Source organism: Carassius gibelio, chromosome A22, assembly GCF_023724105.1.
Source record: "Carassius gibelio isolate Cgi1373 ecotype wild population from Czech Republic chromosome A22, carGib1.2-hapl.c, whole genome shotgun sequence".
Lineage (NCBI taxonomy): Eukaryota > Metazoa > Chordata > Actinopteri > Cypriniformes > Cyprinidae > Carassius > Carassius gibelio.
The window spans coordinates 18,972,952-19,045,040 of record NC_068392.1 but is presented as its reverse complement, the minus strand read 5'-3'; the positions used below and the strand labels follow the sequence as shown (position 1 = coordinate 19,045,040).

General features: G+C 37.6%; 1 protein-coding gene across 5 annotated transcripts; it reads right to left on the bottom strand.

Annotated features, from left to right (window-relative positions):
• Nucleotides 1-15,261: 15,261 nt before the first annotated feature.
• Nucleotides 15,262-61,460, bottom strand: LOC127943155 (ephrin type-B receptor 3-like). 5 transcript variants are annotated; one of them, XM_052539367.1, is made up of 16 exons: nt 60,917-61,460; nt 34,930-34,994; nt 30,507-31,179; nt 27,330-27,485; nt 26,366-26,701; nt 24,420-24,544; nt 23,892-24,054; nt 23,597-23,705; nt 22,031-22,083; nt 21,711-21,932; nt 20,559-20,806; nt 20,000-20,215; nt 19,745-19,894; nt 19,468-19,661; nt 17,356-17,511; nt 15,262-16,070 (listed from the first exon to the last, which is right to left on the bottom strand). In XM_052539367.1, exons 1-16 carry the CDS (start codon nt 60,978-60,980, stop codon nt 15,962-15,964), a joined length of 3,039 nt encoding a protein of 1,012 aa, XP_052395327.1. In that variant the 5' UTR covers nt 60,981-61,460; the 3' UTR covers nt 15,262-15,961. The 5 variants fall into 5 exon arrangements, with proteins under 5 accessions (XP_052395327.1, XP_052395329.1, XP_052395328.1 ...); XM_052539369.1 differs by having other exon boundaries at nt 21,798-21,932; XM_052539368.1 differs by having other exon boundaries at nt 21,711-21,920.
• Between the last annotated feature and the right edge of the window lie 10,629 nt (nt 61,461-72,089).

Here is a 72,089-nt window from a genome sequence, read left to right as displayed (position 1 = left end):
TTTTCCCGATCTAGGCCCACATATAACCCAGCAATTGCATCTCTGAGCCCAGAAACTTCAGAAGACCTGATGCCTTAGGACTGCAGAGGCACGAGTGTGTGTGTGTGTGTGTGTGAGTGTGTATGGGCTGCAAACGTAGCACAAAAAGCAGAAAGATGCAGTCAGTGATCTGTACTTTCTCTGAGTCTGTACAATCAGCTCAGCAGCACTGAATCAGTTATAAAAGCCCTTGACGTCGATGAATTCTGCCGCAGTAACTGTGAGCAGGTCTGCCGTAATTGAAATCTTTAATCATGTTTTATTCCATGCAACAGCTTCAGTAAGTCATCTTTGTCTGTGGCTTGTTTTCTGTCATATTACAGGTTATTAAATAAGCAGTAAACCGCATCGTGTTTGCCTCCATCAATAACACACACCAATTATTAAATAAAACCATATTGTAACAATTTTTGCTTTCAGAACATTTTAAAAAGTAGGATTATATATATATATATATAAATATACCTATATTAAATAAAAATCTGTTCTATAATATATATATCCCATAATGACTGGTCAAGCAAGTTTATGAACGCTCAAAAGGCAATGTTAGCGTGTAAACATGGACGAGCGTAAGCCGGTGTGTTTATCCACATGACGTCAGAACGTGGAAGTTAAAAGAAACAAAAGATATCTTTATATAATGTGCAAAGATGAATCATGCCCGAGTCATTTAAACAGTCCATTTCCAATACAATTCAGTGATAAAAGAAAACCTTAGAGATATTGTGAGTCACACACACCTGCGGTTTATTGCGTCACAATATAAAGAGGTTTGAGTGTGTTTGTTTCATTTCCAATACGACGAGCAGCTGCGGGCTGACAGGAGTCTTGTCTGGACACGCACGAGAGCCGTGTTAAACAGCAGAGCAGGAAGAGCTTGTGTTGGGCCACAGCAGGACTGGGCTGCTGGCAGGAGTGAGAACATGACGTCCCGCCGTGTGATAGCACCTCTCCTCAGTGGAGGTTAAAGTGTGGTCCTCTGGAGGGTGACCCACCGACACCTCCTCTGTCCGGCTGTGACCTCTCCTGTCCGCCTGACGCTCTCAGCCGGAACTGTGTTTGTGGCGGCGGAGGACAATGGGCCCTCTGTGGATCAACACTGCAAATCAAGACAATGGGATCTGGCCAAAATGGGTTCATTGAATCCATTTTGGACCAATTAAAATATTTTTGGAGGAAATTTGAACTATTAGTGATCTTTCCACCACTGCAGAATGTGCAGATTCCATTAACAAGCATACTCTGATACTCTATATATTTTTTTTTTATTTTTTTATGCAAATGAAGTTCTTAGTTTCCAATATTTTCGACAACTGCCTGGGGTTCCTTCAGAGCAATTACATGGCCAAATCCATTTTAGTCTAGACTGAAATCTAGTCATCACCACAAGAGCCGTGCCTCTGCTTCACACTGACTGGATTTTGGTGCGCTTGCTGCCCATAGAACACATTTCAAAGTAACAACATTTATTTTTATTTATATGTCATTGTGTTGCTTAATTTATTCTCTTTTTTTTCTCACAATTTATAACAAATACTCTGGAATTTTCATCCTCTATACATCATGTATACAACAAATATGGTTATATGGATGGATGGATGGATGGTTAGATGGATATACAGTATGGATGGATGGATAGATTGATATATGGATGAATGGATGGATGGATAGATGGATGGATGGATGGATGGATTGAGGGATGGATGGATGGGCATATATACGAATGGATGGATGGATAGATGGATAGATGGATGGATGGATGGATGGATGGATGGATGAGCAAATATCCAAATGGATGGAAATATGGTTATATGGATGGATGGATAGATGGATATATGGATGGATGGATGATAGATGGATATATGGATGGATGGATAGATGGATATATGGATGAATGGATGGATGATAGATGGATATATGGATGGATTGAGGGCTGGATGGATGGGCATATATACAAATGGATGGATGGATGGATGGATGGGCATATATACGGATGGATGGATGGATGGATGGGTGGATGGATGGATGGATGGGCATATATACGAATGGATGGATGGATGGATGGATGGGCATATATACGGATGGATGGATGGATGGATGGATGGATGGATGGATGGATGGGCATATATACGAATGGATGGATGGATGGATGGATGGATGGGCATATATACGGATGGATGGATGGATGGATGGATAGATGGGTGGATGGATGGATGGATGGATGGGCATATATACGAATGGATGGATGGATAGATGGATGGATGGATGAGCAAATATTCAAATGGATGGAAATATAGTTATATGGATGGATGGATAGATGGATATATGGATGGATGGATGATAGATGGATATATGGATGGATGGATAGATGGATATATGGATGAATGGATGGATGATAGATGGATATATGGATGGATTGAGGGCTGGATGGATGGGCATATATACAAATGGATGGATGGATGGATGGATGGATGGATGGATGGGCATATATACGAATGGATGGATGGATGGATGGATGGGCATATATACGAATGGATGGATGGATAGATGGATGGATGGATGAGCAAATATTCAAATGGATGGAAATATAGTTATATGGATGGATGGATAGATGGATATATGGATGGATGGGCATATATATGAATGGATGGATGGATGGATATATGGATGAATGGATGGATGGATGGATATATGGATGAATGGATGGATGGATGGATGGATAGATGGATGGATGGATTGAGGGATGGATGGGCATATATATAAATGGATGGGTAAATATCCCTAGAGATGTACAGTAGGGGCAAATATTAAGATGGATGGATGTGACTGAAATGACAGAACCGAATGAACAATTGTTCCAAGTTTGGCTTAATTGTATTCTAGAGTGTGTTGTCAGCATGAGTGTTCAGATTATAAAGAGCTGCTGAGAAGTGATTGTTTACAGGCACAGTTTTGTCATGAGGGAAATGTTGATTCATTTGCATTTGATAAAAGCAGACACCATTTCGTCACTCTCCAGAGCTCCACACATCCAACGCAACCCCATTAGAGAGAACAGAAAGCATCAGAAAGGAAAACGCAAGCTCAGGCAACAGCAATGTTTGATTCCCTCAGTCATGCGTTTGATTGCTGTAGGATGCGCGAGACGTGACTGCAGGATATCAGCGGCAAACACACACACACAGACGCAGCGCTAGCGTTTTGCACCAATTAAACTATTTCTGGAAAATTGGACCCATCTGTGACCGTGCTGGTGGCCTTGTGGATTAAGCAGTTATCATCACAGTAGATCAAACAGACGGTGCGTGGAGAGAGAGACACACATAGGGTGAGAGACAGACAGATAGAGGTGAACAAAGAAGTTGGGTCACAAAGAAAAAACCTTAAGGCTCTTAAACTGGCCCCATTCTCCACGGCACAAAGAGGCATTAACATAATCAACATCGGTCTGCACCAACAAACAATCCATTCCTGCAGAGTAACCTCATTACCTGAGTGTACAGGAGCAATCCAGTGCTGGATGTGTGTGTGTGTGTCATATCAGGACACAACTCTGTATAATGACATGGGTATGACACAGGTATTACAAGGAGAGGGTGACTTATGAGGACATAAACCATGTCCCCGTTTTTCAAAACACTTATAAATCATACAGAATGAGTTTTTTTGAGAAAGTAAAAATGCACAAAGTTTCCTGTGAGGGTTAGGGTTAGGGGTAGGGTTGGTGAAGGGCCATAGAATATCACATATTTTCTAGCATCCGGTAGATTGAAATGTGTAAGATGCATTTAAGGTTGTGGAAGGATCAGTGGGAATGTATATTCATATATATCATAGTCCTCATTTCTTAAAAATAAGGCTTGACAATTATTAAACCTTATTATTTTGATGAATGGACATTTTTTTTTTTTCATCAAATGCAGCCGCCCCCCACCTCCAACCACCCGGCCGATGTTTTCCCACAATGCAACATTCTTCCACTGTCCTTTCTATGACCCCACTTGCAATTATGTCACAGTCTAGCCACGGGCGGAGTCTTATTCCGTCCGGCATGAACCAATCACATGTGCTGAGACAGACTCCGCCCCCCACGTCACATCACCGAAGCGCAGCTCCGTCTGACCTATCGTTTAATGCTAATGTCATTCACGTGATCTACTCGTACATTCACCAACATTCAGTGTCCTATTTCCAGTGGTCTAGCGGCGAGCGTGTCCGTTTCCTGCGAAGGTGGAGTCGTTTTCGGTGTCGTCTTCCTGTCCCGCTCTTTGTTGTCCTGGCAGCTCATGGTGTTTACAGGTCAGCGACAGCAGAACAAGATAAAGTGTGAATCGTAATGAGGTGACACCTCCTACTCTAATTCACACAGCTGCAGAAATGTTAGCACACAACCCTAAACACCCCACTGTTAGCGCCTTTGTCTTCCTGTCAGCTAGCATTAGAAAAACTAAAATCTGTTGTTTCTCACGCAGATAGAAGGAGAAGCTTGTGCTAGTCAGGCCACCTGGTCACAGCAGGTCTATTTAGCACTTATTAGAAATTATATTTAGTACATGGTTATAAAATATTACAATTTGTAATTTCAGCAAATAAACAATGGCTTCCTTTCATATTTCATAACTTCCTTTAATTTCTGCTGTTCTAAACCTTTCTTTGTGTTTGTTTTTGGATAATATATGTAATTTCTATAGCTTTATCTTGTTGGTGTAATATTGAAAGATGCATTTACGTCTATATAATATAGTATAATAGTATAATATCAAAAAATATGCTTGGTTCAACTGTGGTTTTACGTCCTAAATTAAAAGGAAGATCATGTCATACATACATATACAAGTATAGGGTTGAAATAACTGGCTTTGTTTGTAAATAAAAGTAGAAAAAGCTCAGATAAAATGTTACATATATATATTATTTAATTGAATTTAGACTTATTTATTATTCATTAATATTGTTCCCCGGTTGTACTTAATGAAAACCCTTGAATTCTACAGTCACACTCGTTTGAGGAAAAGAAAGTTTAAAGTAATGATATGACTTGACTACATATCATACAATAAATACAGATTCTATTACATATTTGTGAATTTTTCATTTATATTTTATATATTTATTAAATACATAAAACAACATTTCAGACGAATGATTATACTAAAATTATATTGTTACAATAAATACTGATCAAAATATCAACAACAACAACACAATATATACAACAAAGAAATACAACTCAACAAAATAATAACAACTTTACATGGAAAAGAAATAAATAAATATGCTCTTCAGAATAAGTCCAAAGTACAAAAAAAAGACAGAAATAAAACCCCATATTATTAGTAATGTTGTTTGTTGTAATGTTGTTTATTTTATTGTTAATAATAATAATAATAATAATAATAATAATAATAATAAGTTTGTTTTGGGAAAATAGGAAGGAGGTATCCTTAGCACAATTATATTAATGGTTTAAATGTTAGCATATTATACATTTGTAGCTTATGTAAAATATATTATTTTATTATATTTATTTATTTTATTTATTTTTTTAACAAATTTGTCTAATTGTATGGGTTATTTTATTTTATTTTTTACCTCCTGAGACCCAGCAGCCTCATATGAGGACATCTATTTTAGTGAATGTCTCTGAGACTACACATGCCACAGTTTGTCCTGTACAGAGGATGTCCTGTAAAGAGCACATTCAGAGCTTTTGCTAAATGTTTGGATGTTTCACCATGATCACTTCTTCTCCTTGGTTTTCAAAAATGGCTGACATTAATTTAGTGACACGCTTATGGAAATATCAGTTAAATCTGACTAATGTTGAAAATGTGTGTCATAAATCAACAAATGTTTTGGCATTAAAATCAAATTATGATTTTCTGTTACGAAACAGGAAGTTGATTTCATGCAGGTGCTCATATGAGGACAGCGGGACTAAAAGCATGTTTATTATGCATTTTGGGAGAAACGATAAATGAATAAGGAAATAAATTATATTTCAATATTCCTATGAAATAATATATATTATTATGAAAATATTTTCAATTATTACTCCCAATATTACACTTCTTCTTCTTCTTCTTCTTCTTCTTCTTCTTCTTCTTTCTTCATTACGTTGCCCCAAAAACACATTCATTTGTAAATTAGATTTTCTTTGTACACACACACACATATAAATAAATAAATAAATATATATATACACAAGTATACCATGAGAAAACCTATTTATGGCTATTTTACACACATTTTGCATGAAGAAAAATGGTATATCAAATCATTATGTTATAACATATTTGAGAATTATCTTTATACAGAGTTTGGTAAAAAAAAAAAAAAAAAAAAAATAATAATAATAATAATAATAATAATAAAAAAACACACATTCATGGAACCTAAAAATGTATTGGTGATTTTACAAATCTATTGTTTTTGCCTATGGATGTTGTTTAATGTCTTTTTATTTTTATGTATTTATTTATTTATTTATTTATATTTTTTATTGCGTCCTGATATCCTCTACCAGCACAACTTATTGAATTGAATATATTTTTTATATATATTGTTTTGTAACAAAACCATATCAACCAGGTTCCAGAAATAGGGTGCTATAGTTTTAATGCACAATTTCACATATTTTGTGAGAACACACACACACACACACACAGCACACATTGAACAACATGAAATCATGAAGTAGATGGAAGAAATATTTTTTCGTTTTGTAAAATATACTGTAATATTCTGTTTTATTTACGACTTTTAATGTATAACACATATTAACTGTTTAATCTATCTCCTTTCACCAACCCTACACCCAACCCTAACCCTCACAGGAAACTTTGTGCATTTTTACTTTCTCAAAAAAAAAAACTCATTCTGTATGATTTATAAGTGTTTTGAAAAATGGGGACATGGGTTATGTCCTCATAAGTCACCCTCTCCTTGTAATACCTGTGTCATACCCATGTCATTACACACACACACACACACACACACACACACACACTCAAATGTAGTTTAAATGGGAAAAAGGAATTATAACAGGGAAGTTATAATTTGTGATAGATAGATAGATAGATAGATAGATAGATAGATAGATAGATAGATAGATAGATAGATAGATAGATAGATAGATAATATATTTATATATGATATTCTCACTACATAAAATATACTTTGAAAATATACTTAAAATAAACAACTAAATGAATCCTTTTTTGTTTTTTTGTAAGTATAGCTATGGTTATATGTTGTTGGTGTTCTGTGGAGATCCTGGAAAGTACTCTTTCAAGCTAAATTTTTTTAATAAACAACAATCATAACAACAAATTCAACCAAAGTCTTCTGATTTACGGTATCTTTTACTTTGAGACTTTATGGTAAATGATCATTAATATATTGTTTGAGTTATGACAGAGCTAATCCAGTCTGGGGTGCGCAGCTGCGCTCAAAGATCTCAACAAAGGCCCGCTTGTTGGACCACTGTCATTGCAGGCTGCCATTTTGGATCAGTCAAGGCCAACAGCATTTCTTTGGGGGGTTGGAGGTTGGAATGGGATAACCCGTCTTGAGAAAGTATGGTGCAGTCAAAATGGAAAAAAGCCTTGCTTCTAGTGATCCCTGCTTAGCTAAAGCCCTGTTTTTCGACTTTGTACACTCAATGACATGACCACATGACACAGATGACCACTGGGAAAACAATTAAAACCTTTAATGACACAGATATATCATACTTGTGTACTAATTTCCCTTATGGAACAGCGTTTATTTTCTCCCTGGTTTTGGCATCGGCCTCATCTATGAACACTGTCTGCTGACACAGGCGTTGCTATGTAAAGACAAAGACATTGTTTATACTTTTTCCTCATTTTCTTGGGAAATGCTTTAGCATAATCTCTTTGCTTAAAACCACTTGTTTTGATATTTAACACAGCCTTTTCCCCTCTAGATCATATATATATATATATAAACAGCAAAACTAAACCAAACACGATACAAGAAAATAGCAGCAACTAAAACAAACACAACAAAACTAAACCAAATACAGCACACCATATAAAACAAAAAGCACTAAAACAAAACATAAAAGTTAAACAAAACTAAACACAACAAAACAGACACAACGCAAAAATAAGTTAAACAAAAAACAACTAAATTAAATCATAAAACAACAAATAAAACAAACATAACACAAAGCAAAACAAAATGTTAAACAAAACAAACGAAACACAAGTAAAAAAAAAAACACACAATACAAGAAAAAAAAAATTAAACACAACAAAAATAAAGCATAACAAAACAAATAAAACAAACATGAAACAAATAAAAAAACGTAACACAAAGCAAAACAAAATGTTAAACAAAACAAACTAAACACAAGTAAAACAAAATGTAAAAACAATAACAAATTAAAAGCAACAAAACATAAAAACAAAACAATAAATAAACAACAACAAAAAAATACATAAACAACAAAACACAAAGCAAGTAAAACAACACAAAGCTGACAAAAAAAAAAATAAATAAATAAAAAACACACACACACACACAAAAAACACCAACACAACACAACAAAAAACAAAACACAACATATTAAGACCTGTAATTTTTCGACCGTTCGACAGATGATCACTGGAAAAACCACTAAAATCTTTACTGACACATGATATATCATACTTGTGAATTAATTTCCCTTATGGACCAGCGTGTATTTTCTGAACACAGTCTGCTGTCAGCTCCTCTGAACTGCACACAAACACTCCCAGTCTTGTGGGAACCCTCTTCCAATTAAACGTGGTGGCGCTGAGCCTGTAATTAGCGTTTACAGTCAGTTTCTGTCTGTTGCTTAGCCGAGACAGGCCTGATGCTAAACGGCACACTATTTGTCCAACAATTATGTCAGGTCCCCGTGTCACGCCACAGACGTGACCAATTAGCCGAACCTCTGCACCGCGCGAGAGAAAGAAAAAAGGGATTAGTGCGGAGGAGATGGGCGAGGATGGAAACAGGGTGAGGGGGTGAGGAGTGGGTGGAGAATCAGCCGAATCTAATGGGAATAAGAGAAAAGAACACATAGAAAGGCTTTGCCGGGAGGGAGGATGCTCTCTCTCTCTCTCTCTCTCTCTCTCTCTCTCTCTGTACTTTCTGTATGTTCTGAGGCTGTACTGATCATTTCATTTTCCAAAACATGAGGCACAGTATTCATCAAAGGACGCTGGGTGAAGCTCATACAAATAATTATATGATTATATTTTTCTCCCATCCACCATTTTGCATTTATGATGTCACTGAGAATATTACTTTTTTTTTTTTGTAAAATATTTAGCCAATAACTATTTGTTTGTCTGTTAATAAAATCATGAGAATTGAATGCAATAATAATAGTGATGTAGTTATTAGTTAAGATTTATTGATTGTGTAATGTATTTATATTTTAGTACAGCATTTTAATATGCCTTTGCAAGTGATTTATAAATACATGACCGATTAATTGAGTGAATGATTTAAATCACGAATTAAATAAATATACACATATGCTCATCTGCATGTCATGAGTCCATTCACCAACATCATAGAACCATAGGTATGTGCATGTGATGTTAAATTATTAAAATATCAACTTTTAGACCCCAGTTTTAGCCCCTTAATTTAAGAACATTTTTAGTACTACAATTTCTTAAAGGGGAAGTTCGCCCAAAAAGTGAAATTGCATGTGTGATTGCTTATGATAATAAACCACTGAAACAATGCACATGCAAAGCGATACTGCTTTGTTAGCGCATAAATCTGTGCAAATGCTTTCTCTTCGTCAAAAGAAGTTTCAACGTCTGCTGTTGTCAAAACATTTTGCCTTATAGGATGTGCTGTTGCCCCATCGTGAAGCACCTCTGTTTCCCTTTCCAATCTGACAACAGCTCTTGTGTGTGTGCCAGCCACTGTAATATCATGGCTCTCACCACAGAGACTGACAGCGACTGGTTGCCATTGTAAATCAAGAGATAGCACACAATACAAGCACTGTGTCATCACATTACTGCCCCATAATATCTGTCAGGGCTTGCTTAACTCAATCTATTATCTGGTACATCCCAAGGAGCGGTTGCTCTCGTTGTATTCTCTCTCTCTCTCCATTCTGCGCAGGCAACAAACAAGTAATCCTCCTTTTAAGGATCTCTAAGCATATCTCCATAGTCTTTAAGGAAGTGTGCAACTGTGCACAGAACCTTAACAACAAGAGAAGGAGAAAGACGAAATACATTGTACAACTTTTTTTTACTTCCAAAAACTAACATCAAAGTTGCATCATTTGTCTGCATACACTGCATATGCACACACTTATTTTGTTATCTAATGCAGTGAAATGTCGCTTCTCTTTTAAATCCATTAATAAATTAAAAATTAAAATGCATTTGAAAATTAATTTTGGTATTTTATATTTTGCTTAATGCTTTTTAATGTTTTAGTCACATGTTTGTGCGGTGCAACCAGCATGCAAAAATATATACAAAACAAAAAATGAAACAAAACCAAAATTCAAAAGTCAAGCCAAGTCTGCTTTATTGTCAATTCTTCAAAATATACAGCAAATACTTACAGAGAATTGAAATTGTGTTACTCTCATGACCTCGGTGCATACAAATAACAGTAGAGCATAAAAAATACAGATAGATACAGATTAAATATAAAGTACAACTACACAAATAAGGTAATGAAAAAAAAGAAATACAGTTGTATAAAGTGGCACAAGCACATGGAAGATAGAGTGCAAACCAATGAATTAAACAAACAGTGCAAATAAAATGATTGTAGTGCAAAAGAGCTTATTCAGACTGATTTAAAGTGAGAAAAACTGATAGAGCAGTTATTTATTTTAAACTGACTGAAGAGGTAGAGAGCAGACCAAGTGACCAAGAGCATGCAGAAATATAAACAAAACAAAATGAAAGAAAGAAAAAAACACACAAAACAAACATGCAGAAATATAAACAAAACAAAAAACCGCGACATGATGGAGAAAAACAAAACAAAACAAACAAACAAACAAAAAACACCAACAACAACTTGCAAAAATATAAAAACACAAAACAAAATAAACAACATGCAAAAATAAAACACAAAATTAAACAAAACGCACACAAAACAAACAACATAACAAAACAAATAATACAAAACTACAAAGACACAAAGTAAATAACACACGAACAAAATAAACAACAAAACAAAACGTAAAACAGTCAATGATATCCTAGAGAATCCCTGCAGACCCCCCAAAACCAATTAGATAAAATATAAAATATTATAAATAAATATCTTTCTCTCTCTCTCTCTCTCTCTCTCTCTCTCTCTTCTTTTCTTTTCTTTTGCCGTAAATTGCATATATATATATATATATATATATATATATATATATATATATATGTGTGTGTGTATATGTGTGTGTGTGTGTGTGTTAGGGCTGGGCAAGTTAACGCTTTAATTAATTAACCCCAACAATTATTTTAACGTGCCTTAACATAGTTTCCGATAGCACACGAAGACAACAAAGAAGCGCTGTCGCTCAACACAGTGGAGTGCATTGTTTTGTTAACATTGTGGTTTATTTTTTTGAGTTGTATGGGACTTGGTAACTCTCTCGCAATATATTGCTTTACGCATCTATCTCTTTTGCCGCTTTTGAAATATTCATGCAATCATGCAGCACGTATCAGAAGATCTGTGCTCCGGTGTGGTTAGCGCTCACACTCACTGATTGATATATAACTGAAGCGAGCTCTCGCACACCTCTTTACACTTTACACTTACAGTCTCTACCCGAACATCGAGTGTTGTCCCGCTCCGTACTCTGTTGTGATGGGACCCGCTCTGATCGTGCAGGTCACTAATAGGAATGTGGCTGTTATAATGTTATGATCCAGGCTCTGGACTCTGAGCATAACCTGTGTTTCTATAACAAACTATATTTTCTATAAAAACTGTCCTGGCAGTGACAAATGGCTTTTTTTATATTTAATTTAATTACATTAATATTATAAGTTGAGATTTATGCTATAAATAATATTTTAACTGCTACTATGTAAAAGGAACACTGCTGTAAAAAGCATTATTTGTTTAAAGTGTTTGTAAACCAAATGTTATTACACTTTTGTTCATATAGCAGTAATGAAAAAAGCGCACAACACACTACTTTTGAATGCATTATTAGTTGTGTGCATAACAATGTGATTAATCACAATTAAAAATAATAATAAACGTTGCCCAGCACTAATATTTATTATTATTATTATTATTTTTTTTTTAAACCATATGAAACCAGCATTACAAACTTCACATTTTAATTGAGTGTGACAATGTACCTGGATCCATTATAAACAAATAAATAAATAATATAGCCCCCTATAGTTACTAGTGGTCTCCTTATGAAGACCATGAAACCACATATTGCATATAATATAAAACACAAACAATACAAACTTAAGTAATAAAACATCAACGCTAATATCTTAGACCATGAGGATTCTCCATTTCGCAAAGTCCAGAACACTGTGAGCAACACATGGACACCACAATCGTTCTCACAGTCCGTGTGTGTAAGGCAGGTGGCCTGACCCGTAGAGATCAAGGCTTTCCCCTCTCAAATACAGGCCAGAATGTTTTATAGAGGATGACGGTCTTAAAAATCCTCAGGCTTTTCAATTCAGCAGGAATCTGTGGCCCCAGCGTGCCTGAAAAAAGTTGGACCACTTAGAGAAAGGACAACAATTACTGTATATGGCGATACACATAGCTTTCAACAGCGTCTGTAAAACAAACCACGCAAGAAATCACACAGCAAACACAGGTATTTCTTAAATAATTTAATTGCAAAAGGGTTTTTTTAAAAATATTTCTACAAGAATGCATTATTTAATCGCTGTTGTTTTGTCTTCACCATTAAATACATCTCAATGCTTTCCAAAACAAAACAATAAGAACAAGAAAAAAAAAAGAACAAGTCTTGAAATGTGTCTTGCTTCTCTCAATATAAGTACGGCACACAGCAGACATTTTGCTTTTGCGCGTCAGTGATTTGTGATGTGATGAGAAGACTTTTAACTGCTTGGAAAGAAAAACAATTTTTTGCTTGATTTTTAATATAAAAGAGAAACTTCGAAAATCAGGAAAACTGTCAGAGAGGAGCAAGAGAGGAGTAGAGGAAAGAGAGAAAGAGTCAGAGATGGAGAGCGACCATTGGCACAGAGTTATAGATCCAAAATCATGCAAGTTATGTTGCAAAACTGCTTTGATTAGAGCACAGTGACAATAGCACCTCACCCGAATACAGTCAAACATACACACATACACACACTCGAATCCAGTTATGAGAGAATATACAATCAGACATGTTGAATTTGACCAAAGCAGCTCCGTTTAGTTCCTAAACGCCTTGGAAGTTAGTAGCACGTAGGAGCTTTACCAAACAGGGCTCATATACAGCAAGATCTGTCATATAAGAAAAAATATAATGTCTGTCATCAGCATGTTATATTACATGGAGCTCTTGTAATTGAGAGGGTTTGTGAAATTAGGAATGAAACAAAACCAGAAACAGCGCAGAATATATGCAGTAGCGTTTTCCGTAGCGCAGTATATAAGCATTGAAACAGATTTTGGTAATAACAACCTCTATTGGCTTCTTAACCCATCAAACATGCTACTATTTAGTCTTTCTTGTTTGACGTGGGGAAAACTAATCAGAGCAGCCCAGAACATAAGGCAAGAAGCGTTTAATAATGATGGGTTGGTCATCTGTCTCTGCCAGGCTGTAAACATTCCCCCATAAGATCGGCCTAGTGTTAATCAGACTGACACATGGAGTCTGTGGTGGGGTCTTTCATCAAGCCCACGCGCAAGAAAAAGAGTTGAAGGCTAAATAATGTGGAAGAGAAACCGACAGCTTGAGGAAGTACAATGTATTCGGCCTACCGCATGGCACTAACGTGAATAACCACCGTGGTTCAAGATCTCATTTGAAAACGCCCCTGGAAATTCAGTCATTCTGAAAATATGATTGAAGAGAAATGAACAAACCTACGCCTGGTGAGTAAGCTTTACAACGGGTTAGCTTTGAGAATTGGTACTAGCAGTCTCTCTTTGTGGTGGTGACGGAAAGGCTTAGCTTTAATATTAAAGAGATTTACTAGATCTGCCCAACATTGATGAGATGTCCAACACCTTCTATTCATTTAAACCAGTTTCAATACACGTCCTCTGCATTTCTTGTTTCCTCCTGATGACAGCATTCCAAAATTCCATCTTTTATCTTTTTTTTTTATTATTGTCAGCGTTCAAATTTATGTCAGATCTTTAAATAAATAAATCAGTCCTTTTGGATTCTTGGGATATGTAAAAATAAAATCATAAAATGAACATGAAATTGGTATTTCTCTACATATTATTGATTCATAAGTAATAATATATATAACTGGAGCTCCATGTGGTAAGTCGTTTCATGCATTAGTGCTCCACTGTTCGAACACAACTGAAACGCTCATGTAGAGAATGTGCGCATAATCCTCATACTCTCCATTTTTTATACACACACACACTTACACACAGAAACACACACACTACAACATAGTCATCCTCACACTCACTCATTGTAGAGATGGTCAGTGATTTTTACACTGGAAAAATACATATATATATATATATATATATATATATATATATATTTTTTTTTAAATAAGTAGTTTGTCCTTTTCCTAAAAAATAAAATAAAAAATAAAAACATCCTCGAAAAAAGATTAAAATGTATTAAGTAACATTGCGTTCATTTGATTTAAATTATGTTTAAAGCATAAACCTCCGCATTTTGTTAGATTTATGCTTGACATAAGAATTCGACAAAGAAAAAACAAGTCTTAATATAGTGCGCAATTTTACTTCTCAAATTTATCTTGTTTTACGAATGTTTAGTTTAGTCAAACATTGATTTAAAAAAAAAAAAAATATATATATATATATATATATATATATATATATATATATATATATATATATATATATATATATCTTTTTTTTTTGCAGTGTAGTACAGATTATCACAGACCTTCTCTTTTGTAACTGCTAAAGAATCCTGATATAATGACTGCCGACCAGCTAAATGTCAACTCATTGTGGAACAGAAACAAAACTGGGTGAGGGAAAACAACAGAAGAGAATAAAAGAAAACATCAATTGAAATTGTGAAAACACAGCTGAGAATCCTTTATTTTAAACTATGAAAGCATCCTGAGTTCACCAGGTATACTCTAAGAAGTCCTTTTATCAGTTTAAACCTGGTGGACAAATGCAACTTCCTTAAATCCGGTCCTGCGACATCCGTGATCTTTCGCCCTCGGCTGTGCCTCTCCCTCCTGTACGTTTGAGGCATGTGCCCTTAAATAAAACACCTTCAATATGAAGATGGGGAATAAGCACACAATCACACGCACAATAGAACATACTAGCACTGGAGGGATTTCTGCGCAATCGTGTCCAACGCGAATTTCGTGAATTTATATTCACTTCTAGTTTTTGTCTTTATATTCAAGTTATGTGTACTATAAGAGGAGTATCTCTTCCATAAGCAATGTTCATCCCGGAGAGTCCGTCCCTCAGAGTCAGTTTCAGGGAGAACTTCATTATGGGTGGCTTTGGAGATTGGGCGAATCCCGTCCTGCAGTCGCTGTGAGGCATGCATGGGATATAGGCTTTCCTCTCGGTTCTTAAAAATAAGTACAAAATAATCTTATCTAATCCTGTCGGGTGTAAAATAATGCAGTCGTTACAGGAAAATGGAAAGGATAAAGTTGTCCGAGGCACTGCAAGCCAGTTTCATCTGATTAGTGGAGATGATCAGGCGTCTGGGGTCATCTAGAATAGTTCCTCCCCCATCTCAGACCTGGACGGGCAGCGTTTGGTTCATTTGCAGTCTCATGTCTTGGATGCTGCCGAGAATCTTCTTTTGGTGACCGGCTAATGTTACACCTATCCGTAGCAGGTCTCTGTAGAAAACAACAACAAGAACATTTTGGTGTCACTGCTAAACAAGAAATTGCATAGTGGTTTCTAAAAGAAAGAACAGAATTGGTGGTATTCAAGTGATAAACTCCCATGGGAACATAGCCAGGTGAGCAAATCCGTTAGCAAATTGTCACTAGGTTGTGCAAATAGAGCAACCCCACCCTTTGGCTACTGAACTGAGACAAGTATGTTGTGCAAAGCCAGTTCTCAAACTGGAGATAGGTCAAACGCTGGTCAATGATTTGCATGGTTTTGTACCGAAGGCTACCAGATGTCAAATTTCACATAAAGAATGTGCTATTGGCGTAACCATAGAAGTGACTTGGAATAATATTTCACTACACAGACTGCAGTATGAGTGTGGTGGAAAAGTTACCACAGGCTTTATGATAAAAATGCTTCCTGTTGTTTCATTGGCTGAGGTAATCTAATCTCTTCATGAGGCTTTAGTTTACACAGCAACACGTGTAGCTAAAAGACTCTTGCCGTTTACAATTTTTTCTCACCTTTCTGTTAAACAAAAGCCTTCAAGAGGACGAAAGAGGACGTTGTCGGGGAACAAGCTGCCCCCAGTCTGTCTGCCCTTCTCATCTCTACAATTACATGACATTAGCAGTGTAAAGTGTTTTCTGCATTTTCCCTTTGTTGGTCCCATAACGCCAACAATGTTGGATAAAATGATAATAAATGGAACCCATTAGGAGAATAACTAGTCATTAAGAGCACAAGAAAACCACCGACTAATCCACCTGTCAAGTTGCCAAATTGAAACAAATTACCCCTGCCTCGATGCTTTATTACATTTTAATGGGTGTGATGAATTTATATATATATATATGTTTTTCTTTATTAGTTTATTTGATCCCAACAGCTTTCTTCACATCTGTCTAGACATTTAAAATAGCAACAAATCACAGATTTAGTTCTGGACAGTGACCTTTGTAAGATTCCTTTGTTGCGATGAAACGTTACAATTAATTAACGTGAGATGAGAAAAATTGCTTTAACACTAATCTCATTCAGATAACTAAAATATTGACTGTCTCTTTAATTCCCTGTAGAAGTACTGTTTAAGGTTGGTTTGATCGCTTGGTCTAAGTCAGAGTTCAATTTCATGCAACTGGCTCAAGTCCGTGCCGCAAGTACTATTATGAAATTATTACCACCTTTTTATAAGTTGCATAAATTCACAGTGCGTTGCATTCGAACTAATGTGAGACCACCAAAACAAAGATGAGCAATCCAACAAATGAATGAGACACTCACTCTGCAGTCATCTGGGCCACCAAGTCAAAAGAAGCAAAGCCAGAACTAAGGAAGTTGTCTCGGTAGCGGCTCATCTTGATGGCGTCCAGCCAGTCGCCCACAGTGGTGAAGGTGGTGTAGTCAGGCACACAACGGTCGAGGAGCGGCTGGGAGGCCCTACAGAGAAAGAGAGGAGTGGAGATAAAAAGAGAGAGAGAGAGAGAGAGGGTTAGGTCACGACAGGCCTCCACCACCGAAACCTCACCCCCAAACCCCCCACAACCACCACCACCTCTCCTGGCCTGTAGGGCCTGAACCTGCCACTGTGGCTTACTGGCTGGAGACATGCAGTGGCCCACCAGAGAGAACTGCAATGATGCTGTGGGTGTGGGTCCACATGAAGCAGCAAATGTTTGGACCTGATGTGTATCAATACATGACATGCTCTAAATCTACATTAATTTGTATTATATTTCTCAATATCCCTTTGAAAACACTGTTTGCTTATGCAAGACATGGTTTTTCCAAGTAGGACAAGTAGGTCGACCACCTCCGTAATCTTCCAAGAGCAAAATTTATTTTATTTAAATAATGTTTGCCTGCATTTGCCTGTGTAGATTCTTCTTGCACTACCGTGCAACTAAATTTAATGTCATGCATAAAAGCTGCCGGTTTAAATTAGATTAGACAAAACCAACATAGACCAGACACGATCTACGACCAGACTGGGGTCTTTATAACTAAAAGTGAGATCTAGACCGTGGGGACAAGTTTGAGACCAAAGACACTTCTGTCTGCAAACTATCTGCTCTACTGAACCTAGCTGTCTTTTGACAGCATTAGATTAATTAACAATTAAAAGCCTAAGAAAGAAAAAAAAAGTTAATAATAAAGGAACAGTGGCTCTTTTGAAGACAAGGTCTGTAGATGGATGGGAAGAGTGATTTTTAATAAGCTCCTGCCTTTAGGGCTGAAGGTTTGTGGTCATTAACCTGGAAGGCAGCTTTTCTTAATGGGACATTGTTAGAGCTGGCCTGGCTCTCACATCTCAGGAATGTTGATTTTAAGTGCGAGACGGGGAAACTGTATCAGGAAACCAGAAGAACAAATCTCTGTGCATAACTAAACTACCGTGAACTCAGCATTGAGAGCAAATATTAACTAATTAAACTGTCCTTAGCATAGTTAAGGCATTGATCACTGAAGGTAGTACACAGAACATCAAATGATGCAACAACAGGAGCCCATTTCTCAGTCTTTCATTAGGCTCAGCAGGCAGGCCACCTCTCCATTGGCCCTTTTAAAATCTTGTTACTTGCTAATTAAAACCATTCCCATCTCAGAACTACATTAACTAGTTATTCTTCCTTTATCCTCTGATCATTGCAGAGTAGACAAAGTGTCTCCCACAGTTTCCTTGTTGTTGGAGACCTTCCCCCAGGACCTACAGCCTAGAGGCAGGCACCCCGAGGTAGGTCAAAACCTGCCTACAGCTTCTGACTGACAAGTACTGTGTGTCTTTATTTTACAGTCCTGTTCCTCATGTACATACTATCTACTTATTATAGTAATTACAATAACCATGTAATAACTAGGTACTAACCCTGAACCTACCCCTAAACCTAACCCTACCCCATGTAGTTACCTTGTGTTACCAGAACTTTCTTAGATAAATACACTGTAAGGACACTATAAGTACATGTTAGTACACGTACTGTAAAATAAAGTGCAACCGCAAATTCTGAGCAAAAGTGCTGATAAACAAGTAAAATGCTGTTATATAGTGACATGCATCTGGAAGGAAGCGTATGCCATTAAATATCCCAAATACGAAAGCCGAGTGTGTGTAAACCGGAGCAAGCATTTCAGGCAAAACAATCAATGTTTTACTGACTGAAGGTCATCCTGATTTCAATAACATTAGAGTTTCTCAGCTTACAATATTTTTGTCAATTGAAAATTAGCTGAAATCAATACGCTCTTAATTCAAAACACTTTAACTTTGGCCTGATTCTAAATTTGTAATGAGATAACCAATTTGTATAAGTCTTTAAAACTGCTTGGTTAGCTGAGGAGATAAAAACCATGCAAACATGTTAATTAGCATGCTAATATGTCCATGTGTGCCCTTACCCAGAATGTGTGCTGGTGACCACCTTAAGGCTGGCGGCATTGCGAATGAGTTTGTCCAAGGTATTGACGATCTGGGAGAACTTAGGTCTCAAGTTTCTTTCTTTCACCCAGCAGTCTAGCATGAGTTGATGCAAGGCAGTTGGGCAATCCATAGGTGGGGGCAGTCGGTAGTCCTGCTCGACAGCATTGATTACCTGTTGATGGAAAAAAAATAATAGTTGGTGTTAGTTTATGATCAAATTAAGTTGAACAGAGGCAAAGTAGAGAGAAAACTTACATCTTGGTTGCTCATGTCCCAGTATGGGCGCTCACCATATGACATCACCTCCCACATCACAATGCCGTAGCTCCAGACGTCACTGGCTGAGGTGAACTTCCTGTAAGCAATAGCCTCTGGTGCTGTCCAGCGAATAGGGATCTTTCCTCCCTACAGATGCAAGAGCATAAATAGTTTGTTTTTTGTTTCGTTTTATTGCGCTGATCACTTTTAACTGACATAGAAATATTAATGGATAAAGATTTGAATGCTGACCAATGAGCTGGTGTAGGTGGGGTCAGTGGGATCATCCTCCAAGAAACGAGAAAGGCCAAAATCGGAAACCTTACACACCAGGTTGCTGTTGACCAGAATGTTACGGGCTGCCAAATCACGGTGCACATAGTTCATGTCGGAGAGATATTTCATGCCGGATGCAATGCCTCTCAACATACCGACGAGCTGGATGACTGTGAACTGTCCATCATTTAGCTGTTGGATAGAGTGGGAAAAATCACATACCCATTATAACAAAAATGCTGCTGTGTAAGTGTTTTTAACTTTCCAGGATTTGACTCATCAGCCAGATGATTCATCTCTCAAAGTCTCAGCTAGCAGCTAATCTATTTGTCACCACTATTTAGAAAATATGTTTTTTTTTTTAAGTGGACAGGTGAGAACATCTCTTTTTATTAGAAAACTAAAGTGGGACTAAATCTTGCAAGACTGCCACAATTATGGTATTCACACATGGTGTGGTATATTACTTGAATATACCATAAATGTCCCACAAGGCAAAAAAAACATTAATTTAATAGTAGTAAGCATTTCTAACCCGGAGAAAGGAATCCAGTGCTCCGTTCTCCATGAATTCAGTGACAATCATGACTGGCCGACTCTTCGTCACCACTCCTTCAAGGCGGATAATATTAGGGTGATCAAACTGGCCCATGATGCTGGCTTCACTCAGGAAGTCCCTTCTTTGGCGTTCCGTGTAGCCTGCCTTCAGAGTCTTGATGGCCACAATGATCTCACGCCGTCCAGGTAGTTTCAGACGGCCACGGCAGACTTCTCCAAACTCTCCTACATAGGTAATGGACAGACAAGAGAGAGAGGAAGAAAATGTGGAGTGGAGAGAGGAGAGGGAAGAGTGGAGGAGTGTGGGAGAGAAAGGGGAGAGGGACAGTTATTGGTTAGAATAAAGGAGCCAGGGGGAAGCGGGGGGAGACAGCAAGAGAAGCCATGGCTAAAGATGATGCTATTGGAGTGTATCCAGGGTGCGAAGGAAGGGGTAGGGTGAGGGAAGGAATGCTTCAACAGTAAAAGCTCTTGAAGGGTTTTTGGGAGTTAGGGTACTGAAAAGGAAATGGGAAAAGCAAAAGTGGAAAGGGTAAAGGGTAGATTCAGAGAATGCTAGGGTCTGGAGGGAGTGAGGGTAGTAATGTGGGAAGAAGGTGGGGACAGAAGCTTGGGAGGATTGGATGACTTGCGTCTGCAGTCTAGGGCAATGTGTAAGCAAGTGCAAGAGAAACAAAGGGTTCAGGGAAGGACATGGTAGGGGTTCATCACTTTATACAAAGCTAGGAAAAAACAGGTTCAGGAAGCAGCGTTAGATGTTAAAAGCCTTGTCTGTTGGAGTCTGACATGGGGCTCCTCAATTCATTACAACATGGCTGCATGTCTTACTGAACCAGAATCCTACTTTTTTGCTTGTTTGTTTGTTTGTTTTTGGCTCTGATATTACAAACTTCACAAAACAAAGGGGAGTAGTCTGAAGGGCAGGAAGGAATTTAACAGGTCATAGGGTCAAGAGGACATTTAATTGTCATCAGGCTCAGGACAGGCTTGGTAAGTTAGCAGGAATGGTAGCTCTATAGTTAGCTCTGAAGATAACCTCAGAAGCTCCATTTTGTAAGTAAAGCTGTTAGAGACATTGGTAAGGTGCTAAGGGCATATATTTTGGAGCGGGATGAGTTGATTGAAGTACCGCTTGGAGTGAAGTCCTCTAAAGGTATGGCCAGGGTGTGCCTAGCTGTCTTCCCCCTGTTGCTCAGGAGCTTGTGTTGTTGGTTACCTGCGCCAATGACTTCCTCGATTTTCACACAGGAAACGTCAATCTCTTTGGCAAATTCGCGGATGGCCTCATTCGGGTCCTCATAGGTGAATGGGTCAATGTAGACCTTCATCCCCGGTGTGACTATAGGGGATTCAATAGTCCGAATAGCCGTATGAATCACACTGCCATAATCAACAATATTTATAGCATTGTTAGTCATCAGAATGCAAGTAAACTCTTTAGAGACTTACTGTATTGTTGCAGTTTTTCTGTGTATTCTGATTCTGAGCCATTGCGTTGTTTCCTGTAAACCAAAAACAATACAGTCAGTCACAAAATGTTGATGACGTCCTATCTAAATATAGGAATATAAGCATTTAAAAAGGACCTGCTTTTACCCTGCCAGCCCATTTAGGCATATAAATCGAGGTCAATTAAGCCCCTTTCACACTGCCATTCCGGCAAATATAGGAGTAAAGTGTTCCGGCAATTGTTCCCGGGTTGCTAGATTTTGCACTTTCACACTGCCAGTGATGACCCGGAATATGTGCGTGCTTTCACACACAACCCTTGAAGATCCCGTAACGACACGTGACATCAGCGCGTGACGTGTAATGTACGAGTCAAAAACATTAGGCACGTTATACTTTCACTGAAGCAAGCGAACTAACTGATCTCTGCTTCATTACAGTTTGCACATATGTTTTCGTCTCGAACGTTGATCTTCCTTCAAAACAGCCGGTAAAAGAGTCGCGCTATAACGCGCGTCATCACAACACGGAATTAGATCTGGCTTTTGTTCACACAGCGCTCGTCCCGGGATGAATTTTGCAATGTTACTAGGTCTCCGACCCGGGTTCAATTCAGGAATCAATTCCGGGATGTGGTTGCTTTCACACAGAAGGCGACCCGGCAATGTTCCGGCAATATGACGTGCAGTGTGAAAGGGGCTTTACAGAAAGAGAATGATATGAAAATTAAGAGAACAAAATCCAGCGAATTCATCCTCAAGAGACCCTTGTCACTTGTCAAATCTGCATAAAGACAGCTAAGAAAAACAGTAGCATCACTGGTTGTATTGCTTCCATTTACATGCAAAGGAAACTTTACAGCTACACTGTTTAATTCACTCCTGGCTCTTCCTTCACACTTTTTTTCACTCAGTCCATTAAATGCAATGCAATTTCAACAAACCCAACCCCCCTCTACTACGTTAATGCAATCCCTTTGTTGTCTTACTAGTAACCGGGCCAATAATACCCGCTGGTGATTTGTATCTCATTTCCAATTCAAATTCAGTTCCAGAATATGCCAAGGCCTACATTTTTTTTTTTTCAATCACAGATAAGTTACGATACTGACACAAAACTGTGCTGATTAGAATGAAAGAGAGAGCAAATTTAGAATTTTGGCATGATAAGGCTTTAAATGCACAGCTGCCTTGCCCTCAACTGTGGAAATGGGAAGGTGGCCACAGAATGGAAAGTGCCAGTGCCAATGATCATTGGGACACTGCGGAATTCCAATGTAGGGCACATGTACATTTGAGACCACTAGCTATAGTTTACGAAGTACAAGATCCAAAATAACTGATGACCCAGAATGAATCTGATTCTCGAACTGTATTCATTAATTGTCAAATAGGTTCCAAGTAAGCATTATGGGCAACTAAATTGCATATGCACTCAAAATTTTTTGTTTGTTTCATAGGTATACTTTGACTTCTAATTATTTCCTCTACTCTTGGTGTGATCCATTTATACAATAAGTAAATTTACTGAATGTTATTAAGGTACGTTAAAAATCGAACCATTTACCTGAGGCAGACAATGGCAATAACCACAACAACAATGATGAAGACCAGCCCTGCTGTCAGAGACCCCACAATGAGAGGTAACTGCTCCTGTAGAGTCTTGTCTGGATCGGCTGTGTGAGAGGCACAGATAGATATCACAGGATGTATTCAAGAGAACCATATTTCTCTGATCTATTTATGGCGTTTCTTTTTCTATGAGAGGTATTTATACTTTCAGATTCACACAACTGCTTGATATTATGTGAAAGAAAGTTGTTTATATGTGATAATATAGGAATATACGTTGTTTTACATACCCTGGTGGTTGGTGCTAAAGTCAGTAGGGATGCTATAGCGGCCATACCCTGCCACCGTTCGGGCTCGAACCTGCACAACATACGGTGTGCCTGGCTTCAAACCCTCAATGCGTGCCGAGCTACGCTGGGCTGTCATGGTGTGGGCAATAGCTTCTCCCTGGTCCTGTGTGAACAGTGATAAAACAAGCCATATAAAACCAGCCAGCACCCAGCCAGCGAGTGTCTGGCAGCTCTGGTTAAATCTGTCAGTACAACACATCAAACACAAAGCAGATATGCCTGGCCCTTTCTTTTCCTCTATGCAAATCCTCCTGCCTCCATCCCTGCCAAGCTCCAACCGCCTTGCGGTATCAGCGTTCGAGAGTATGGGATCAATCAAGGATGGAGTTAGGGAAGAGTGTTAGGATACGAGAGAGAGGAAGAGTTGATGCTGTTGTCAGGACGAACGATTATGTATAGAGCAGAGGATGACAGTGGTTGAATTGTGATTGAATGCCCTTTGCTTCATTGACTTACACTGGCTCTTACCTTCTCATGGTATTTAATCTCGTAATCCAAGATGATGCCATTTGGTTTTTCAGGGGGGAGCCAGGAAAGACTCATGGCGTTGGCTGAAGCCCCCATCAGGTGGACGGTAGGGACTGCAGAGGGAGCTGTGTGGGAAAAATTAGAGAAATCATGTTTTAATGAAAGCTGAATTTTATTTTTATTTTTTATATATATATATATATATATATTTTTTTTTTTTCACATTTAGAGCATGTTCACATTCAGGATTACCAAAGAGCTGCTTTGATGTGTAAGCATTCAGACAGCTCTTAGTCTTTGGCCCTTTCAGGGCCCCAGCCTCTCAACTTCACAGGAAGATTGGATTCTAAAGTCTCTTGTAAAAAACACTATGGCAGACAAACCGGAAGGCTTAGTATCTGGCAGATCCAGTCCACACAACCTACACACACATGCAAATATATTTATGGCTGCACACACCCTCTGTCCACTCCCTAAACTCTTTCTTTCCCAAATTCCTGCAATGTGAGAAAGATGTATTATTTCAATTGGAAAGTAGTTATACATAATATTAGTTTAAATTGTGCTCCTGTAATTTAAGCAGATTTTAATATTTTTATTGTAATACTGTAAAAATACTAATAAGAACCTAATGAGAATCACACCTGAAATGTCTGTAATTTTTATAATTTTGGGGTAATTATCACAAAATGAATTTATTTATATCCTTTAAAATTGCCTAGAATATATAATATATTGTTTGTTTTTTAGGATTAAATGTGACCTGGAATTGTTTAAGCATATATATATAGTTGTGTTAACACAAGTTCTTACATAGCTCCTTACTTCTTCTTCGGATCTAGCTTTACATAATCTATACTGTTCCCATTTGTCCTCAGACCTGATGTTGTCATCTCCAGTTTCTGATGTTATCAAGTTCTATTCACACACTACAGTAGCTCTCAACATCCCCTACTTCCTTGCCTCTGTCTCTCTCTCCCTCCTTCATTTTTATTTTTAAGCATTTTAATCCCCAGGTCCGGTTCTTTGATCGTTTCCCTATTAGCTCTTTACTGTTCAGTCTGTTCCTCTGTCCACCTTCCCCAAAAGTTCACTCTCCTCCATACCAACACCATCAACCTCCTAACCCAGGCCTTGCTCAGAAAAGCTTAACCCTGCAGACAATGCTCCCTGGGCAGCCAGTTTGCTTACTTTCACCCCAGGATTAAGGGGTCTCATCTTGAGGAGGCAGTGGAAGTAACCATGACGTCCCTTGAGCTGATGGCCAATATTTATGTTTTGTCTTAAAATGAATATCCAAAGACAGTCCTGGGAGATAATCTGATCACAGACCCTCCTGAAGTTTTCAAACCATGTGGGTGGGCAGCTTTGTGGGTCTGCATGTCACCCTAGGATTGCCTGGGTTATATGACAATGACTGAAGTCAATCCCTGAGAGCAAACAGAGGCACTCTTAAAGCTGGGTGCTAGCATAGAGTACTAAAATATCCTGAGAAGTCCAGTGTCAATTCAAAACTTGAGATCACACAGTAAGAGACTATTTTCACCAGGTTAACGCATCTCCACATCTCACTAACCCAGCACACTCTAGCCTAGAGTAGATTAGCTCTGCTGCTGTGCCTCATAGCACGGCTCGCAGGCATTGATGCATTCTGTGGGCTGAGCTCTTTGGGTAGAGTGTTGTGGGTTGAAAATATCTTAATAAAGGCCATTACACTTCATTATTTCAAGCTAGAGCAAGTGAAGAAAAACCCTTATGGACACACATGGAGCCAGTAGGAAAAAGTTAAAATGGTATCTGTGTATTGGAATATGAAGGCTGATCGAGCTGGTCGGGGCTGGTTATTAAAACAAATCAGTTAGTGGCTGTTCAGGGTAGTTTTGTACCATTGTAGACAACAATATATTGATAACAATCTTGAAATCAAAAGAATCCACTGAACTCACCAGCCTGGTTGGTGGTGATGTTAACAGAGGCAAAGTGGGGTGTATATGGACTCTTGTTGGAGACTCCATTGACGGCCTGAATCTCAAAGCTGTACTGGGTGTGAGCCTGAAGGTTTCTGACCGTCACATGTCTCTCGGTAAGCCCAAGGTGGCGAGGAGAGATATCCACGTTGTCATCACATCTTGTGCAGGTACCACGCTCAGGAAGGCATTTCTTACAAATAACATTGTAAAGGAGGTCCTCCCTTCCACCTTGGTCACGTGGCTCGCTCCACTCAAGTACAAGCGACGTCTCATTTACAATGGAGATGACACTGCGTGGAGCTGAGGGTACAGCTGCAAAAAGCAAATATTTTTGTCATGTTGTTTTCCTGGGGTAAGTCTTAATAAACCTTTCAAAAAGGCCAGCCTAAGGTGGATTTCTGGTCTTAGCATGTTTAAGCTTGGTTAGCTGCTTTCCTAACAGGTCCCTTAGCAAAGCAGGTGTTCAGCTAGTTTAGGTCACAAAGCTAGTTTTGCTGACCAATTGACAAGTTCCCTAAAACCCAGACAATCTACCAAACTAAGCAGTGCCTAAGCATGGGAAACCAGCCTAGTAAGCAGCTAAGACCATCAGATCACATTAGGCTAGTTTCAAATGTTTTTTTAAGAAGACAATTTAAATAAAAATGGTCAAATTGGGCTTCCCATAGACTCACTGTGGATTAAGTGCTTTAATGTACATCCAATTAATCAAAACCTTGTTTATTTTTTTTTTTTTTCAAGTATCTGTTCAGAGTGCTGACAATGAACAGAGTTAGAAAGAAGCTAATATGAAACAGAAGAAAGGAAACGTAAAAAAAAAATAATAAAAATAATTAATGTGGCTTTTGAGAGCTGAGAACATGGTAAATAAACCACACCCTTATGTTTAGATAAGTTCACGGTGGTTGAAATGGCAGGTTTAGATGAGGACATTACTCACTGGTGCATCCTGAGTCAGGTGAATCATTGTCCGCCCGATAGTAGCCGGTCCTGCAGGAACAGATGCTGGAGGCCCCAGAACTTGTCCGACTGTTGGGCGGACACGGGGAGCAGAACCCTTCACCCTGCTTGGACTTGAAGGTGCCTGGACTGCAAGCTAAAGAGAGAAAGAGTTTTTACTCTGACTGTCAGAGATAGAAAGTCATAGCTGTAACTGCAAATTCAAACCAAGTGTACTTCTTTGCTACTCATTTGCGGTGAATGCTTCCATCTAGGCATGTGAAAACTTTTCATCGCATACAACAGAAGAATCAATACCAATTTCCCATTTGCAATTTGCATTTTGTGAGCTCTGCTTGCCTTAATTCAGTTTCTTTCTTTTGTTTCCCTCGCCCACAGTATGCAGTCTAATCCTTTCCATCTTGACATTGTAAAATACGAAGGCGCACAGGTTCTTGCTTACGTATTTGTTTGGCACCGTTAATTTGCTGTTGTTTTCCTTCAGGGAAACAACCCCCTCATGACTAGACGAGTTCCAACAACATTCCCAGGCCTTGCATAAACCCCATGTGCATATGCTAACCTTCAACTTCAATTACAAACACATGCCTGTTAGCTCCAAACAACAGCACTTTCTGAAATGAACTCTTTCAATCAATACTCAGGGAATGTCAATGTTGTACTGCAGGAATTGTCCCTCTAAGATAAACAAAGCATATTAAAGACTACAAGGGAAACTGTGAGCTGTTTCCCGATGAATACAAAGATTAGTGTGTCATTCACAAGGTCTTTGGCCTTTGTGGAGCGTTGACACCATTTACGGAGATTGTGTACACAATGTATCACATCTACGATAAATGGAGAGGTGTTTCCTGGCACACAGGCACTGTGTTTTTCTGAAAAAAATAAAATGTAATAAAAAAGTTTTGAACATCTGGTTTCTGGACTCATAGTGCGCAAAGTAGAACACAACACCGGTGATGTTCCTGAGGTCACTTTCCAAGTTCCCTTTTTCAGAAAGTGCAATATTGACACAAGGATTCATTAGTGCAGGATACAGTTAACTTGGTTAACCGGGGTCTTATTTGTTTAACCATTAATCAGGGGAGGCCAGAGATAGGTAGTGAAGAAGGAACATAGAAAACAATCCACGTAGAGATAAAAATGAAAAAGTGTATTTGTGAGTTCGGGTTTATCGCACATAACGTATCACTTTGGAGATTAATGAGTCCTCAGTGTTTTGCCTCGCATTTCAGATGTACATAAATCAACCAAAATCTTGGGAAGACAAATGAGACCATCTAGCTCTAGCCCCCGTGAAAGACTGCTTGAAATTCCCCTTCAAAAAACTTGGGCTGTTTTCTGAAGGATTGAAAGTGCTGATTAATCGCTTCCAAGGAGGTAAGAAGTCAGCCTTTTCCTTTCATCCTCATCCTTCCTCCAGCAGCTCTCCCGACAGAGAGCGAGAGAGAGAAGAGGTGAAAGAAAGCAAAAGAAATGCAAATCATGTGGCTTTTTTTCATGAGTTCTCTTACTTGCAAACTCTCGCCAGTACAGTCTATTGCTCTCACCCTATTGCCCAAACCTTCTACACTCTTTCCCTCTCTCATTGAGAGTAGAAGGACTTAAGGGAGTGATTAGAATTTGTGGTGAAATTGGAAGCGAAGAGAAAGAACGGATGGGGGAAATATGGAGCGTTAAGAAAAAAGAGTCTTGTCGATTAATATTCATGTGAATGTCCTAACTGTGCTCTGGCAGGGTATTAATGAGACTAACGGCCTTCAGATGAAGGCGAGAATGAGAGAGGTGACAGAGAGATTTATCCCTCCTTTAGTTTGGGGTTGGCTTGATTAGAGAACATTTTATCAGGGCATAGCCGCCAGGGCTTTCACCTTAAGCCACCACAAGCAAACAAATGCGTTTTAAACTGTACATCAGGCAGCAGATTTCCAATGACTGCCCACTTTCCCCTACGGCTATACACACATTTGATATTAAGTTGACAGTAGTATGAAAGTCCTTTATTACGCTGACAGCTGCATACAATTTCTGGAAGAAAAATAATAATAATAAATAAATAATGTGAGTGGCGCAAAACTTGCTTTCATTATGCTGAGGAGTTTTAAATGGTTGCCATGGCATTGCTATGGGATTCTTAACTTTTTAGGGTAATATGTTGTTGCTAGGGCTTTGTGGTACATTGCCAAGAAGCTGCAAGGCTTTTCCTAAGGCATTCTTTCTTGTTCTTTGTTGCATACTTTATGGTTGTTAGGTGGTTTCTTACCATCTCAAGTTAAAAGGTGACTACCCCAAGTCATATTCAAGATATTCCCTAATAAAAGTAAATCTATGGGGATTTTCATCACCTTTTCATCATCCAACAGTAGAAAATTATAAGTAAATAGCTTAGTAGTATTTGTAAAATTAGCTGTATACAGGCTAAAGCAGCATTTATGTCTATAGCACAAACTACACACTACAGTTTAATACTCAGGGTTAAGGGTTTGCTTAATTCTCAAATCCTCTGTATGAACAATCACAACAGTTACGATTGTCTCAAACAATTCTCAAATAATTCTCTTTTCTCTATACACAAATAATTCACTGTTCAGTTTAGTACTTTACTCCAGAGGTTCACTGCTCAGTGGCTTTGTCTTTCTAGTTCGTTTCTTGGCGAACTTTTACTTCTGGTGCCTTAATTGTAACAGGGTTACTTTTCTTTCTCCATCTTGTGCTCTTCATTAATGTTTCACTGCAGCCCTTGCCCTTGGTCCTCAAATTGATTCCGGTCTCCTCTCATTCCCAGCTCTCCATTTGACCCTTGACCTCCCGCTGTCTGCTCTGCTCACTTTCACCGCGGCTATGTTACACGCTGGCTTAATTCACCTCAGCCTGAACCTGATAAGTTTTTCATCAACTCCGCTCCTTTCTTTCAGCAAAACGTTCCACTTTGATAGACACAAAAACTTTTTATGTATTTATTTATTTTTTTACTTATTCATTGCTTTGCTCTGCTTAAATCAAGGTCATATAGCCAACTTTGCTGTTAGGTCAAACACCTAAAAAAAAACAACCAAAAAAAAACAACAGGATGATTTGTCCATTTGGCTTAATGTGATACCGAGAGATAAAACAAATTGCACAGTGAGAAAGAAAAAACACATATATCAGCACTCACCTTGACACTGTGTGTCCTTAACTGCCGGCTCGAACCCAGCCATGCAAGTGCAGGAACCTACAGGAACCATCCACTCTCCATCTCCATTGCAGTAGAGTTTAAGAGGGACAGACACCTCCAGAGCATTCGGCACACAAGTTCCAGGGGCAATGACTAGTGACGTGGCCTCGGCGCCTGTGGCCGTCTCTGGGAAGACGGCGAAATTGGCAATGGTTGTGGAACATTTCTTGTAGAAAACTCGGACGGAGATTAAAGACATGCAGGCGCCCAGGTCCTGGAAAGCCAGATAGAAGCCAGCCTTGGAAAGTGGACCAAAGCTGCGGATCTTGGTGTTGACCCGGCCAGATTCCAACATGGAAAAGCTCTCATCCGGAGCAATGGTGTCCACCTTAACATAAGGGTTCTCCATCCAAAAAGGACTGGTGGCGGTGGCCGAATCCGAGTCGGACTCGTAGTGGAATAGATTGAAGGTCTCTTTACATGATCCTGGAATGTTGGGAATACTGTTGCAATCTCGTACGGTGAACTTCATCTCCACATAAACACGGAGAACGTCCTTTCGAGGGATAAAGTCGCTGCGAAGCCAGTTGTTCTGGTTAAGTTCGCGAATGTTGCACACTTGGTATGTTCGGATGGGGTTCATGGCATCGTCATAACCACTCACTTCTTCCCACTGAGAAAACAAAACAAAAACACTCTCATTGATGTAAATGATATACAAGTTCACCTTCAGAATGAGCTAGCACCTAATATAAACTGCATTCGAGGATTCTTCTACAGAACAATAGTAATAAGAAATGTTTTATGTAAAGTATGGTACGATACACTTTATTGTCAGGGTTAGGGTTAGGGTTAGGGTTGAAATCATTCTCCTTTTGATGTTATCCAGGGCTTTAGAACTCTGAGGTGTTATGCTACAGAGGTACGGCAGGCAATGAATTGCTCCTTCTGAGCTCTAGGCCCACACACCCGTGCTAAGAAACAATATAACGGAGGGAGCAAGCTGAGAAAAGAGTGAAATGGGTGGATGAAAGCGAGGGGAAATTAAAGTTTGTGCGTTTTCAATTACACATTGTGTGTGGTGTCATGAAGTGAGGAGCTGCACGCTGGTCTTTTATCTGCGTTCACCAGTTCAATGAGGAGACCTGCCTGGAAAATTCATCAAAATTACGAATAAAACATTTCGAATAAAACATTGAGTGGATGTTTACCTCGTACCTTGACTGTGGAGCACTCTCTGAATCACTTCACAATCAGTTATTGTTCAATTAAACCATCATGAGCGTACTATATTCCTATACTGTAGATCAACAAGCTACCAAAATTCATCTACCAAAATTAACAGTATACATCTTTTGAAAAGAAAGGTGAGAGGTATCTGCTACACTGGGATTTGTGGTAAAACCGTGTGACATGATACGCATTATGTAGCAACTACTAATGATAGTACAGACTGTGGTCGAGTAAAAATGCTTACTAGCAATCTTGGCATCTAATGATGGTTTTTACTTCAACCTCGGCTTGTTTAAACAAGCAGCATATAGCAACAAGAAATTATTCATATTCAATTCAGTAAAGGAATAATTAGATTCACGCTCAACCTCGGGAAACCGCCCAGCTTCTTTTGATTACACTGAGTTCAATTTCAGAGCAAGAATAAGCGACCCTAAAGGAGAAAATGAGCTGTGGCCAAAAAACGAAAACGAAAATTTGCAGAGATTTGTTGAGAGAGTAGCATAGTGTTTGTGTAGAGGTGAAGTGTTTAATGAACAAAGAAATATGGATGTTGTGCGGACAGGCCATTCATCCCTACGGGCCCCGGGGACCCGAAGCAGACAGGGCTTCCAAAAGTCTCTGCTTTATCACTGTCTTTCTGAGCCAAGGGTGCCGAGATCAATAATAAGCATCAGGTCAATGCGACAGTAGAACGAATGTAAATGGGCGTTTTCTTTAATGGAATAAATTGCTGAGGGAGTGAGGATGGAAACAAGGAAGTGGCCCACACATCGCACTGGTGCCGACTCCTCTAGAGATAATGGCGCACCGAACATTCCTCCTTTCAAGATTAAGATGCCCAATCGATTTCTTTTCAGCTCAATTTGAGGGAAATAAGCCTTCGAATGGCTTACTCTAATTGATTTCTGCATATTATTTGTTGATATGAGATAGTACTGTCTGGAAGTACTGAAAAAATACGCACCTCAGCTTCAAGGTGAAAAGTTATGCTCATTAATTTTCCCCCTGCTGCATCTCTCCGATTTGTAAAAAAAAAAAAAAAAAAAAAAATGAATTTACTTTACACACAGATACTGCTGTGGAATGATGGTTTATTTATGAATATATAAGTGCATAACAGTTTTTCTTTTTTTTCACTCGGTTTGTTTATCTTGGAAGAATTAGCAGGTCAGGTTTAAGCGACAAGCGGTGCATATGTTTATTTTTCCTTAATGGTGTTACAGTCTGTATTTATCTGTGTTTATTTCTTGGGTTACAGGTGTCAAACTAATGAATAATAGAGGATTTTATTTTGATTTTTTTCATGGCAGAATAAATGAACAGAGAAAAATAACTGCTGTGTCAGACTGGGATTTATTCTAACTTTTTCCTTCTGTATTTATAATCTGGGCACAGTTCCCATTTCGGTTTTCTGGTGCGACATGCCATTGAACTTAGTGGCACACAAAATTAGAAATGAGTGTGCTGTAGGAAAGAGAGATATGGAGGCTGCCAATAAAGCCAGTGGCTGGATCTCCAAAAAAAAAAAAAAAAAATAAATAAATAAAATAAAAAAAAACCTTTAAAAGTTACATTTAATCCCCATCAGAAATAAGAAAATATATTTAGCTGAAAATAAATAAATACACATTATGACAAGCAGGCAACACCCTCACACCAATTGTCATAACTGCAATAAATAAATGAATAAATAAATTAATTAATATTATTTATATTTACATATATATTTTATTTTATATTTATTGTTCATGGTAGTTTTGCTTGTATAGCCTTTAATTTTTGCAGATCTAAACAAAAACATACATACATATATATATATATATATATCTTGCATGACAGAGAGCAGAAGGGAAAGAATTGGGCAATGTATATTGAGAAAGGCGACATCTGTTGGGGTGTAAAGGGGCTGTTCTTGGGCCCATTGTGCTGGTGAGTTTTAGTGCTTTAATGGGGGCGAGGAGGGATATTTACAAGAATAATATATGGATGGGGAAGGTGAGAGGCCAGTTGATTTGTGTCTTTGGGGCTGCTCTTGTGCCTCGGTGCATTGGTGCTAAGTTACTCGGAAGTAAAGGTTTTGGGGAGGGGTGACTGCAACAGCTGAGATGGTGTAGCTGGGGGCAGGAAGGGGGCAATGGACACATGCAGGACCCTAAAGTAGAGGGTATAAGAAAGAGAGGTGAAGATCTAAAGAATGAGGCAAATCTCTACAAAAGAAGTAAGAAAAAGCAGCAGTGTCTGGGTATTGTGAAAGATATACCGAGCAAAGGATACTCCTGCTCTGTCTGCCAAAAACTTGTGGGCACAGATTTGACTTTTGGAGAATGAATGTAACACGGCTTGGGTGAAATCTGATCTGGGCCTAGCCTTTATCTGATGGAACTCAGAGCTTCCTGTGTTCAACACACTATATTTGAACAAGAATGTAATTGTACCTTTTAAAATACTTCTTGATTTAAAGGTTCTATAGCGATGACATTTATGAGAGAATATCACGAAACCAGGCAGGAACATGTGCCAGTCATTTTCAACCCTCCAATGAATGATTTCAATGGAGATAATAAAGAAATGTTATTGATGACAGTGAGTCCGATTTTGAGAGTTTGTACTTTAACATAATTTTAAAGACAATTAAGCACATTTTTAACTGTCATTACTGAAATGGAGAAAAAAAATGTAATGCAAAATAAATAAATATTCTATTAATTTATTAAAAATTATGGTACTGAACATTTTGGAGGAAATGTGCTTATTTGACATGAAAATAATGTCAATATGCCCATAAAAAAATAATAATAATACAAAACCAAATAAAGTAAAACTAAAATTAAACAAAATAGGAAAGAAATAAAAGATAAAACAAAATAGTAAACAAAGAAAGGAAAATCAAAACAAAATGTTGCAACAAAAAAGTAAAAATCAACACAAAAAAAACCAACAAAACAGAAATAAAACATAAAATGGCGAAACAAAATAAAATCAAAATAAAACAACAAAAACAAAACAAAACAAATAAAATAACAAACGGGCCAGTTAGTTTCTTTATTTTATGCTGAGGTCAGATGTGACCTGGAGATGATTTTTGGAGATTCACCCCTGTAAACTTTATGTGGACTGAAGCAGTGGATCATATAAGCAGGATGGGCTCAGGTTAACCAAAGTCAAACACACAAAAGTAATAACTCACCCCAGTTTCAGGATGTGAGGTCCATGCGAGTTCAGTGGTGGCCCATTTGGTGTCCATCAGTGTTTCTGCAATAAAACCAAGAACAAGAAAAGAGACTCAGTTTGAGGAACGATATTAGCCTTAACAACAGACAAATAAGGGAAATACACGATAATGGAAAACCTTGGGAGGAAGTGATTTCACACTGTGCAGGATGAGCTAAGCAACACACATCTGTCACTGTCCATACTGTAAAAAGGTATTAATGCATCGCGGTAAACTCAAGGGGGCAGGAATGGAGAAACGCTATCATGCTAATCAACAGTGAAAAGACGGTAGAAAGGCGAAACAGCTTTGTGGGTGATCCAGAAGGCATTGTCAAAGATTTATGACAGCCCTCCTCTAATTAGATTTAATTAGCCTCGTATTTGCTGGGTGGGAAAGAAAAGCTAAGTGTTTTTTGAAAGACAACCCGCTCCCTTCACACACACACACACACAAAAAAACATCCACACACTCGCACCCTTAAGCTAGCAGCTGTAAAACTCAAGAGGATATATAACAGAGCAAAAGAGTTCTTGAATAGCACCATAAAACTCACAAAAGTAAGATCTTCACAATTTCCTCACTACCCAATATGCTCTGCCTGTCTGTTTTTCCTGATTTCATCCCACCAGCCATATGGGCGGCTCTCTGTTTTTATTATAATGAGCCTAGACTACCAACATATTGAGCCAGACCATTTGACCTTCTGCCACCTGCTTATACATCCTGGCCGCGGTTACACTATATTTGACTAAATTAGACGAATGGGAGAATATAAAATAAATATCAGAGTATGTTTCTTGTCCTAAAAGTGAGTGCTAAACACTGTTACACCTGCTATTAACAATTATACAGGATGTGAAAAGTTGAAGTGCTTGTGACCATAAAACAGAATGGTTACTTTTGTAATAAATACATAAAATGATAAAGAACCATAAAATGATAATAATTATAATCATTTTCAGTAAAGTTACAATATGATTATTTATTTGATTTTCAAACATTAAACCAAAAAGCTTTTATTTTGGCGGAAAATAAAATGAGCCCTTAAAATTCAACTGCAGCCATTACGACCACAATATTGCGATTTTGAATTGTTTAATTATGCAGAACAGTTTGCATTATTTGCACCTTGCCAGTGCATCCTGTTGTGTCCCGGATGACAGCGAAAGACCGCCTACTCACCTGTCAATCAAAATCATACGCATCACTCTGTCTAATTTGACTGAGACGGATGTTACTTCCAAGTTTACATTAGTTTTATCTTCTCCACTCATCTTTGTGAACACTCTCGAACCGGAAATATCGAGCTTGTTTGTGCCTACACGAGAAGTTTCAAACATGTAGGTGTTTTTGTACAACAGTTCGAGACCAAGTCTAAGGAAGCTGTTTACTCTTCAGATAGATCTGGCCATTGATTGTCCATCGGGATATCATGCGGTGCGTCCGGACCGTCATATTGTGTCACTGACTGACAGGTCCGCTCTCGTTATTTAAAAGAAAGCCATACGTCAGCTGCCAGCTGTGGCAAAGCTAGCAAGCCCTAGCGCAAATAAAACATAAGGCAAACCCAGAGAAAAAGGGCTGAAGTGAAAGCAAGCTGTGACTCAGTGAAAGTTCGGGAGCATGCGGAGACTGACTGCGGCGTTCTGCAGCCTTCTGTTTTGTTTGCGTTTTGTAAGCCGTGCTGAAAAACAGCAAAGCCGAGCATTGTGTCAGCTGAGCACGCTTTTAGATGAGGAGGCAAGTCTCGGCTCAATGAGAGAGCGAACGCAGCGGAGGGCGAGCCACCCCTCACCCCTCACCCCATCCCGCCGCAGTCAGGGGGGCGAGAGGCCATGCCCTCAATGCGACAATTCATTCACACCCCAGCACGAAGCCCACAGCAGCACCGAGCCTCCATCACGGCCCACAGACCAGCTCGCTACTGTTAAAATGACTCCATACAGGGAAAGTTTTGTGTAAGCGGCAGGGAACCGAAACGCTTGTTTCCTGTTTCTCTCAGTTTTGAGGAAAAGCCTAAGAATATGGGTGTTTTCTGGCAGGACGGCGAACCTGATTGACGGTTGAAGAAACCTCTCCCTTGCACAAGCTGAATGTTTTAGTGCGAAGCATGGGCGAACTTTAGGCAATAAACCCAATGACACACCATAAACTTAAGTTAGTGAGGCAGAACTTTTTATGAAACTTGAGAAAACAGCCTTGACACATAAATTAACTGCCGCAAAATGAAACGCAGGTTTCCTTATTCGCCTCATGTTGACTTAAATGTCATAAAATATAATGTAATAGTTTATTTTATTATTTTTTTTCTATGTAAAATACGTAAGTATAAGAAAATACTAACAGTATACTACATAGGCTACTTAAAGGGGTCATTTAATACGATTGAAATTTTTCCTTTCTCTTTGGAGTGTTACAAGCTCTTCGTGCATGAAGAAGATCTGTAAAGTTCCAAAGACTAAAGACTAAAATCCAAAGAGATATATTTTATAAAAGTTAAGAGTCCACCCACGCCTACCTAAAATGGCTCGTTCTAACACACCCCCACACGTCTACATCACGATGTGGGAAGGTTTGGATAATGTCCCCCAAATGTTCACGCAAAGAAAGAAGGTGTGACTATTATTCACGCTGTTCTCGCCGCTGCCATGTTGTGGAGACGCTGTTTCGTTGTGAAAAACGAAACTACTTTGCTTGGTCTTCTAAAGAGGACACAACTAGAAATCACTAGTTAAGTTGTATTTACAACAATGTTCCAGAAGAGTCCAACCCAAATATTCAGATGTGTGCTGCGCAATTTACTGAGGATGACGACTGTTTCCTGGGAGAGAAGACTACAATGCCGGTGTCTGTTTCTATAAAGTGGGGAAGTTCACACTTTACAAGGAGAGACTGGCGCTTCTGACTCACGGTCTGTAAGTAAGTTTTCATATTTAAAGAATTTTCCACTGATGATTCAAACGTGAGTTTTGAGCAGTGAAGAGTAGCGCTTGTTTGTCGTTTCTCCAATCAAAAATGCTGACATGGTTTTATGTTAACGTGGCATGATGCACAAAGGAATGCATAAAAACACAGTATAAGTCATTATAATCATTTATTTTGTCCCCATTGGATGGAATAAATGTCTTGATTGTAATGGGTTTTGTTGTTTTAGTCTCATCACCCCAGGAGACAGCATCTCAGTATGGCAAGGGGCGTAACATTTCCGTCACACGCTTGAGGTATTCGGCCAATCACATCGCACTGGATGGCTGGCCAATCAGAGCACACCTCACTTTTCAGAACGATGAGCTTTGCAAAAATCAACACTTTTTTTTTTCTTAAACCACAAAAACACATTTCATTACACCAAATACACAACATAATGTTATTTTTAGCAACGTCATATGACCCCGTTAAAAGCAAAGAGTAAACTACTATTTTTTTTTTCTTTTTATAATAAGATATATATAATAACACTTACCTTATTAAAATATTTATATATGTACATATTTATATGATGTCTAATTAATAGGGTCTTATATAAACACAAAAATCCCAGGAATTGTACATATTTGAAGGTACTAAAACACATACTCAAAACATCATGATTGACAGAACATGAATGTGCAGTCAGATGTTTAGGAGGAAATATGGAAATCGATGTAAATTACTAAATGATAAGTCAGTGTTTTTGGTTTAAACATTTATCACACAAGTTGCATGACATGCACACAGTCAAAGCCAAATTCCCATTATCAGAGTTGCATGTTAAAAACACACACACGTTTATTGGTGTAAGAAAGGTCAGCTCTTCCATTCTAATCCTCTAATGACAGGGCAGAACTAATAACAGAGGAAGACAGAGAAACACTTGAGTCAACACACACACACACACACACACACACATTCTGCTGGTTTACGAGTGCCTTAAAATATTTCTTTGTTCCAGAAGGCAATGGTTTAAAGAGGGGTATGTGAACAAAACCAGCTCTATTGATACAAAGAACGTTCGGTGGATTTAGAAACTGAGTCAGTAGTGTGTGGGCAGACAGGTGAGAGATTACTGCAGGATTTCTGCTTTCAGCTTTACCCATTCCTTTATTTTTTATGTCGTTTGGATGTTAGAATATGTGGAAAGTACAAAAAATTTATAAATAAATAAATAAATCCCTGTGAAACAGCAAAGACTAGACCAGGAGAGTACAGATTAAGGACTAAAAAGAACAGAATTTACATATAATTTCACATTTCATGAAAATTAAAGGACCAATGTGTACTTTCTGCTTCATTACTGCCATCAAATGGAGCGGCATAAATAAAAAATGTTGTTAAGCCAGTTTTCTGATGACTCCTCACCTGCCTCATTGGTCAGTCGAACTAAAAACCCCGCCCCACACCTATGCTATTAGTTGAGACAGTGTTTCTCTGTTTTTAATTATATATTTTTTCCTTTCTTTTAAATAAGTGTAGAATTTCTATATATCCGGGAGTGGAACTTATAATCACTCTTTCAATCACAATCTACTTAATTCAAATAGAAAAAAAATAATAAAAAAATAAAAAATACATTAATATATATTTTTTTTCTTCATAATTTTCATAATTTTCATAATTTTCAATAATCATTTTTTCCCCCATAAAATTCTATTTGTATTGTTATAAAATCCATTCACGAAAAACAATATATTTATGTATAAATATATACTATACAATTGAAAGATATTTATTTTAAATATATAGTGTTTTATTATTATTTTTTTTTTTTTATAATGTATGTGTCCACAACATATGATAGAACAAAACAAAAACATTGCAATACAAAGCACTTCCAGTATACATATCTGGTGCGTCGAATGATGCACTTGAATCACAACATGCAGCACTTTAAAAAGCTCAAAGGGAAGAGATATTGATGCATGGTGTATGATATCTGTGTAGCAGTTTATTGAGCCTTTTCTTTTAACAGTTTTCATTTTCAGTTACTGTGTGTATGAAGAGCATTTTATAGTCTTTTCTAACTCCCATGTTTTGTTTTAACAGACACCCGTTAGGAATTGACACAATTTAGAAACAACAATGAACTCCAGCAAGATAAAGTCATTTTATACAAAATCATAGATATTTATCTACAAAAATAGTAAAATAGTGGGATCACTGGATGATCTTGGAGACCTTTGTACCGAGCTGACAGTCACATCCGGATGCGACCAGGGAATGCTGACTGACAGACACAGCGGAGAAAAGAGTTTACGTGAACTTTAAGGACCTAAATTCATCTGCACAATATAATGCATACAACTTTTGTGATTTATAGTGTTTTTATGACTTTTGTGCAGCTGAACAGTAACACAGAATATATTCACAATATCGGATGTCTAACCGATACCCTATCTGACAAACAATGGAAGTATCGGATCCGATACCTGATATGAGAATCAGATTGGCGCATCCTTAAATAAAATCTATTTGATTGTAAAATTTCACACTTTTTAAAAAAAGTTTACTTGAGTAATTGTATTCTAGTTATTAAATCAAACATCATATTCATTGCATTCAACTTTCAGGAACAATTCATTGTTATCAGATCTGTCTATTCCATCTTGCATCTATGCCAGTTTTGTCTCCAGCTATGCCGTTGTGAAAACGTACCGAAACTGCAGGCCCGGCGAAGAAAATAAATAAATAAAAACTACATAAAGAATGTTACTCTCTGTCTCCAAACTATTGAGCTCTGTTTTGCCACCCAACATCGAGATGTGTCAACAGAGAGAGGACAACACTGCATTAAACTTATTAAAGCTATTAGACTGACTGCTTTGTGTGGGCTTTTGTAGCTGCTTTTATTAGCTCTTCGGGGGGGTTAGGTGAAGCAGCAGAAAGTGGGGGAGAGAGTATGGGAGAGAGAGGGAAAGTCGTTGAAAGAGGATGGAGGGGGAAAGGGGGGATCCTATTTAAATTGAAATGTGGTGAGCAGCCCGGGCTTTTGTGCCACACTGGAGTGTGGTGATTAGAGGAGAAGGCTGCTTTTGGTGAGCTGGGGTGCAACCTCTAATTGGTCGACGCTTCTTGATGTTGGTGGCTGGATCACCAACACCCTAAATCCTCCATGGGAAAATCATGAAAGGAGTCTCCTCATCCCCATCCGTTCGCTTGCCATCAGTCACGGCACAATGATTGTCACTCTCCAAGCCATTTACGTACTAACAAGGCTCACTGTCAGTGCTCCAGATGTAATGTTCATTTCATGATGGATTTACCATGATTTTTAACCAGTAAAATTGCCTGAAAAGTCTTTGCTGAATTTGTAACTGAATTCGAAACTTTAGGAAAACGCAGCCTTCTGACACTTGACTATTGTTATGTCATGCAAAACAAATTTGTGCTAGCTACATATGCAATTCAAGTTATGAATTTTATCAGTATGTGCTCAAGGAAAATCTACCACTTGTGAAAAAAAAGTGCATTTTAATTGTACTAAAAATCTTAAAAGTATACTTTTCCACAAAAAACTAACAAGCAAACAAAAAAACGTGTAAATAATAAAATATTAAATATTAAATAAAATGTCTATTAAGTGCTCTTAAATAAAGTACTTACGCTTCGGTACACTTAAAATTAATTGTTTTACGTTAAGTAAATTTTTTAAGTCATTGTTTTAATAATATTCTGTAGTGCTTTAAAGTAGTAAACTTATTGTGATGTTGAATAGCATAATATTAAGTTTGTGGTACTCAATATTGCATTTAAAGTGAATAAAGTTAAATGTACTTCATTTAAGTGCATTACATGATAACAAATGTGTAAGTACAACTATATTCAAATACATGACAAATACTACTTTCAATAGGAATTACGTTTAGTATATTTTAGTTTACCATAAATGCTTGTCAGTATATTCAATTGTAAACGTTAACCATATTTCAAAGACAGCAGAAACTTATACAATTTTTATATAAAGATGCACTTAAGTTCTACTTTTAACTAAAGAACTAACCTGAGTGATTTGTTCATTTTGTTGAATTGCACTTGGTCGACGCCCAAATCTCAAAGACACCAGTTACGATGACAGCATTTGACAGGAAGGTGACAAAAAAACATAAGTGTGCCTGCTGCATTTTTGTTTTTCATGTTAATTAGTTCTTCAGCTGACATTAGAAGATGTTGGGATTAGTGCGAGGTCTTAGGGGGTCTGATTTTGAAGTTGACATCATTAAGAGAATGGGGTTGTGAAAAATGAGTTCATTTGCTTTGATCAAGCAGAGCCAGTCATGCTGTTCACGCTCACAGACAGCACAATGAGGAACACGTCAGGTTCATACGGCGAGCAAAATATGAGCCACTACTGAGATGAAAATTCAAGTCTTGATCGTTTTTGCATGAACCCCGTAGTGCCTTCCAGATCCAGTTTCAGTCACAGTCACGGGCATTGCACCTCTCCTTACCCAAATGAGTTCTCTTTTCTTCCTTTTTCCAAGGCCTTTAATTACAGAGAACAGTCAATCTGATGAACAGGCAGCCCCTGGGGCGACTGTCTGCTAACCAGGTGTGCTCAAAATTCTGCATTCCCTGTGTCTAAATGTGCGTCCCAGTTACTAGCATGTCCAGATCTCCTAAAGAAATTGGGTGATCATGTCACTTGTTTAATGCATTGAGATCTTCCCAGTGTCCCTTTCTCCATTTGAATAACTCGAGACTTGTAACGCATTTTCATACTCATTTTCATATGGGACTGACTGGTATTCTACCCATAAAATATGCATATTAGTACCTTAGAGTCGTAACAAGGTGCACTATGAGTGTTTTAGGGGTAGATAATGTATAACATGTCTTTTTAAAAGGAATAGGATAAGGGATAAGCTGTTATATCCCAAAAGGTGAACATTTGTCTGATGTGTATGTGTTACAATATAATAATAGTGTAATAAAGACATTATAACATGTTTTACAAAACATACAACTGTACACCCAGAAAACAAGAGGTACAAAAGCTATAGCTGGGGTAGTACCTTTCTAAAAGGTACACTTTTCTACATTATTTATCCCTATAACATGCTTATTAGTACCTTAAAATGTACAACTAAAATAGGGGTAAATAAGGTGTAAAATGTCACTTTTAGGGAACTGGGCCAAGGAATAAACTCTTCTTCCCCAGAAGGTATCATTTTTGCACTTTTTCTCTAATTTTGTGTATGTATTACAACGTTATAATACAGTAATAAACATATTATTACATGGTTATACACCTTATAAAACATTGTAATCAAAATATCTAGTGAAAAATCACTATATACTCAGAGAAAAAGGTACAAAATGTAATATATATTTTTGGACCTCGTTTACAACTGGAAGATGCATATTAGTGCCTTAAAAGGTACTACTATTAACTTTCATGGGTAGATAAGGTAAAAAAAAAGAGTCCCTTTTAAGGAAATGGTAGAAGGGATCCATGATATGAAATGACTATTGCATTCTGGCCACCTATGCACATTGTGGTCAATCGCCATGAATTCGGCATGCGTCCCCTGAAACACTTAGCGAAAGAGTTTCAATACTGTACATCAGTTACTCTGTTGTGGCTAGACAGGACACAAGATGCGTTGAGATGGAGATAAAGCACGATCAGCTATTAATGAGCACTTAAGCTAACACGCTGGCGTATTCTGATACCAAACGTTGATCCAATTACAGATTTCACACTAAACGGGAGCCGTCTGTTAGACTCACATCGCTGCAGGAGTACAATCAATTAATGTGTTCGTGTTTCTTCTTGTAGAGCCGAGGTATTGTATGGCCGCAAGGCAAACAAGAATGCTTAGGCCTCGTCTGTGTTCATAATTTTAGTTTAGATTATTTGGTTAGAAATGACTCAAAAGTGTTCCCCACTAATCAATATCTACCAAGACTTTCATTTAAAAGCTTGTGCTCTTTTTGGTTTTCCAATTATTTCTTAAAAAACATTTCAGTATGATGTCTTCACCTGCACGGATGCTGCAGGCATCTTTACACAACAGTAATGATAGTGTTTGCTGGTCAGAGAGTACGACAGCTGTACTTTCATGATGTATGATGTGTTTCATGTGGATTACTAGTCTAAAACACTAGCATAATGCAATTTATGCGACGAGCGTTTCTGTTTGGGGTTTTATACATAATTATAAAAGAAAACTCTAAAATCAGAGTTTAGACACACAGAACCCTAAACAAAGTGAAGGAAAAAAGTTGGGAGATGAGGAACTTTGCATAATCACAAAGATTTGTGATCAAATCACAAGTTTATTGGGAGAATGCAAACGTTTTGTGAGTTTCTCTGGGGAACACAACACTTTTGCACATAAATTTCTCAGGTTTTGTGCAAAACCTTTGTGACTTCGCAAAGTTCATTTGCAAAAACGCAAACATTTTGCGAAAACGCAAACTTCGGGAAAACAAACATTTTGCGAGACAATGTTTCTCGTGTAAATGAAAAAGAATTTGCGCATGACTGCAAAGTTTGTTTGTGAAAACGCAAACATTTGTGAAAGAATACAAAAGCATGTTCTCTCATATATAAAATTCCTTATATTTTAGTCATTATTTTTTATATAATTTTCATGCATTATAGAATGTCAGCACAAACATTAAAAACAAATGTTAATGTGGTGATGGAATGATGTAGCAACCATAAAAACGTCACAGCAACCTAAACTATCCTACATTCTCGCTTTTCAAAGTAGCCATCTTTTGCAGGGGTCTCAGCCGCTCTTTCTTTCTGTCTTTTTAAATGTTTAATTCACACCTTTTCTACCTCTGTCTTATTTTTACGAGTGTCTGAGGGTGTATCTGTCAACAGGAAGTGTTTTGACAGGCCGACGCTGATCACAGCCATCCTTTCCATCCACTTCATTCACTCTGATCCCCCCATATCTCTGAAACCCCTTCTCTCTTTTTCTCCCAGTCTATCATGCTCTCCAGGTCTCCATTACTGTCAGCGGGGAGCAGGGCCAGCTAGAATAAATACAGATGACTCAACAGACTAGTTGAACAGTGCAAACCAGTGACAGTAAACAGATTTACAGAAGGTTTAGACGAGGGGGAGGCACACTTTGACTCCTAAAGCATCGTGTAAATGGCACTGAGAAAATAATAAAACATATGTTTAGGTCACAAAAGGTCATAGCGATGCAGCCCAAGCAAAGAGTACCGCAGAAGCTCCAGTTTGTTTTATTGTGTTTCATACACAGAAATGCATTCTACTCTTTCTCTCTCTCTCTCCCTCTCTCTCTCTCTCTCTCTCTCTCTCTCTCTCTCTCTCTCTCTCTCTATATATATATATATATAGAGATTTTTTTTTTTTTAATGAGTGGACAAAATTGCAATCCAATCCATCGAGCATGATGAATCCTGCCATTGGCTGAGACAAGTGTAAGCACATTTTAACCAACAGTCAAACACCTCTTCCTAATCACGGTAACTATGTTTTGATTGATTTTCTCGTTCTGGTTGAAATTCAACTCAGTCTGTAATAAACTGCCAGGAATGCAAGTCTGCCAATACCAAGAAAAAATCATTTTGAGACTCTAAAATATGACTCCATGCTCTATAGAGAGCTGAACGCATCATTACCCACTACTCATAGTATCAGTCAAGCTATGTCCCAAGATCTGGCACAAAGTACTGATGGAGATCATAAATCAAAAACAACCTGAGTGCACTGGCATTATTCATATGGTGCTATTGAGGCAGTACTGCCATGAAAAGTCAACACATCTTTGTTTAATGGACAATAACAGTAAAAAAAAGAAATTGGAAAAAGAAATCAACCCTAAGAAATTTTCACTGGATTAACGAGTGCGACAACTAGCCCTGGTCTCCAGGGAGCCATGTGCCCTCCCACAAAATTCTGAATATGTTGGTTTTGGAGGTATTTATATTCTTCTCCTGTGTTTTGTAATCCAGGCCAAAGAACGAGGCAGCAGGCATGTCCCTATACCTCCATTCCAGGTTCATTATAGAGGTATTTTGGCACTGCGCTGCCCACTGGCCTTGCCTGTCAGCTTCACAGAGGAGCTGTCTGTTGTAGATGCTGTCCAGGGACTCATCTCCATCCACCAACATCCTAAGTTTGCGTACTAGCCTCCCTTTGACACGTTCATTATGCTACTGCAGAGGCAGCCAACAGACATCTAGGCTAAATATATGGTAATGGCACGATCCCTTAGGACCACTGGAAGGCATTCGCCATGCTATAACACTAAGGAGGTACTTCAGACTGTGGCGGATGTTGAAATGCCCCCAAACCCTCATTTTTTTCCAACTACTTTTACCTTGAGATAAGATGTTTGCGAAAGGATGCTGAGGATGATGTCAAAGCTGACTTCAAGGATTCTGATCAATAATTGCATGGACACAATGGAAAAGTGAACAGGTAACACCTCTAAAAACATTTCAAGAAACTTGAAAAACCTTGGGTTCATCATTGAAGTCACTCAGAAGTATCAATAAATGTACTATGTATAAGCATAAAGGCTTTGGTTAGAATTTATTGTGCCATTCTGCTTCAAATGATGTAATGAGATATATATGTCTGGGTGAAATTACTCTTGATATAGTCATTGGCCAGACATACAGTGCAATTTTACAATGTAAACATACAAATAACCTCTAACGGCTGTTAAATATGAGATTTCTGCTTTACATCACGGGGCAGCTGTTTGTTAGCGGCTACTGGACTGATGTGGTCCACATTTCCAACGTTCCAGTGGCTTTTGATCACTTTGTAATGTTCCAAATATGTTGAGGTTCCTTTGCATTTCTTGAGAATAAACCCCAAGCTGCGAGAGCAAGATCCCTGCGAACTTCCCAGTGCCATCACCTATTAGCATTGGCAGCTACCGCTGAGGACATGGGAGCAAACCTGTAGCTCAGTGTCATGCCGCATGCTAATTATCAGGATGTGTTGTGGTTTACCTGCTAGAACAAAGAAAACATGTCTAATGGCTTCAACTACACCAAGCATAATAGGAGTTATTATGTGAAGTTCTTTGGACTTTTTTGCATTTCTTGCTACATGTGACACATTAGCCTGAGTCAGTGCAGGCCTTTTTCAACTAGCTCTTCTCATGTTAGCTCATTATTCCCGGAGCCATTCGTTAATGTTTACCTGCCCACTTATTATCTGGTTCAGGTCAGGACGGCAACAACAATGAAAAGTAAAGCAGTTACCGACAGGAATGTGGATGGGTAGGGCCTTTGTGACTGTTGAGCCGACAAATAAATCCACAGAAACAAATACACACCCAAACAGAGTTTCTGAATATGTTATATATCAATACTGAATATGACTAAAAAGCATAGTTTGGAACTGGACATTTCTACCAAACTCTGACACTTTGGAAATATGTCATTAACAAAAAAGTAGGATGCAGAGATATATACTAAGAATTGTACTTGTTTGGCAATTAGTCAACGTATGTTCCATGGAAAAGCATGCATCTAACTACAAAAAAAATTACCTTTACATACAAATCACTGCAGTTTCCAGCTGAAATATGTACGTATGTATGTATTTCTGACATAGTAAAATGCTCAGGTACGACGACTGTGAAACACGATAAAAGAGCTCAAAGACTTGTCTAAAATGGCAAAGAAACCATTCTAAAATGGCTATGTTGCTTCGGCAAATGTGTTTTTATTTCACTATTGCTTTTGTAAACACTATCGGTTAGATTTAGTGTAGGTGATGCATTACATCCAAAATGCAATAGAGCAAAAACCTTTAAGCACCACTCAACGGATATCACCTTTTCAAGGAAAACTGAACATGGTTTTAGCACCACTCACTGGACATTTCACTTTGAAAATGCCGTGAAACGTGCAAAACGAAACGCAATACAACTTCTCCACAGGCACGTTTTTCCAATGCACCTGGCTTTTAATTGAAGGTTATAGCTTGTTATATCTGTTTACTCCTTATACCCTCCCTATTGGCTAAAGAAAGCAAAGAAATAATAAAAAATGTTGGTGGCGATTCTCTCCATGCTTATCTATTAGATCTTTTCAGCCGTGTTCTTAATTGCTGCTCAGTTAATTAATCTCACACTTGGCTGCAGTAATAACTTGACTCGTTAGACCTTTCTAAATGGTTTTTAACACACAGACACAGACTGGCGAGTGTATGGAAGATGGTCATGTGAGCAATTAATTCACGGACTCCACCCCCTAGACTGTTGATTAAAATAGAAACAACTGCTTGATTGGGACACATGGGCGTCTAGGTCATTGGCGATCACACAATCATGCACTTAAGTGTTTCACTTACGGCAAATTGACTCACAGATTGTGACAGAAGGTATTAGTAACGGAAGTTCATTTCTGGGCAATTATGCTGGAGAATGTTGATAGAACGGTTGACATCCAATTCTAGGGTGCCCCATATGGCCAGGGGTTTAGATGTCTCCGAACAATTAAATAAACGCCTTGATACATTGAAGGAATAGTGTGAATGTTTTTATAATTGTGCATGCAAGGAAGGGCCACTTGGAAATCTCTGGATATAAATCAGTACACAGTGCAACTGTACTGTGATTGCTACCGTTCCGGGACGTTTATGCCACAACAATCCATCTCCACAGTACTTGCTGGCCAACCTGGGTCAGTTGCAATACTTCTTGCCCGCTTCAAATCATTAACCTAGACTTAATGGGAGTCACTTGCAGTTCCTGGCCTCATGAAAGGAGTGGTGCAATTTATTTTTATTAAATACCTTACACACAGTGCCACATGTACTCCATATTCTATAGAGATTGACTTCACTTAATAACTATTTGGACTGGATCAACTAGAATGTGAACAATAGATGACAGAGTTTTTATTTTAGAGAGAACTGTACTTTTAACCCTGAAAGCAGGTGTTTAAACATCATAATATTTGCATACACAGTAAGTAAATCAGGTGGAAGAGAGGTAGGCCAAAGCTAAGAGGTATATCTCCAGAGGCTGATTACGGCACAGATGCACTGATGAAGGGCCTGGGGAGTCTCAGTCTGCTTGCCCACCTAGAACTGTACTGTCAGGGGCTGACTAATGTATTATTCACCCTTCATTGATGTGTAACTAAAGCCAGTGGCTAGGGAGCCTAGGCCACCAATACCCCCCACAGACGGTAAACCCCCGACAGGCTACTGAGCTCCATTGATTTATGGGTCTCAGTAGAGGGCCTGGTGAGAAGGCTGACGGAGGGAGAGAAGGGATGGAGGGAGGTCTGAGTTAGACATGAGACGGGTCTCCTTTTGTATTCCAATATATGTTTTTACTATGGGGTTATGTAAAATTGAAAACACTTTTAGGTTAAATGTCCCATATCGAGTTATAAAATGACTTGTACTGTGAGTTTATCCACACTTCCCGCTCATAATCTAAATAATGATCTAATATATAAAATCCGAATGTGGGTGTATCTGGAGACACTGCATTTTAACAACACGGCAATCATGTGAAGACAGCAGTGTTGATGGAGGAACTAAGGGAAATGGTCACAATAGATAACAGAGTTGAATAAACAGGAACGGTGTACAAGAGATGGGAAATGTGTCCGTTTGTAGTGCAGGTGACATGGAAGGTTATAGCAATCTAGAGTCAATCATTGACTTGTAAATCAAACACAGTGGCTTTAACAGCGTCTACACTGAACCAATAAAGTCCTTTAATAAGACTCTGTATTGTGGTGTAAATGTACAGGCACTGGTGTGTTGCAGTGATGTGAAGTGCCTGGGAAACACAGAAGGCAAAGGTGGCACAAAGACGACGACTGGGAAAATAATTGTATGCCAGGACGCCCTTCAATTTGGGAAGTACAGATGCTAAGAGATGCAATTGACAGGTATTGAGATAATGAGAAGTCTGGGAATTTTCTGCTGTTGTTCTCTTTCACTCACTTGAACACACACACACATAGATCCATTAAATCCAGTACACACACAAAAACAGACATGCCGTCACGAAGACTTGGTGGCCTCAACTCTAATTACAGACCTGGTAACCACACCTTGACTGCCTGGAACCTACGCGTGAACTTCTGTATTTCAGGTATGTTATATCTCTTGGTGGTCTCAAAGCAGGATTTGTTCGACATGGGAGCTCATCAGAAGAACCACAGGGTGTGTACTGAACCTCGGCATAGATTACTCATAGGAACAAGTCAGCTGGACTGGATTTCCACCACTGGGGGACTGACCATATGTACTGGTGACAACCCTGTATTTACATTTTCCTCAGAAGAGTCATGCATGAATGGACATGTTTCCCTGAGTCTGAACTTGACAACCTGAGGAAAGGCGAGTATAATATGCAAAAATATGATGCAAAGAACAGAGTGATACAATAAACAGATTACACATCCTTTGATAATAGACATGTATGGAGTCTTCTGATGGCTGAAGTTTTGTGCGCATGAGATTTGGTTTACAGAAATCTACTTTGGAAGGATATGTATTTACTAGTGCTGTCAAAATTAGCGCGTTAACGCATTCGATTAATTTGAAATATTTAACGCGTTAAAAAAAAATAACGCAATTAACGCGGTTGCAGTTTTTTTTATTTCCAGTTGTGGCCTATGTGTGTTCAACGTGCAAAGAAATATGGATAAGACCAAGGAAGGACTTTTAGACGGAAAGTTTCAGTATAAAACTCTGCCGGATTACTCTTCAGTCTGCCACAAGAAACATTAAAATCATGTACTCAAATGTCATTGTTTAAAAAAAAAAAAAAAAACAATGACTGTAACAGTGCGTAAATCAGACCTTTCTGTAACGCTAACGTTAATAAGCTTAAACGAAAATAAAGAAATAATTGTGTAGCGGAGTATTTTTTGTACACAGTGCCGCGAACTGTCAATCACTCCTGTACGCGTGCATCACTGTCCTCCTCGCAGCTGCAGCAACTTGCGCTCTCTCTCTTCATCAAGCTTTAAAACAAAAAGGGGACAAAAAGATCATATTGTCTTTGTGCATAGGCTATAGATTAATTAGATAAATGAATATCTAAATTTGTGCCTTGCCGTCTACGGTATTTTTTTAGAACTTAGAAAAAAGATGCTGCAGCCAATGAACAGCCAGCGGGGGCTGCAGGACGACTCAACCTCCGCAGACAGTTTTTAATGTTAATCAGACAATAAATACTCAAGATTTTGCTTTAGTATAACTCACAACGAGTTTCACACACCTTCTCCGGCCACGTTGAGTTGTTGACACTTAACAGTGGGAAAAGCGACACATGCGCTATTCACTTGTATAACTTAAGGGTGAATGGGTAATGTAGTTTCTGCTCTGAGTGGGATGAATTAGGAAGCTTGCATTGTGAAGGGCGCTCTGAAAATCGGCAGTGCAGGTAAAAGATTAAAACCTCTATTAAAACAGATGTCCAAATGAGCGTACCGGTACGCTACAAGCACGTTCTGGGCGCACGGAGAGGTGGCGGTACGCTCAAGAGCTATATTTGGAAGTGGCGGTACTGAGTACCTGTGCATACTGGCCCACTTAAAGCACTGGCAATGACTATACTTTGGAATTGTTTTGCAGTCCACTTAGAATTCAACATGGAAATCATTTTTGTTTTTTATTGGCATTGATTGTTTTGAAATTCAAATGGTACTTACATGCCTGTGTTTTTATTTCTGTAATAAATATGGCTTTCAAGCCAACAGTTAATTTGGAGGATATTGATGGTTTATTGCAGGTATGTTGTTTACATGAGAAAATCTGTGTTACAAGTTAAACAAAAATTCCAATAAACAATCATATTTTGAATTTAAATAGTTTCTTTGTCTTGAGTTTACATTAATTATTTACATTTTACATTTACATATCCAAAAAGTTTCAGTCTTTTAATTGCGATTAATCGCGATTAATTTTAAAAAATTGTGCGATTAATTAGTTAATTTTTTTTTAATCGATTGACAGCACTAGTATTTACTAACCATGTCTGCATTCCGGAACATTCAAACATTTAAACAAACAAAGTTGCTAGCTCTGTGACTGACCATCTGTCCAGGGTGGTGTCCAGCCTTTGGCCTGAGACACTGGGATAGGCTCCAGCGTCCCCACTCCCTTCATTGTATAAGTGGTTTGGAAAATGGATGGATGGATGGATGATTGGACGTTTCTAGTTGTTGCGGTGATGTGACAGTTAGCGAACAAAGTACAACACATTAAATCATGGTTCATTTCCTGTTCTATCTATACTGAATCAATAAAAGTGGCAGAAACGCTTAAATTTAAAGAATAATCTCTAGATGTTACCCCCTTGATGTGCTTTAGTCGTAAGTGGCTTTGTCTTTATGACACTACTGCAGTGTCTTGATTAATTAACCAAGCACACGGCTGCACCCACTGTTGAACTCTATAGATTAGTCTTAAGTGCTTTGCTACGTAGCTAGCTCCTTCAGACCAAGCTGTCCCAAATTGAAGGAAAAATTTATGAATAAGTAAAAACATTGACAAACAGCTTGCTTAATTAGCGAAGGAAGAGGAATCTAGTCCCTTCACATTTCGATCGCCACATAGCATCAACAACCATCTCCTCTTGGCCTGCCATATTGACCGACGGCTGGCTAAATTGAATCGCTAATCATCACCATCCTTTTAGGTCATTTCCCAGAGGACACAACAGGGCAAAAGTGGCAACGAAGCTATTTCACTGTGGTGCATCTCACACCCATGATACAAATATGGCCCCTCAGTTCACCATCCCCATCTGGTCATGGGATATTTTAATTTGTTTCTAGTGCCAGCTCCATTTCACGTCAATATGCTTGCTTTCACACCCCATGAGACTTTGCTTCACGTCACCATGCTGATTCTGCTCCTGTTCTTAGTTAGAGACCTCTGCTTGACTCTGCTCCAAAACCATGTATGGGATGGTTTGGGGCTGATTTGTGCTCTTGCACCTTCATTATTTCAAATAAGATGTCAAGAGGGGGAACCTTCACTCAGATTGTCTTAAAAGCCATGGGCTAAGAGGTATCAAGAGACTAAACTTGTCAAATCTATCCCGCAAGAACTTGACTTACATTGCTTATAGAGATAGCACTTAGCTCCCATAAGATATTGTGACAGACTTAGAGTTAGTTGTAAGAACACACACACATAGTCACAAATCTTATCAATGACTGGTTACAACAAAGGTGGGTAAATAGGCCCTGTCCCCAAGCTTCTGGACCTGTTCTGGGATTCTGATATCACTGAAAGGGTGAGATAACAGATAGGGAAAATAATGCCACAATTAGAATTATCTCTCTGATAAGAAATGGCCACATAAGGTGCCCATGGGGAGCAGGGAAGAGGGAGGGCTGTAAAAAGATAGTGGGAAAGTGTAGCAAAAAAAAGTGGCAGGGATGTGGAACAAGGGATGGTAAACAGAGTAGAGAAAGAGGTGCATTGTCTTTAGCCTCTCTGTCTGAATAAAGCCCACCTTTTGGAGGGAGAGGCCTATGAACTTCCCACACTTGTTCTCTGGGTTTTCACCAGGTTGTCATCCCTTTTACGATCAACACGCATCTAGATGGTGTTGCAGCTTTATAAATGAGTATACCAATGAAACGAGTGACAGTTTCAAGCCACCAACTGTTGCGACATAAGAGGTAACATCTGTCTGCTACACTGGAGAGCTATTTTTTTTTCCTGCCTGCCAAGGGAGTTCATTTATTCTTTATGCAGACTATAACCTTTTTTATTTTATTTTTTACTTTCCTGCTGTCAGGTGGACCTGATCTCGTGTGCATGCTCAAGGCTGTCTATGATTGATGCTCGCCGGCTTTTCAGATTCATTAAAAACCCTTCCTTTTCCTTTGCCCATCAAGAGTTTCTTAGACTAGCTCAGAATAAGAGAGTGATAGGTAGAAATACGAACAGAGAGAAAAGGCAGAAACAATGATCTCCTCTCAGGCAAATCTAGGCCGAGCAAGTCAAATTTAAGATGCAGAGATAGATCCATGGCAGCTGTCCAAGCCAGAAGATGAAAACTCTCTGCTCTCGCTGTCCTGATCTCTGCCTCAATTCCCACTGCATTCATAACCCCATCCGACCAGCTCCAGTGTATTTCCATTGTCTCTCCTCTCAGCACCTTTTCAGATGAACTGCTCGACCAATACTGTACCAAGTGCCTTTTGGAAACCGGACAATTCTATCAGTCTTTCTCTGTCCCTTTGTTCACCTATGTCCTCATCTATCCTGTTCAGGTTGAGGGCACTTTAATAACAGATAAACCACTCATTACGGCTCGCAAGTGACTTGGGGGTGCACGGCATACCTGATATCAAGGGGTTTTCAGTCCTCCTCCTTGTGATCTACTTTCCAGCTGAGTTTAGTGATGTAACAAACATGTATTTTTGCAATAACCCCCAAATTTTGATTATCTAGTTCAGGTGTGTAGTTAAGGTTTCAATCTAAGTTCTGCAGAAAGGTAGACCAGGAGCATGATTGCCTGTCTTATATCTAATGCCTCTAATGTTCTCTAGACTTGGGGCATGGCTGGAAAACGTCCATTTGGAGGTTATTACAGAAACATGTCATTTCATCTCGAGATGTGACTGGCACCCTTCATTCCGGTTCTAGCCTTTGCCATCTTCACAGGAAGTGGATGGGAAGATCGCCGGACAGATACTATCTTCTAACTCATTGTATCTTCTACCCTGTCATTCTTCTGTAAGTCTTAAAAAGCTGGTAATGAGAGGCTCTAGAAGGCTTGGCATATTTCTAAAGTCTGATCGATCAAGCCTGACAACAAGTCATAAATGAATCAGTGACAGAGATGCATTCAGAATCCCCGATTGGATTAAAAAATGGTGACCCTGTCGAAACTGGATGTAGCAACAGAAAGTTGGAGAAGGGTACGGGGGATGATGGGAAATAAGAAATGATGCTTATACTTAAAGAAGCAAGGTCTCTATTAAAATTCATACAGCACTGTACAATATCTTAGAATTTTGTACTCAAACATGCATGGTAATTAAAAAAAAAAAGTTATCAGTGAGATTGCAATCAATGCCTTAAAGGAATTCACCAAATAAAAGTGTGGCACATGCATATATGTGACATTTGCTTTGCATTTACATGAATCGTCTGATCCACTTCCAGCAAGCTAAATTTCAAAACACTCGAAGTACAGTTAAAACAGACAGAACAGACAGACTTGCAATGCCTTCAGGTATTTTTACGACATAACAAATACCTGCATTTGCACCTTGCCAAAGTGCCATTGCTCTCACCTCAAACACCAAATGGAGAGGAGACGAATATCGTAAGCAGTAAACGAATTCCTGTCTAACACCAGTTCATTTTGTGTTGTCGGTTAAAATTATTTACCTTTAAATTATGCATTAATTACGTGCAACTAACACTAAACCAAAACCTCATCCTAACCCTAACCAGATAGTAAATGCATACAGTTAATTAATATTACTCAGTACTTAAATGTATAATCACACTCTTACAAGGACACCGTTAAAAGCAAGTGTAACCAAATAGTTTCCAACAAAATAGTTACAGCTGTTATAGCAGTAAAACTGTGACAAAATAACGACAAAGTTAAAGACTGACAAAGATTCTGAGCTTTTTGCAATATTTCAATAATACACAATGATTTTCCAGTAAGATTATTTGTAGTAAATACTGTATTTTTTCACATATTATTCATTTGTTTATTTATTTTTTAATTTACAGATTCATAAAATCTACAAATCACAACATTAGCATTTCTAGCATTTTCATCTTCCTCATATATTCCCAAATGCAGAAATTAAACCAGTCAGAACTCATTTCAGTAGATATATGCATTAACAAAATGAATGGCTAAGACGAAAGTCTACAGATGTGTAATTGAACAGCATGGCTCAAAAGTGCAAATTTGAGTCTAGATTTAACAGAGAGGGTAAAGGGCCTGCGTGCTTCTGGGCCCCTGCCTGGGACTCTCTGTGTTTGATGTGGAGATTAGGAGCTTGTTTTAACCATCTAGAGGCCTGGGCTGATTGGTAGCGTGGAGTTTAGAAGCCATCATTAGCCCTAACGCCCCCCACCCTGTTACACCATGCCCGTATTGCTAATCAAAGCAGACATTTGCACCTAGCGTTAGCATTAGCCATTTCCTGTAGGGCTTTCAGCATCACACATCCCCCAACTGAACTAGCGTTCTCTCTTTTCGAGGAATTATTATCAAAGAGCTCTTCTGCTTTATCACTGGAGCAGGCCGGACTGGTTTGAAGCTCATAAACATTGTTCAGCAAAGGATCAACACACTGGAAGCTTTTCCAAACTCCTACTGGCCGACCGGCTTCCCTATAGAGTAACCACTATGGAGTTGCCTTTGCTTTTGTCTGGTAGCTTGAAGTTGAAGCAAATTGTTCGAGTTTAAATAGCCACCATGTCACAAAATATTGCTAATTTAAGATTTTGTACACGCACGGTTTTTGAGTGGGCATAAAACATATCTTATAACAGTCATAGATGGTGCACGAATATGACAAATGTCTAAAGCATTAATAAAAGTAGTTTCTGAAAAGAAAAAAAATATCCGCTGTGTTTTTTTTTTCTAATCAGATTGGCTCTGACTGTAAATTCACTGAACTAATGTACGCATGCAGTCCGAAAACTTCCCTGGGGCTGATTCTAAGAGGGAGAACCATTCGAATGGAAAGAAAAATGTATTGTGCCTGTAATCGTGTGACTTTGTTTGGGTATTCTGCGCTGCCGCCCCCCTTTTTGCAATGGGCGTTTTGGTAGCAGCTATATTCCCTGCCAGCACCACCCATCTCGCTCATGACCAACCGAAGACAGAAACCAAGCTCCGATGTTTCTTTTTCTCTCAATCCCTCTTTCTTTCTGCCTCTCTTTTGCTCTCGATTCCTCTCTCTCATTCCGCTTCAGTAGCTGCAGACAGCACCGGGGGGATTTTGGCAGTGTTCGGGCCCAGACACATTCTCTCCTCACACTGTCGTGAGTGTCAAAGACCTATTTTTCTGTAAAGGCCTTTGCGTCAGCTGCCAGGATGGGCCTTTTGAGTGGACACTCCAAAAAGAGTGAATTCTACATTCCAGTCAGCGTCCCGTCCACTTCTTCATCAATTAACAGAGCACTTGGTTTAATATTGGCTTTCAGTGCAAGTTACTGTTCAATGCTGGGCTTATACTGCCATCAGTTTTTACAGCCAAAGCATTCCTGAAATCTAAAGGTTATCAAGTGCTCACGTTCATAGGCTAGGGATATGAGCTTATGCTGACCACTACAGTAAGTCACTCCTGATTCTGCCTGGTTTTCATAGCATTTTCATAGTCTGAAACTCCTTTGAGATCCTTACGAGAGTCTGAAACGAAGCCAGCGGACATCTGTTCACCCATCCTCTGTTTAACATGTGACCTTTCAATGGCTCTCACTCAAGACTTATACAATAACAATCAATTCTTTTATAAATAGAATATCTATGAAAATGAATGAATAAGCAAGTAAATATACCACGCAAAAGAACTTAATTGAAGGCCGCACACCAAGCTGAAGCACCCAAGAGCTGTGGCACATGCATCAAATGCAGGCCCACCATCAGAAACAGCGAAACGCGTCCCACCCAATAATCAGAGTGGGGTTTTCTTAAACTTTTACATTTGGGCCCCTCCAATTTTGACTATTTGGTTACATTTATGGATGCCGCAGACAGACTAGATAAAAAAAAAAAAAAAAAAAAAAAAAAAAAAAGTGTATATATATATATATATATATATATATATATATATATATATATATATATATATATATATATATATATGTATGTGTGTGTGTGTGTGTGTGTTTATATATATATATACATATATATATTTTTTTTTTCATGTTTTTGATCAATTTATAGATAGGCCTATTTATTTATTCAGTTAGCGCTGAACACAGTTTAGCAACGATGTGTATTAGCCTACTTTGATAGTTTACTGGACTGAAATGTGCTCATGCTAGTTGAAAACGGCTTTTATGTAATGGAATAAGCTGAGAAAAGAGCCACTCAAAGGGGTGTGTGAATGGTGTGAAGAAGAGATCAATGTTTTGACCTCTTTTTAAACCTTTTGACCGTAGATTGTACAGATCGATCGCATCGAGTGTTGCGCTCAACAGCTGTCATAATAATACTTATAATAAATTATTATTAATATTATTATTATTGTTGTTGTTGGTGGTGTTTTTTATAGCTAATAATAATAATAATTATTATTATTATTATTATTATTACTTTCTAACATATTTACAACCTGTTAAACTAACAGCAGCGGGGGGGGAAATAATAATAATATAATAATACCGATGTATCCTATAAATTGTCGTTGACGCATTACCTGTCAAAAAGTTTTTTAATAAAAAACAAAATTGTAGCATATAAAAATGTTTATAGATTTTTCATGTGAATTAGGCTACAGTTCATGAGATGAGTTACTATTTCTATAACGTTTTTCATCCAGCTCCATGTTAAACGGGCCTGTCCTGCGCGTTGATAAACGGCTCTTAAAAGTGCAAACATTGCATTTAGCGTCTCAGTCAGTGCAAAATGGCAAAATAGTTGAAATAAAATCGACACACCCTGGCTCATAACAGGTCAGCTTCCCAAAACCTCACGTGTGACAGTGAATTAAACCTTTTTCTAAAAATACAAATAGACTTGCTTGCGCTGCGCGTTCAGGCCTTTCTTCAAGCTCACGGCTCTTCTGCAGTGAACGCGCCCTGTAATTATTCTCTTGTTTCTCATGTTAATGCTGTTTGCCCCCCAAAATGAGTCTGTTATTTCCTCAGTAAAAGCTATGTCTGCGTTCACTTCGTTTACTTTTGAATAACCACTTCAATGGGACATGAAGAGGGCAGAGACGCACCGAAAAGGCAGAAACTGTTGCTACAGGCGCAGGCTACTGTAAATACAGTGTACGCGAGGAAAAGATAAACAAGAGTAATGTCAGTATTTTAGCACGTTGATTCATGACGTCAAATGGTCTATATTCCTACACTGTTCTCGTGTAATACAGCGGAGGCCAGTTTTAGATATGCCTTCAATTACTGCACTTACCTCAGAATAAGTTTACAGGATAAAATATGTGTATAACACGTACGCATATGCTAAATAATAAGTGCAGTAGGGTAAAGGAATTAAAACCAGGCCTTTGGCTAATTGCTCAAGAAGAGAGAGAGACCCTACTAAAAACGATTGAGTTCAGATTCAAACAGAGACTGACTAATATGATGGACAGGCTACAGCAGAAATCAGAAATGCATTGCAAATCACATTTGAATGCATGTTGGACAGCTTTGATCCTCTTTTTTCTTCTTCTTCAGTGGGCTCTCATATGGGGGAAATCTCCAGGGACCAAGAATATGACATGAATGTTGTCAGCGAAAACACTTAGTAGAAATTAAATCCGAATGCTCTTAAGAAAATAGTTAAGTATAAACGGACATAGATGGGTTGTGCTGTTAACTCTAAAAATAAATAATAAATAAATAAAGACTAAATCACTCGGTGATATTCGTTGTTATCACGTAGCATATAACGCTTGCAATGTTCAATTATAATTTTCATTAACACTTTTATTTGTGATACCTTATTATGCTACTATTAACAATCTGCTTAATTTTCGAGATAAACAAATATAACTATCTATCAGACAATATAGGCTAGTAATCGAGGCCCGTGTGTGCCTTTCATATAAACATTCACTTCTCTCTCTCTCTGATAAGTTATCGGACAAGACTATAAATCACTGAGCGCAGTTTATTTAAATAACTTTTAAAACGTTGATATAGAAGTTATATAGAAATACACACCAATGTTTTGCAGTGGGAAAAAAGTGATAGCCTAAATAAATAAATGTAACTAAACCGTATGAACAAACAATTTCCCGCATTCATGATCCATCCACTTCACTCATGAAAACATTCATAAAATAAGGCAATGTATTCTCTAATTTGGTACAATAAAGGGTGTAGGTAGAAATAATCCAACATTGAGCGGTAAAATGCAAGACAAACTTTTTATCTTAAAATAATAATAATAAAAATAACGTGGCTATATAAATACGAGTTTTATTAAATGAGTGCATTTTTAAAGCATTTCACTAGACTCACAATAGACAGTATAATAATAATAAAGTGTTGTCGATTTCATGCTTGTCGCCAAATGTATGGTTAAAAATACCAATAAAGAAATAAATAAACCGAGGTTGTTGTTCTCCGTGAAAACCTATTAAGAGCCCACTCGTTTTCATCTTTATTGGTGTCAGAAGGTCCTCCAGTCAAATGGAGGTCCAGACTTTGAAGAATTAATTGAATCAAAAGCCAACTAAACTACCGATCTGGGTCATTATGAAATAATTAATCATAATTGTGATTTAAAAAAGAACACGTAGGCTACACAGTGAGGGTCATAATTGACTCACAACATGAAAGCAACCTAATAAAATGTCAATTTTGGTCCATTTTTGGGCTGCCCAAACGTTATATTGAATCAGGAAAAAAAAGTTAAAAAAAAAAAAAAAAATGTTGAAACCATGTTTCTTTTGAAGGAGCCTGGATTTGCGTCTTGACTGACAGAGAGACTGTTGGAGTGGGACTCCCTGTGGAGACATTTCCTTTACGAGAGACACAAACGATTGTCTTGGTGAAAGAAAATAAACAGCAGTTAGGAGGGAGAAGTTCTGCAGTGGAAGTGCATGTGTATTAGTGTCATTCAATGACCAGATCAATTCCGACCTTTTTTTTTTTTTTTTTTTTAAAGAAGTATCGGACCTGGCGCGTGTTTCCGCGTTTAATTAAAATGCTAGACTAACACTAAAACCTTAAACCCCGGTTATTATGAACGGTGTCCGAAGCGGAACTCTTCTAGACGCGCATCAATAGTACTATCGACCCGCGACTCGCCTCCCAGACTCGCGCGCGAGTTGATCAGCAATATGAGAAAATAAATAAATAAATAAAAATAGTCATTTTTACCTTCAACAGCCGAGGACAGGGGCAGCAAAAAGCCGCATAAAAACAGCAAATAATCCATTGTCATAAACCAAAGACTTCGGACATGAAAGTGGAAATCCAGGGGGAGATTGTAAATCCTTCAGACCCTCGCTCCAGCTCCAGAGACCCTTTTCTCCAAATTCAGCTGTCTTCTCCTGAGCTCTGTTTCCATAAACTGCGATATCAGCAGTGTTTATGTAATCCAATGTGCAATTTGTGTTAAAGGAGCGCTGAAAGAGCTTTAAAACTCATCCACCGGGTAAATGCCCCTTCCAGCTTATTTTTCATCAGTGGAGAAGACTGTGTGTCCGTTTATAGATGATGCACAGTGAAATCCCTATACAAATGTTTAAATGTCCATTCCTCCTCAAATAACATTCTGCTGTAGTCCAATAATAAAACGCGTCCCGTGAAAAAAATAAAAATATCACCTTATTTTACGCGTAAAATCCCTGAGCGCGTGTCACCTTCTGAGCGCTGACCGTTCCTGCTCCTCTGCCTTTCCATGTGCAGTGGAATGAAGATCGGCTGCTCTGAAATCAAGGAAAGAGTCAAAGAGAACGAGAGAGAAAAGGCGGCGGGGGGAGGAGTTTATGCTCAGAATCAGCTGTCAGTCATTCTGCTGGCTCCGCCCCCTGGATGATCCGGCGCTGTTGGCAGGGTGAGAGCGCCGCTCCGCGGGTCTAACAGTTCGCTTGTCTTCAGATTCTCGTGGAAACCAACGAATCTAGTGTATACGTTGTTTTGGAAACATTTGTGTTACAGTGTGTACACATATATTATTTAAAACATAGTAATTATTAATTAATTACTAATTTTATATAAACACACAACAAAATCTCCTATAGCGAGAAATTCTACAAAATAGGCTAATTGCAAAGAAGAGTAGAAATAAATAAAACTTGCTCAGTTGTAATGCGTAATACTTACATGGATAACTACTACAGCAAATAAAACATATAATATTTTATTATTATTTAATAGCAGCCTACAGTTCTTAAATTGCGGACGCTGTTTTTAGGGACGAAAGCAGGAGTGAATTGACAGAACTGAATTGGGCTGGCGAAACGCTTCAGATAAGCACTGCCACGTTGACCTGTCTGATTTTTTTTTTTTTTTTTTTTTTTTTTTTCGTATTATGATTTATGTCATGACATTAAACAAACTGGTAAAATCTATTCTACACGGAACAGCCTAATAGGCCTACTTATCAGACTTATTTTCATCTTGCTTCTGCTCTATTTTACACACAGAAATCACCTTTCTTTCTGCCTTTTCAAACTTCTGGTAAAAGTAGTAGACAATTTCGAGGCCTCCCTTAAATATGGAAACTTAGTCCAAACTAAATGGTTTCTTTCTTTAAAGCATTTTTTTTCTCCCTTACTGTGCTTTGTAACATTTTTAAAAGTGTAAATTGCAGTAGTAATATATTAAATTACTACTACTACCACTATTATTATTACTGTACGCTTATTTACTTGCTTTGTTACTTTGATTTAAAATTATATTTATTACATAATCTAAATAAATAAAATTATGAATAGGTTAATATATATATATATATATATATATATATATATATATATATATATATATATATATATATATATATACATACATCCATTCAATCATCACTTGATTTTTTTTAATGTTATTTATTTATCTTCTATGATAGTTTAGCAACCAACTTTGAAACACATGCCTCAGTTTCATAAATGTAAATTGTGCATATAGTTGCCGCTTGTGTATGTATGTTCAAGCCTAGAAAACACTTTTTCCAAATTAAAACAAACCAAAAAAAAAAAAACTTCTATACTATAAATAATAACCTAAATTTGTTATAAACATCTATCAACATTAATAAGTTAATCAAAAAGAAGGCAATGAAGGAGACTCTAGATTTTGTTTACATGCAGACTTGTCCACTAACTATTAAAGGTGTATATGTGTAAATGGTTGTAAGTTAATTGAAGGATTCTATAATATATCTGAAGTCAGTGAAGTAACACTAAAATGATAATGAATGCTCTCATTCTGGTATTTGCGCCGTTCGGATAATCCGTGGTCTAGTCTTTTTTTGGGAAGATGGGAGAGCATTGCTGTTCAGTCTGCTAGTAATGAAGGCATGCATTGATATCTAAGTGTTTTTGAGAGGAAGTGAGGCAATGCACTTTGACAGTGATTTTACAATTATTTATTATTATTATTATTAATAATAATAATAATAAAAACACTTTTGTGATGTAATCTCAAAGCACTTTGCTGTTTTTTAAACAAGTGAGATAGAGGTTTCAGTTTCTTGATTTGCTCTAGAAATCTGTAGCTGTGGATCTTAAGTGTAACTATACAGTATATTTTATACTCCTCATGAGAATATTAGAAGATAATATGGTTTTGAGGTATATATAAAGGCTAAATAAAAAAGGACCTCGTACAGAGCCTTGATTCACACCGAATTTAAATTTTGTTTTCAATTTAGTTTTAGCTGAGAGCTGATTGCCAATAAAAGCATAAGAATTTCAGATCAGATTTAGATATTTTAACTGTGCTTGAGACGCCAAGCACTTCAGGAGTTTGGCACAATTTTGTGTTTTTATAAATGCATCTACATCCACTATTATTTCATCTTTAAATATATGCTGATGTTATAAATTACTTAAACAGAGAAATTGTAATTCCACAGTTCTGTCATATATTTGTTATTCATAGGGCAACTTTTGTATAAAGACGCAAGTGAGATTTAATTTATTGTATAGGCAGTCTTGTGCTTTAATGAAATCATGTGTGCGATCTGAAAGAGGGTTGGGTCATGAGAACAGGGATTAGCTGTACACTGAAGGCTTCTAATATGAATGTTTGTTAAAGTAAAAAAGTATGTGTGTGAAGCCATAAATATGAGGCTGAGCTAAATCCCTGACCAAAACTCTGGGGTCTATTTTGCATGAATGGAAAATCCAAGTTAATAGACCAATTGGCTTATTGCCTTTAGGTTCTGTGTTGTTTTGCAAAACTTTTATTACTTGGTTATTTGTCATTATATGCGAACTGTTTTTAAAGGTTAAATCTTATTTGAATTCTAGATTTCATATAGAACTTTTTCTGTTTTATTGTCCCTATGAATGCTAATAACCGTTCTGTGTATTTTATAATAGTTGAAAAGTCTGTTTTTGGTCCAACAGCAAGATTTCTTGAAAATGTTCTTTTTGGTGCATGTCCATGGAGTGCCTTGAAAACAAAACAAAAAAAAACCTACACACCTGGCATTCATTACAAACTCAATAAGTAAAGTGGCAGACATTTTATTGCCATATGGACATATGGAAATTTCTCAAACTTACACCCGATCTCCTTCCCCTACTGGCCTGCCCGCCCGCCCAACGCTGCTGCCGACTTTGATGCTAAACTAACAAACATTCACTAAAGCAATATGGATATGACTGTATTGTTTTCTTGGGTATATGCAGTGCAAATCTGAAAATGAACTGCAGGCTGAGAAACATACAGCCCTAGTTCAACGCGGGATGATGGTACTGGAGTCAGTTCCTCGTTTGGCAACAATCTGCTAGTTTAAAAAAGAAAAGGAGAAAATTTGTTGTCTGGGCTGGATATTTGGACTTAGCATTGACCCCTTAAACATGTTGGACTTAAACCAGGAATGAGTAATGTCAGTGGCCTGGGATGTAGGATAAAAAAAAAAAAATAAATATATATATATATATATATATATATATATATACACATTTCTTTTTTAAACCTTATGATAGCATTATAGCAGTATTTTTATTTTTTAAAGTTTGGGTCTATGCAATGAGCACTCAGTTGACATTGGACCCTGAAATTCTGTGCACTTTGTCCATCATTTAATTATAATTACTTATGAAAAAAAAAAAAAAAAAAAAAAAAAAAAAAAATATATATATATATATATATATATATATATATATATATATATATTTTTTTTTATTTTTTTATTTTATTATTATTATTATTATTTTTTTGTAACTTAAAAAAAAACAACAACGTTGGATACTAAAATATGTGCTAAAATCTTCTAACCAAACACTGTGTTGTGCCGTTTGTAGGTAAGTTGCTGTAATGTATGTAGAAATGTGATTTAAGTCTCTAGCTGGAGAGGAACTCTCAATTGATGCCCCGTCACATACAGAAAGCCTCTCCCTCTCTTTATAACTGCCTTCCGTTGCTTTATGTGTACTGTACTGATCTCTTCATCACACACACACGCAAACACATGCAAACATACACACATAAATACATACCTGACATGGACTCATGTGCATAAGGTCATGAGCGTGAAATGCTGGCTGACAGGTTTCACCCCCTTTTAAGTATAGGGCTTTGGAAATGTATTGTCTCACAGAACAAAACATAATTGCTGTGCTACAGAAAGCAGACTGTGCCAACAGACAACAGTGATACAGTTCCCACAACTGAACGCCTGCATTCAGGTTTCTGATTAGTGCCAAACTTCTTACAGAAAGACATCTTAAGGCATCACAATGTAATTCTGTATATATTTACAATGTACACCTGACTACACCTGACTTCGGCCACAGCCTTGGGTGTAATCGACTGAAGATAAAAGAAGACATTCAATCTCTCAAGATCCAATTAAACAGCTCCACAAACAGCATTACCAGCTTCACTTACTACTAACCGATTTTTCATTATATCTGCCAGACATCTAGAGAAGCTCTTATTGATAATTAACAGAGTTTTAGATGTTGATGATATATTGTTTTGGTACCACCATTGTGATCAGTGTTTGCTTTAGTTGGGTTCCTGACCCTTGACTTTTGACAGCTATACCCGTGTCTTTACAATGCTGTCTTTAAGCATTTGTTATGGGGAAAGAAAGAAAGAAAGAAAGAAAGAAAGAAAGAAAGAAGGAAGCCTGTTGATCTGATGACATTACAGTAATCATGAACACCATGTACTGGCTTGATTGACAGGTCTCATTCAGAGTCTAATCATATGAGTGTTGTTTATTAAGTTTTGATTATGTAATCGCTCCCACTTTATATTAGGTGGTCTTAACTACTATGTACTTACATAAAAAAATAAGTACAATGTACTTATTGTGTTCATATTGTATTGTAAAACACTTTTGCTGCTATTGAGGTGGGATAGGGGTAAGGTTAGGGTGAGGGTTGGAGGTATGGGTAAGTTTAAGGGTGGGTTAAGGTGTAAAGTATGGGTCAACAGTGTAATTATAAATGTAATTACAGAAATTAAATACAGATGTAATTACATGTAGACAACCAGGGAATATGAAAGATTTAAAAACAGTTTGTGCTACTGCATCAAGACACAAAGAGATACATCAAGAATTAGCATATGAATCTCAACAATGGTCACAATTAAAAGCTTGATGTCGCAATGCATGCTGGGTACCATAAAATAAAATAAAATAAAGCTAAGGTTACAAAGTGTTGTGTCTGGAGCCCAATGAAAACAAACACTGATCACCATCATGGTGACTTCAAACAAACAAATTAAACATCATCGTCAAAACTCAATTAGAGCTTCTCTAGATGTCTGACAGAAACAAAGTAGTTAGTAATAAGTGAAGCTGGTAATGCTGTGAAGTTGTTTAATCAGATCTTGAGAGATGTAATGTCTTCTTTTATTTTAGTAGATTTCATCTGAGTCTGAGGATGAAGTCAGGTGTAGTTCTTGTGTTTCTCTTTTCTTTAGTGAATCTGCTTGTTAACAGCAGGTGTTCATCACTAACGCTCAATCATCATTGAATAAATCACAGTATTATCTCCTAACCCTAACCCTAACTTCAACATTACGTCAGTGTTACTCTAATGCTCTGTAGTGTGCACACAATAAAGTGTTCATTTAAAACTGATGATTTTAATGTGGGGTTTAAAGGATTAAAGAAAAAAAATGAACGAAATGTAATTTAAAAGTAATAAACTGTAATTAATCTACAACAATAAATTTGAAAAACAGTATGCTGGCAATCGTACTACAAGTGGATTACCGTAAATTCAAGGGGGAAAAAATATTAATATACTGCAAAACATAACAGTTAATAAAAGTTAAAATTACCAAATGAAACAAGTTATTTTTCACTGAAATATCAGTGAAAGTTATTTAAAAACAGTTATGCAAAGTAATTAACTGGTAAGGAGAGTAAAAATTGAACTGAACTGTATTTATTTGTTTTTGCACAAGAGAGATGTTAGATTAATTGAGTTTTGTGGTCACCATATATTGCTGGAGAGCAGAGTCTGTGCTTCAGGCAATGATGGACCAGAAACACTGATGATCTGCTGTATGTTGCTTTGTTTAAAGACTGTAACTGTGGAGTTGCTGGTACAGTGATGATCTCTTTACTAAGTACTTAAGCACATACATGTGCGCTGTTGTAATGACAAACTGGAAAGATTTGAGATTTATATTTAGAAATATAGCTCTAAAGGTTTGAAGCAATCTGTTCATATTGCACCATATATGTTTTTTTTTCTTTCTTTTTTTTTTTTTTTTTTTTTTGGTGTTGCATCATAACCAATCACACACAATTCGTAGGACTGCAATGGCCAATCAGAGGCGATCAGATGAGTCATCACGGAAAATCTGTTTTGCTGAGTGCACGCTCTCGAATTCTGGACTCTTGCAAATTGAGTTGATTCACCCTCCACCTATGTAAAGCATCTTTTAATTGGTATCTTTGTTCTAAATATTCAGTTGTGCTATTGCTCATAAATATTTTTTTTATTAATATATTTTTGTGGTATCGAAATCGGAATAGACAACTGGAAAATTTCACTGGTATATAACATTTTGGTGTTAAATAACATTAATTACTAGAAACAATAATAATAATAATAATAATAATAATAATAATAATAACAATAATAATAATAATAATAGTTATATATTTATAATATAATATAATATAATATAATATAATATAATATAATATAATATAATATAATATAATATAATAAATGTTCTGGACATATACTGTACATATTACGTACATATATTATTTAATTTATTTAATAATAATAATAATAATAATAATAATAATAATAATAATAATACTTTCTAAAAACTATAATAATAATAATAAATATTTATAATATATTATTTATAATAAAGAAATATATTATGAGATATCAACATATGACAAAAGCAATACACAGACATATTTATTTGTTGATTTAAATGTACTTGTGATACAATACCAATAATAAAACTATATTAAAACATGACATTAATAGATATTTTAAGTTTTTAAAATATAATAATAATAATAACAACAATAACAATAATAATAATGTCAATGCATGTAATTATAAACAAACTAAATGCAATGATATATACTTAAGTACATTTATTTAATTATTATTATTTTTTTTTAATAATTTTAATGTCTTTATTTGTACTATTTATAAAATAAATAATAACATAAATATTAAAAGTTAATTATAATTTAATGGCAAATAACCACTCAGACACTACCGACAATGTATAAAGAGTCTAATCCCAATGTAAATACAAAGTGAATTCCCTTCAGTCTCATTCCTCCTCTCCTATTTGGCCTCTCACCTCTCATATTCCTCTAAACGATTCCAGTCTTGCCGTATTACCGCTGTGATACCTGTACAGTGGCAGCGGCTATTAAGAGTCGATCACAACTGGTCAATGTCAACACAGCCTCTAAAACCTGAGAGGAAGCGGGACGTTTGGGGGCAAGAGGGAATTCACTTTCATTTCCAAATGCACTGTGGATACGATCACTCGGTTATTATGGGATTGAGGTGATCCGAAGGTCAAGGAAGTTGATAAGTTTTTCATCCAGAAAAGTCCATTACATATACAGGCATTAAAAGCCCATCTGTCATCAAACCCCAGATCTCATTTCATTCGTTTTATGGTTTGTAATGTTTTCAGCGTAATGGCAGGCCAGTGGCAGAGAGTCACTCTTGCACCTTTGTGAGGAGCTCTCTTTAGTGTTTACTATAATGCACCTTCCCACAAGTGTGTCTGGTTCGAATTAGAGCCATGCTACTTCTAACATGCTCCCCTATGGTGTGCGGCATGTGATCAAACCACCCATATTTCTCGGCTCAAGAACTCATGGGTAATGGGAACCAGGGTCATTGGTGATGTTTTGGACGAGCTGAAAGGTGCAAATGCCCCCCGTCTGACTGGTGTTCACTGGAATCTTCTAAGCAAGAGGCTGCTGACTGATGCATGGGTTCAGGAAGGAGAAATCTCGACATGACCAAACATCCACACACTTGATCATTGTTCTTTGTCTCCAAGTGTCAGATTGTTTTGGAGGCCTCGTTAATCTTATTGTAATTTGCTTCATAGCAAACACCTGGAGATATTGAGCAACGTTTATGAACGCAGCCCAAAAATGCAGATAAAGTTCATCACAGCTGCAGGAAACTACAAACTGCCAGAAATCCAGCTTAATAAATGTGCAACAATCAGAAAGATATATTGAGTCAATTACATATCAAGCAAAAAAAAAAAAAAAAAAACTAAACAAGTAGAATTAAAATATAATAGAAAGTTCTAGAGTTAAATTGTCAAATAAAGATGGAACAGATATGTTTTTAGTGGTTTATTGAATATGACTAAGGACTCGGCTACTTAGATTAAGTTGGGCAGGTCATTCCACCATGAGGGAACAGTTAATTAAAAGTCTGAAAAATTGGCACAATAATGCATTGTTCACTTGCAGAACACAATCATCTAGAGGGCAAATAACTCTGAATTAATGAATTTAGGTAAATGGTTGCAGAGCCAGTGGTAGTTTTGTAGGCAAACATTAATGAGTTGAATTTTATGTAAGCAGCTACTGGTAGCCAGTACAAGTTGATGAAAAGAGGTGTGACGTGTGTTCTTTTCGGCTCATTAAAGATTAATATTGCAGCAGCATTTTGGATTAAATGTAGAGGTTTGATAGAAGTGACTGGCGGACAAAACGAGAGAATTGCATTTAGTCCGGCCTGGACAGAACAAGAGCTTGAACAAAGTCATGAAAATGTCATAAAAATTCATATTATTATCAATCACAACTCCAAGGTTTCTAGCTGTTTTTGAATCAGTTATAGTTGATGAGCCTAACTGAATGGTGAAATTTTGAGAAAGTGATAGTTTTGTTTTCTTTAAATCTTTAATCATTTATTTATTTGCAATTATTGCAGTTCGACATTTCTTTTTTCTCCTTTTTTTAAGATATATGTAATTTCCCATGACAAACTAAATAATAATTAAATGATTAAAGGATGACAGCATTTTCTTAAGTTTAATCTTAAGTTAGTCTTGAGTAACGTGATGAAATCCTTTGAAATGATCTGTTTTCCGTGACAAGAATACAGCACCAGAAATCACACAGAAGAGAATAAACTGTTCTTAAGATAACTGTCATTTATTCAATACAATAAAATCAACGTCTGATTGAACTTAAAATTTGTACTTAACATTCGTATGTCTCAAATTGCACATACAGTTATTTAATTTTGGATGCTGTCGGTACATTAATAATATGCATGTCATTCTCTGCTTAAGCATACCATACACAAATACACGTGTGCTTTATGTATCATTTTGGATTGTAAAAGTTTAAACAGCACCAATCCAGAACTCAATCATCAACCTATTATCTTAAACACCACAATTTTTCTGAAAATCGACGTGCCACTCCATCCTGGATGTATATTTTGTGAGTTACATACATGTTAATGGCAGGCTTTTGGCTCTCATAGTCAGGGATTTGCATGGAAACTATGCTGTAGAATGTTTAGCCTGTAAACCTCACTTGAGCGTGTTGTGACACACAACTCCAACCCCCGAAAAAGAGAATTCCTGCAAGAGAATGCAATATAGACATACACCCACCCATGCGTCTTACAGGTGCTGCACATGAGACTGACAGATAGCGATCCATCCAACGGCGAAGATTAACTGCTCGCAGCTGATAGATGACTATGAAATAATAAATCTGACAGAAAAACATCCTTAAGCAATGTTTGACAGTGTACAAGCCCAGAAGTGCTTCGGGAAACAACTTCAATTAAAGTTTCATGTCACTACAGATTTTTTCACCTCTACAGTTAAATGCACATTAAAGGCTGCTTAGTGAAGTTTCATGGGCCAGATGCAGTCCTTTCAATAGAAGCCTCAAAATATAGTTTGAAAAATAAAAATAGTTGAACTTTATTGTCCATAATGTTTGTCGTAGAGCTAAAATGTGCTTCCGTCGCTCGTATCACACATACATCCATACATTTACATAAATACATCCACATTTTAAAAAGGCATTTTGACTTGTGTTAATGTCGCAAACAGTATAATGCGTTAAGCCACGTTTTAAAACATCCCCTGGTGGTTGCGTGTGTATATTGCAGATAGTTTTCTATGGGAGGAAATCACTTCACGTGAAACTTGCGCTTTGCGTTCAGATCCTGGGCCCTTCTGCTTGGGTGTAAATAGTAATAAGATGTATGATTTGCTTTTTAATCCTTGACACATTAAGCCATATTAAGCATTTTCAAATAATGATTTTAAAAGGGAGAGACTTTGCGTGTCATGTTCATATTCTGATCACATCTGCTTCCCAGTAGGCAACGCAAAATAGTTTGCACCATTTTTCTATACTATTTTAATACATTGTATCATAAATATCCAGAGTTTGGACTTTTTAATTTATACCACTGTCTTTGTCCATTGAGCCATGTATTTTATTTTTGGGCGCACAAAAAAACTTACTGTGCAATTTAGTGCAATCTGCTTTCACATTCTGGGCTATTCTGATTGTATGTAAATAGTAGCCTATATGTTTATTATTAATAAGGTGTGTTCTCCAGTGTCACTGTTTTAGTAGGATACATTAAACCACATTAAGCGTTTGTGAAACAAATAAAAATTGTACAGCCCACAGAGCAAATTGTAAGATAAAAATGCAAAAATAGAAAACTGTTAAGATTTTATTTATTCAAATGATAATTTCTGAAGTCACTATTTAGCAAAAGTTAAATTGAAAAAAAAGAAAGAAAATGGCAATAGTTCATTTGTGAAGTTTTTTTTTTTTTTTTTTTTTTTACATTTACTCCATATGGTCTGAAAATTGAACTGTGAAGCGTTACACGAACCAAAAAGTCAC

Coding starts and splice junctions, on each gene's coding strand:
- LOC127943155 (XM_052539367.1), bottom strand. CDS start 60,980: ATGACAATGGATTATTTGCTGTTTTTATGCGGCTTTTTGCTGCCCCTG. Junction 27,486..30,506: donor TAAGGACACACAGTGTCAAG/GTGAGTGCTGAT, acceptor TTCTCTCTTTAG/CTTGCAGTCCAGGCACCTTC. Junction 26,702..27,329: donor ACCTGACTCAGGATGCACCA/GTGAGTAATGTC, acceptor TGCTTTTTGCAG/CTGTACCCTCAGCTCCACGC.